The following is a 72,089-nucleotide window of genomic DNA, read 5'->3' on the forward strand; positions in this document are numbered from 1 at the left end:
GCTTCTTTCTTTCTCAAGATCGCTTTGGCTATTGTGGCTCCAAACAAATTTTAGTATTATTTGTTCTAATTATGTAAAAAATGCTGTTGATATTTTAATAAGGATTGCATTGAATCTGTAGATTGCTTTGAGTAGTATGGACATCTTAACAATATTTGTTCTTCCAACCTGTGAGCATGGAATGTCTTTCCATTTGCTTATACCACCTTCTGTTTCTTTCATCAATGTTTTATAGTTTTCAGAGTACAGGTCTTTTGCCTTTTTGGTTAAGATTATTCCTAGGTATTTTATTATTTTTGGTGCCGTTGTAGATGGTACTGTTTTCTTTTTTTTTTTTATTTATTTATGATAGGCACACAGTGAGAGAGAGAGAGGCAGAGACACAAGGCAGAGGGAGAAGCAGGCTCCATGCACCGGGAGCCTGACGTGGGATTTGATCCTGGGTCTCCAGGATCGCGCCCTGGGCCAAAGGCAGGCGCTAAACCGCTGCGCCACCCAGGAATCCCGGTACTGTTTTCTTAATTTCTCTTTCTACTGCTTTATTATTAGTGTATAGAAATGCAATAGATTTCTGTATAGATCCCTTTCTCCTTCATAGGACCTTGAACTATAGAATCTCTCTGGAAATATTTTTATGTTATTAACTGGACAGAATAGGCTCTATCTGATAACTACCAGCTCTATTCTGGCACCTACTCTTTTGTATTTCCCATGTATGTGTGTAAATGTTTCAATATGTGTCAAGAGCATGGACAGTGTGATATGTGTTAGTTTTAATCTAGAGAAAGAAATTCAGCCTTTAAAGTCCCTTAATCAGAAATTTACTCTCCAGGCATATTTGAAATGCCTTTAGCAGGTCCCCATACTCCAGAGGACCTATTAACAAGTGGTTTAACTCTTTCTAACTCAATAGGCTAATTATTAATTAGCTTAATAAATGATAATTTTTAATTGGCAAAAAGTGATATGTAAGCCATTTACATCAACTAGCAATACTGTAAAGGTACTTCTGCTCCTGTATACACAGGAATATATGAATTTTATATAAGCCCAGCAGACCAATTGTTTCAGAATGGTATTCTTGGCTCTGCCCCTGACCTGGACCTGAAGATTCTGCTACCTGTTTTGACTAGTAAGTGATCTGAACTTGCCTCTACACTATTAGTGCATCTGCTTTGATTAACCGTTTTATGCAAAATATTTGGCAGTGTGCGAGTGGTGGAGACAACTGGTTGTCCACCAAAAAAATGCATTCTGCCCTTCTTCCTAGATGTGTGGCTACACCATAATTATAGCCTGCCTAACAGGTGTGGTGTATGGCTACATCTGTCTGATAGAATGTGAGTAGCAGGATGTGTGCCTAGATTTCTGGGTCTAAACCTTAAGACCATTAGTATGCCTTCCTTCTCACCACTTGGATAGCTAGGACCTTGATCATGCAGAGAAAAAAAGGCCCTGGAAATGGTAGAGCATCATTTTAGAAGGAACGTGAGTCCGTGAGTGACTGCATGGTGTAGAGCCACCTGCCAACTTGAAATGTTCACCTTAGACTGTTGCTTTAAACCACTACATTATTGTTGGGTCTCTCTGCTACATCAGCTTTACCTTATCTCAACTAATACAGTATCTACTGGATTGAGCTGAGCTTACAGGAACAGAGAGCCTGATTGCTATTAATGATAGCTGAAGCAGAGTTCAGCCTGAGGCTTGCTACTAGAGTACATGCCAACTTTTAAGTGAATTTCAGGTACAACATGAAGTCCTCACCTACCTCTAACTACTGGAGACCCTCAGCATCTCCCAGGAAGAACCTAACAGTTGTTAACAGCCTATTAGACTTAGTCAGTTTGCAACATACCCAGTCCGAGCTCAGTGAGAGGCAGGGAGACACCAAGAAAAACTCAGGTATCTGGCTTGAGTAGCTGGGAGACAGGATGGCATTTTCTAAGTGAAGAGGAAATAAGATGAGTTCAGTTTTAGGTATGTTGAGTTTAAGGTGACTGCAAGATTTCCAGGTGGACCCAGAGTGGAATATTCAGGCTTTTAAATCAAAAGAAAAAGATCTGGTTTAAAGATAAAAGCTGGGGTATCATCCACATATGGAGATTAACTTAGAGACAGAATGGAATAAAAAGAGCAGAGGAACTAGGGCAGAGCCCTGAAGACAGCAGGCATTTAATGGATGGGAGAGGAAGAGGGCCTGCCATGGAGGTGGAGGGGTTGTGGGGTATTAGAAAGTAATCAGAAAAATGAGTTTCTGGAAGCCAAAGAAGGGTCATATCAGGAATGAGAGAGCTTAATAGTTCCAGATTCCAGAGAGAGGTCAAACAAATAAAGGCCGGAAAATATCTTCTGAATTTTGATGGTGTGGTGCAGCAAGAGCCAGACCGTGGTAGAATTAAGAGTTAGAGAGAGAAACAGAGACAACTTTTCAAGAATTTTGGCTCTTGATATGAGAAGAGAAATAGGACAAGAATTGACAATAGAGAATCAGTCCAAGGAAGTTTTTATTTTTTGGTTGAATTCGAATGGGAAAAGTTTGAGCATATATAAATATTGATGGAAAGGGTCCATCAGAGAATTAGAGCGGAAGCTATGGGTAAGAAGATGGCTTTTGGACTGAAGCCCCTACGAGAGCAAGAACAGAGTATAAGTGTTCTAAAATATTAATTTTTTCAACTCACGTTAGCTGGGACCTCTAGCTCCTGATGCTCAGTGTGTCCAGATGTGGCCTCTATGTCATTCTGCATCAACAAAGGTCATCCATTCTCTAGTTTCTGAGGTGGAGGGGGGAATCTAATAACTCAGGCATTTCGTAATTTTTGTAGAGTTTACTTAGAATTTGGAGGATCCATAGAGAGGGGTCCATTGTTCAATGCCCAGCACAATACCATTTTAAACCTGGCAAGAAGAGAGCACTAGGCTCTCTGCTTTAGAGATCCTCACTCTCACCCTCCTCTGACTACATCCTCTTTATAGGCCAAGGAGTCTATTGGGCTGAGGAAACATGCCCACAGGGTTCCTGTAGCACTCCCTTTTATACCATACTCAGGGTGCCTAAGACCCTAGAATTCTCCCTCCAAACAGCCCTAAGCCTTTTTCAGGCCTTATACAGCCTCTTCATGGTTCAGTCTTTACATGGACAGGCTACCCAAAGAGAATACACACTCATAGTCCCCAAGGGTGCCAAAGGCACATGTTTTATGAGGGGGGTATAGATAGAGCTTCGATATGCAGCTTAGGATGCCCCCATATGTGCACACAAGGCCTGTTGCTGTGTATGATGGGGCAGTGGGCAGAAATAGAAGAGGAACTGCTCACAACTTGGGCTGGGACACCCAAGGAGCCAGCTGTGTTTGTATATTCTGTTATGGAACCCTAAAGAGTCTGAGAATGCTAAATTCTGGAACCTACACTTCCAGTTCATTCTAAAAATATACTTGCCAGAGTTGGAGGGTAAAATATATTTTATCTAACAATTTTGATACTCTGACTTACAACTTCTAAATACTTAGACATGTATTAAGCCAACATAATAGAGGAACATTAGAGGAATGGCAAAGCTGGTGAGCCTTGATTTGTAGCATTTGCCAATTTCCGTGGTATATTCTGTGCCAATTTCTTGTGTTATTCTGAGCTATCACGATGATGTCACTGATGGATGTCACCTGTCTCTCCAGAGCCAGTGGGAGCTGGTCACGCCCCTGCCCAAACCCATGAACAGAGGCCGGACGGGCCTGCATTGAATGAAGCATTTTGCTTGCCTCTCTGCTTCTTCTTTTCCTTCTCCTCCCTTCTTACCTTGTAGGAGCAACATAACTTCTCATCAATGTACAATGATATTACAACCATCTTCTGGTGCTTGAGTCTGACCTTAGGTCTTACCCTTCACCCTCACTGGCTTTTCAAAGTATTTCTTTTAATACTTTTCATACTTACCCATTCTTCTCTAGAGAACTTAGTGAATTTAAATCATCTTCAGCTCAGTCCACTGCAGACTGGCCTGTATAACTTGGTCTGATAATGAACCTTAATGATGATGATAAACTCAAACCTGAGAGGATGTTCAGAGGCTTTGAAATTGTACAGCTGACCCAGTTCCGTCATTCCTGTTTACAGCTCTGCACATGATGTACAGCTCATCATGGTCATGTACCTGGCTTCCATGTTGTGAGAGCCACCTAAAGAAAGAAGTCCAGGGATGCCTGGGTGGCTCAGTGGTTGAGCGTCTGCCTTTGGTTCAGGTAGTGATCCCGGGGTACTGGGATCAAGTCCTGTATCAGGCTCCCGGCAGGGAGCCTGCTTCTCCCTCTGCCTATGTCTCTGCATCTCTCTCTGTATCTCTCATGAATAAATACATAAAATCTTAAAAAAAAAAAAAAAGGAGTCCACTTGAAGGGAATCCAATACTCATTTTCTAATGAGACTGCAATTGTCATTTGCAACAAGAGCCCTCAACTTAGGTATCTGCCTCTGAGCACAGGTTCTGAGAGCTGATTTTAAATTCCTGATGACCAGTTCCCTACTTCATCCTTCACTCTGAAGATAGTCCCTGTAGAGATGCTATCTGAGCACAAATGTCACAATTGTTTTTATTTTAGTGAATGTTGAATCAGATATTCATTAGACTTACTATGAGTTGACTGCTTAACAGTCATAGAATGCTTTTAATACTCAAGAAAATGAAAACACATATGAAATTCTTTTTAAAAAGTGCTAACGATTATATTTAAAATTAAGTCACTAATAAGGTTTTTATAAATTTAATGTCTTTGGACATAGTTCTTATGAATTTAAGCATTTTAGTATATGTTTCAAAAATAGACTATAAAAAATAACTATAAGAAATAAGATTGTTGGGGATCCCTGGGTGGCGCAGCGGTTTGGCGCCTGCCTTTGGCCCAGGGCGCGATCCTGGAGACCCGGGATCGAATCCCACGTCGGGCTCCCGGTGCATGGGGCCTGCTTCTCCCTCTGCCTCTCTATCTCTCTCTCTCTCTGTCTCTCTCTCTCTGTGACTATCATAAATAAAAATAAAAAAAAATAAGATTGTTTCTGCTATTTCAAGCTACTTAAGACAAAAGCCTACATTTTCTAAGATTTAATAGTTTGCGTGGGATTTATCACATCATTCTTTAAGTTTGGTTCTTCTAAAACATATAGAAAAAGAATGACCTCTCTTAGTGTTACATTCTTCAGAAAACTTGTCTGCAAATAGTTTAATTTTAGATGATCGTTCCTCTCCAAGATGGGTGTGGAAGGGGATAAAGTTGGCAGTCGGGTAGGTTACATATATATATTAATCTCAGTTTGTGTCAAGCATACACAAATTTAAAAAATAGTCCCTTCATCTTAATGAATTGTTACATTCATACTATTTCCAAGACATAGATACCAACTTAAATGCTTACATCACAGTCTCTTCTGATCATTACCAAATAAATTTATCCAATACTTAACATTGCTAATAGAATAGATTAATGTAGTACTGACAATGCTTTTCTAGAAGTAGTAGGTAAAATCTAGAATGGGTTAACATTTACAGGACTTCTAATTTTGAAAGAAAGTAAATAATATTCTATTTTCACTAATTAATACCATTTTAAGCCTGATAACTGTTTCAATATGCATTGCAATTTTTTAATTTTTATTTATTTTTTTATTTATGATAGTCACAGAGAGAGAGAGAGAGGCAGAGACACAGGCAGAGGGAGAAGCAGGCTCCATGCACTGGGAGCCCGACGTGGGATTCGATCCCAGGTCTCCAGGATTGCGCCCTGGGCCAAAGACAGGCGCCAAACCGCTGCGCCACCCAGGGATCCCTATGCATTGCGATTCTAATTATAAACTCCCTGGGGGCAGCAGGCATGTTTGTCACTGCACCTATTAGGACAATCCAAAGCTCCTATTTCGTAGTCTACCATTTATTTTGTTTTTTCCTGAAAAAGTTTTCTTTCTTAGAGGTTTGTGTTCTGGGAAGATAGTTAATGATACATAAATCCCATCTTTATTGTGAGAACAAGGAAAGAAGATAAAACATAGAGGTCTTACTGGCAAAATCGACAAAGTAGGGGACAATCTTTAAAGCATCACAAAATAAGATAGTCCTCAAATCACAATCTGGTAAAATTCCCTCCTTGTTTCTAGCAAACTTTTTATAAGAAACTAATACTAAAAATGGGTTTACAGAAAAAACAGTACTATGCATGCTGAACACACTCAGACACATGCAAGATGTTATTGGAGAAGAAATCCTTTCTACCCAAGGATGCCTTGGAGATTCACTGTCCCCTTCTCTCTCACAATCCCCTCCAAAGACTAGTCCAGAGGTCGGTGTGGGTTTCTGTGATGGCAGGATATCCGGGTATCTCAAGATGGTTCATCATGACCTGGTTGACGCACTAATTAGCCACACTCTTCAAGTCAGGGGACACAGTGAGGTAAGGACACCAACTCTCCTGACCTCAAAACAGACTTGAAAAAGTCAAGAAGATGGGAATGCCACCTCTGTGAATTTTTCTTTTCTGAAGAAAGTCCTCTCTCTTGTGAAATGCTAATGTCTTGGATAGAATATTCGGAATTTCCCAGACTTTGTCCTAGGAAATGCCTTGGCTTTCTCAGTGGCAAATCCTTTGTGAGTCTTGTGGTCCTGGGATCAGAGCCAGGCCTCACTTGGGGCCCCTGCCTTCACACAGGACACTAGGGTTGGTTCCTTCCTTATCTCACATGGCTTTGCTTGAAATTCATTAAGTGAGGTCCCTGATCCTTTGCTACCTGAGTCATCATCCCTATTTGAGATACCTAGGATTTCTCAATTCCAAATGTCCTTGCACCTAGGGCAGGGGACATGATGGGAGGCTTCTTTCCAGTTTCTTAGGAGACACTCAGCAGTACCTATCCATATTCATTTGCAATTGCTTTGGTCAAATAGCATGAACAGATAAAACAAGTCAGCTCCTCTTCTAGATTGGAGGCAGTCATCTTCCTTATATGGTGTCTATAGTCAAAACTCTGAAACCAGCCTTCAACACCCAGGCTCGGTGGTCCCACACTGTTTTTAAATAATCTCTTACTGCTTCCTCCCTTCCCCTTACCAATGGGGAAATGGTGGGAGTTTGTGGGGCAGGAGCCATAGGCTGATGAGTTCTATGAGGCTTCAATTTTAGTATCTACAGGCTTTACATGCATGGTCTCAAAAGTCCCCCTTTATCTCAGAGCATCCTAGCCCAGCATAAAGGAATTCCATGTTTCCTCATTTTTTATTAACTCAGAATCCTTAGCCCCAAAGGCAAATCCTTTCTTTGTTCTTAGTCTTTTTTAAGAAAACATAGGGAAGCATGCAGACTGTATGCTTCTATGTACAAGAAGTTCTGGAATAGGCAAAACTAATCTATAGTGACAGAAACCAGATCAGTGGTCTCCCGGGGGGGTGGGGGGGTGGGGGGAGAACTTACTGCAATGGAACACAGGGAATTTTGAGGTCGTTGAGAATGTTTTGTATTTTGTCAATGGTATACATTTGTCAAAGTCATCAGACTGCCCACTTAAAGTATGTGTTTTATTGTGTGTAAATTATATCTCAATAAATTTTATTTTTAAGTCCTTTTTATTGCCTTGGAAATTGATCACAAGTATCACATCATTCTAAGGATTGAGCTTCCTGACAATTGTCTTTCAGTTCAGGTCCAATTGAAACTAACCCTCTTCCATCTTTTGTGCATGTCCTTTGATATCTGAGTTTCCTAGAGAATCTACTAGGCTGCCAAGTGTGTCACTTTAGATACCTCTCCTTTTTCTTCCTATCCAAGATCACCCTTGTTTGAAAGATTTAGAACTTAATTTTGAAGCACTTCTCTCAGACGCTAGTCATCTTCCCTTTGAGGGTCTGTCCAGGGACTCCTCCCATTTATCAAAATATTTCAGGTCTGGGAGCTTCTGGGTAGCTCAGTTGGTTGAGTGTCTGACTTGATTTCAGCTCAGGTCATGATCTCAGAGTGATGAGATCAAGCCCCTTGTCAGGCTTCCCCTCAGCTGTGAGTCTGCTTGTCCCTCTCCCTCTGTTCCTGACCCTGCAAGCTCTCTTGCTCTCTCTGTGTAAAAGCAATCAATCAATCAATCCTTAAAAAGAAAAACTCAGGTCTGTCTCACTGAAGTCTAGGATATGTATCTGATCATGTCCAATCCTCCCTGATTTACAATGAGCCCTATAATAACCAAATTACTTTTTTCCCATGAGTTCATGTCACTTCTACTTCTCCAGCAAGTTCCTTCTTGTGGTTAGCACTTGGTACTTACTTCCTCTACTTTCTGAGAAAATTTCCACATTAAAAAAAATAACAAAACTGTAGGCTCCCTAGGGAATGGCAGTTTTTAAGGTCAGTAACAACCTCTTCACTTTGTTATGTGATACATCTCAGGTCTTAAGGGCTGAGGTGTTTGCTCAAAGTCAGATAGTGAATAAATAAAACTCTGCATTGAAACATCATATCCATCAGGCCACTGTGTACTACTGGGCAGGATGTTTATTGACCAGGGGCAATCAGCCAAGGGCTGAGTAGGAACTGCATTTAATGTGTGCTCTACTTCCTTTGCCAAGCAGTGAGCCCTGCCTAAGGCTCTACCCACCTCCTCAGAGGAAACAGCCTCTCTCTCATTTTCATAAAGGCACTATTTTGCTAATAATGGCTCTGATCTGTAGTTAAACTTCTCTTCCAAATTTTTTCAAATGTGTTTATTTTTAAAAATCATATCAGGAAGAAATTTCACATTTTTTTTAAATTTATTTTTTTTTAATTTATTTATGACAGTCACAGAGAGAGAAAGGGAGAGAGGCAGAGACACAGGCAGAGGGAGAGGCAGGCTCCATGCACCGGGAGCCTGACGTGGGATTCGATCCCGGGTCTCCAGGATCGCGCCCTGGGCCAAAGGCAGGCGCCTAAACCGCTGCGCCACCCAGGGATCCCCCACATTTTTATTTTAAAAGAATTAATATCCTATACCTTTCATAGATCCTAACAATTTTTCTTTCATCTTTTTCAAATGCTGTTCTGTGAATTCTTTTTTTTTTTTTTTTTTTTAAGGAGAGCAAGAGAGCACAGTGCATGTGGCGTGGGGGTGGGGCACAGAAGGAGAAGAAGAGAGAAAACCTTAAGCAGCCTCTGTGCTTAATGCGAAGCTCCATCCCACGACACTGAGATCATTACCTGAGCCGAAATCAAGAGTTGGACACCTAACCAACTGAGCCACCCGGGCCCCCTTGGTTTGCGGATTCTTATACAATCCAGGACATTCATAGATTTGATATACTTTATTTCTGCAGAGCCAGGCCAGGGGCTCCACTTGGAACTCCACTTGGAGTTTGCCCAGGACTCTGGGGCAGGAGCAAAGGAAGACTTAAGTCTCAACCACCCATAAGGCAGCTTTCAGTATGATATAAAGGACAGGTTCCAAGGAATAAGAACCTAATCCCAAAGGAAACGTCTGGAGTATGAGACAAACAGAACAGAGAGAGAGCGGTTTAGAGGCAGAGCCTGGAAAGTCTCCTTAAGACAATAGGAGACTTTTGTTGGGTGCCTCCTGCGTGCCTTGGCTGAGTAGGCAAAAGTGGAAAGGCCTAGTGGACCTGCAGAGACCCAAGTCAACACAAAATTGCTGCTGGATGCCAAGAGGATTCAGAAAAAGCAGAGACTAATGTCCTGGTCTAAGTGGGATAAGGCACTGCAACCGGAACCCCCAGTAAGGTTCACTGGGTAAAACAAAATCCTGCTGTGGGCCAGTCATCACTCTACCTGGTGCCATGTGGATGCCTAAACTTTTCCCCTCCCAAATGCCATTTTGGCTGGGGTGAGGGGAAGAGAGGAAAACACCTGGAAGACTGAGCACCTACACAGCGGACTGAGTTGTCTCTGATATTATCTTTAACTAGAAAGTGAATGCTCAGTGATCTACCCTCACGCCACCATCCCACCTCCCTGTCAGAGGAAATGGCACTTTCAGAACCAGAGCATAGTTACAGAAAAGAAGAATGCTGCATTTTCTTGACCTTTGAGTGCAGTTTAACCCATTATATCTGGTCCTTTCCATTCCAGAAAGCATGCTGTGTACATTACCCAGGAGTCACAGAGTTCAAATGTCAATTGTCAGTGTGAGTCTTTTGATGCCCTTAGGTTAGCTTTTGTACATAGAAAAAGATTATTCAGAGGTTAGTTTTAAAAATTAATATTTAATTCACAGGTGTTGTAATTTAAAAACTTAGCTTCCTTTAAGATTTTAAGTTCAACTTAGAATTCTTATTGTTCTTTTATAAATAGAGCAAATTTTAAAAACCACTTTGAAGGCCCTTAAATATTATTTGGTGCCATTTATAAATGTTATTAAATAAACTCCCCTAAACCTTTTCAAGGACATTTATAAATCTGATATTTTATTCACCTCAAAAATATAGACCTATTTGATTAATATTGAATCTAAGTAATGAACATGAATCTAATAAATCAAACCTATAAATATGGCGATTTTTAAATTAAGAGATTTAGTAAGAATCTGACTTGAGTATAAATAATTTCTCCCTTTGACATTTTTTTTTTAAAGATTTTATTTATTTATGAGAGACAGAGAGAGAGGAAGGCAGAGACACAGCCAGAGGGAGAAGAAGGCTCCATACAGGAAGCCCAACGTGGGACTCGATCCCGGGTCTCCAGGATCAGTCAGGCCTTGGGCTGAAGGCAGCCCTAAACCTCTGAGCCACCCAGGCTGCCCCATCCCTTTGACATTTTAAAATGGAATCACAATCAAACTAGAAGTTAGGACTTAAGGTTTAATTTAATTTGATCCTGGTTAGGGTTGTCTGGGTGGCTCAGTGGTTGAGCATCTGCGTTTGGCTTAGGTAGTGATTTTGGAGTCCTGAGATTGAGCCCCACATCAGGCTCCCCATGGGGAGCCTGCTTCTCCCTCTGTCTCTGTTTCTGCCTTTCTCTGTGTCTCTCATGTATAAATAAATAAATAATTTTTAAAAATTTGATCCAGATTAAACATTTTCGGGTGAAATACAGGTATCCCCCACTTTCTAAAAGTTTGCATTATGCCACTTCATGAAAGACCTACAGTAGATTCCAAGAGAAACCCAAAGAGGATTTTTGCTTTTATGAAAAAAGTTGATTCCATGCTGGGTGCCTGAATAGCTCAGTCGGTTAAGCATCTGCCTTGGATCAGGGGATCGAGCCCCTTGTCTGACTCCCTGCTCAGTGGGGAGTCTGCTTCTGTCTCCCTCTGCTGCTCCTCCCACCACACTTCTGCACCCCTCGCTCGTGCTCACTCTCCTTCTGTCAAATAAATAAATAAAATATATTTTTAAAAAGTTGTTGCAATGTTAATTGTGTAGGTCTTTTATAAAGGTGCAGTGGCATGAGGCAAACTTTCAGAAAGCAGGAGATACTTCTCACTTTACTGCTATTTCAGTTTACAAAAGGTTTCATAGGATTCTTCTACTTTCCAATAGTGGGGAAAACCTGCACTCCATCAGCAGTGCCATGTGCTTCATCCTGCACTTCATCAGGAAGCATAAGATGCTGCATTAATAAGGATTCTAAGTTTGGTCACTTGGTTAAGATGGTGAGAGCCAGGTCTGTCTATGATAACAGTGCTTCTCCCCTTTGCAGTTAGTAAACAATCTGTGGGGTGAGCCCGTGGCACCATGGGGATATTCCATTCCTTAAGAAACTTTCACCTAATTCATTGATGGTGAAATTTATTTTTATATTAATTATTTATTTATTTTAAATAAATTATATTTATTTAAATTTATTATTACATTGGAGCACAAAACTTTTTTTTTAAGATTTTATTTATTCATGAGAGACACAGAGAGAGGCAGAGACACAGGCAGAGGGAGAAGCAGGTTCCATGTGGGGAGCCTGTTACAGGACTGAATCCCAGGACCCCAGGATCATGACCTAAGTCAAATGCAGACGCTTAACCACTGAGCCACCCAGGTGCCCCACAAAGTGATTTTCTAATTCTGTTGTTCCTTCTTTCCTTTCTGGCACAACAAAATGTTCCAGGTTCACATTGTATTTTCCTGGCCCCAGCCATGGAATTGGTCATTTATTGAAGTTCTGCTTCTTTTTACTGAGAGAATTGTTTCTTAGAAACCACTATATGGGTGCTAGCCATACTTCTTGCTACTGGAGTATCATCGTTTCTAGACTTCTTCAGTGGACAGACCTATGGAATATTTCTTTTAATTAGTAAGCTCATGAGGATATTTTCAATTCAATTTATATTTAAAAATTTATATTTAAAGAATTTTTTTCTTAACTGAGTTTATTTCATACTTTGTTTTCTCTTGCCCTGGAAATCATGGTTCTAGCAATGTTATCTGTTTACCTATTATTTTATCTTACAGCATACATAAAATAATTTCAAAATCATGATTCTGATATTCCTACTAACAAGGCACCTACTGGGAGAAGTCTAAAATTTCTTTGCAGTTCTTAATACCCTTAGAATATATTCCACTAAATATATACCATCAGAATACTATATTAAAATTTGTTCGAAATAATACTTTTCTTTGAGTGATTATATTATCCATTGGATATACAGTTAGAGTTTATATGCTTTTGTTTGTGCTCAGTTTTAGAGTTTGCTGTTGGTTACTTTTATTTAACTATATTTTTGAATATGTAAAACACTTACGTGTCAAAAGCCACAACTTTTCATAAAAAGTATATGTGGACAAATCTGCATGCCCTTCCTCTTTCCTGTTCCCTACTCCCTCTCTCCATCCCCGGTGGGTAGCCCTTTTCATTAGTTTCTGGTCTAATTTTTTTTTCTTTGCATAAATGTTTGTAATGTAAGAGCCTGACATTGAGCTCTTGAGTGTCCAGGCATCCATTTCGGAGATATCCATCTTGAATAAGCACATTGCTAAATGTATGGCAGCCACTAGCAAACCAATAGACTACTATTGGGACCAGGCTACTCCCATCCATTAAGTTGCCCTTTTAGAAAGCCCATGGTATCCTAGATAACTGACACTTGAGTGACCCTGCTTCTCCCTTCCTGCTTCCTAATTCCTGTTCTTTATGTTTTAAACTTGTCAGTAAAGAGTGAACCCATGAACTCCAGGCATACACCCTTGGACCTTAATAAAGGCAGAGCCCCAGTCCCTACTTCCTCCCCTTTCCTTCACGTGAAAACTTGTTGTGCGGCCCCAGGCATGCCGAATACCCTCCAGGACCTGTGAGTAATAAACCTTGCTATTCAAAATTCTCCGATGGCTGTTGCCAAGGTGCATCTTGCAATCCTAAAACCCATAAAGGACTGGTTCAGCGACAACATTGGCTGTAGTCAGGGAAGTGTCTATGAAGGCTTACAACGGGTAATACGGTGCTCATAGCACCACAGACTTAGACTAACACAACAGTGTGTTACACATGTATGCATGCATTACATAATCTCCCCTCCTTCACAAGATGTAGCATAATAGATGCACCCACCTGAACTTGCTTTTTTTCATATGACAATATAACCTGGAAATTATTCCATATATTATTTCATGGAGATCTTTCTTGTTCTCTTTAAACAGCTACAAAATCTCTCGCAATCAACGTGTTGGCTGAGCCTGCAGTCATCTGAAGACCTGACTGGGGCCTGCTGAGCCACTTTTAAAGATGACTCACTCCTGTACCTCACCCATTGGTGCTAGTTGTTGACAAGAGCATCTCCATTAGAGCTTTTCCCCAGGCTGCTAGAGCATCCCCACAACGTGGCAACTTAATTCCCCCTGAGCACATAATCCAGAAAGCTGGATAGAAGCAGCGATGGCTCTTATGACTTAGCCTAGTCACATACTAGCCCTGCCAGAACATTCCATCTGTTAAAAGCAAGTCACTAAGTCTGGCCCACATTCAAAGAAAGATGAATTGGGCTCCACCTTTTAAATGGAAGCATATCAAAGAATTAGTGGACTTATCTTAAAACCACCATAAACCATATTAAGGGAACATTCTGTACAGGACACTATTTACCTTGTGTGTAAAGTAATGTAAACTTTTTATTATGATAGTCAAACAGTTTTCACTTAGCTCAGGAATCAATATAATATTACTATGTATACTGTATTATATATGGGCATATATAGATATATACATATGTGACAAATATATCGATCTATTGATAGATAAATTCCTAGAGGGCACCTGGGTGGCTCAGTGGTTGAGCATCTGCCTTTGGCTTGGGTCATGATCTCAGGATCCTGGGATCGAGTCTCACATCAGGCTTCCTGCAGGGAACCTGGTTCTCCCTCTGCCCATGTCTCTTCTGCCTCTCTCTGTATTTATCATGAATAAATAAATAAAATCTTTTTCAAAATTTCCTAGAGGAGTTCTTTATTTTCTTTATGAAAATAACAAAGGATGTATTGAGAATTTTTATATGTAGACATCTCCATTTTATCATATATAACTCAAGGTCCTACTCTCAAATTAGGAAAACTGTGTTCTCAGAGATATGTAGTAGAAGGGTCAGGAGTATGTGTTCAGGAAGGGGCAGATCTTACAGGAATGGCTTTATGTGGCAGTAGGCAAATAAAAACATTTTATAATGAAATAACTGTAGACTGGAGTAAAACGTAGTGTCTACACATATTTTTTAAATCAAACATGAAACTTCAAAGACATTTTGCGCTTACGGAGTTCAAATAGGCTGCTTTGGCCTATTTCTTCTAACCTCCCAGGGATGCTTTTCCAATTCGTTGTCCTTAATGGTACATCAGTGCAAAAGTCTGAGAGGTGTTGGCTTTCAAGTACATATCTATATTAGGGGTCCCATCTCCAAATACAGGCACCCTGGGGGTTAGGGCTTCTCCATTTGAATTTTGGAGGACATGCACATTCAGTCCATTAACAGTTATACTCACAGTTCCCAAGAGAAGGCATACATCATACCATGGGCTTGGGGAGTAGGGTCACGAGGGAAGCACTGGAGACTGTCAGGAGGCAGAGCAAGTAAAGGGAAAACACAGACAAGAGTCTTCTATGGTTTCCAGGGGAAGGACCAGGTGAGGCAAGGTGAGAAGGTTTAGGATGGGTAAGTTTAGTAAATTCAGTGGTCTCTGTCCCTAGTTGTCTGGTACCTGGCCTGGGGTGATCAGGGCCAGTGGATAGTGATAGTGGCGTGTGAGAGGGTATGGGCTCTGGATTCATCGGTCTGCACGTGAAAGGCATGTCATTTACCACCTCTAGGAAGTGGCTGGGTCAGGAGGGACAGTCTCTCCAGGTTGGGCCAGGCCCTACATATCACTGCATCAGTGCAGAAACTAGAAAATGCGGTTATTACACATGTCAAAGTTTGTTCCACTTTTTAGTGTCCTTATTCAAGCTAAAGAACCGCAGCCTTCATATTGATGTGTCTTCTAAAACATACAATCTGGGACGCCCAGGTGGCTCAGCAGCTTAGCGCCTGCCTTCGGCCCAGGGCGTGATCCTGGAGTTCCAGTATTGAGTCCCGCATTGGGCTCCCTGCATGGAGCCTGCTTCTCTCTCTGCCTGTGTCTCTGCCTCTCCCTCTCTGTGTCTCTCACGAGTAAATAAAATAAAATCTTTAAAAATAATAATAGTAATAAATAAGTAAAGCATATAATCTTAATTTTGCCTATATTGGAAACACTTTTTCATCACTAAATACCATACATATATCCCAAATTTGCTCTATCTTAATATGTTGATGTATTAACCATTTATTGATGCATAACAAGTCACTTCAAAAGTAGTGATCGAAAACAACAAACACTGATCATTTCACAGTATCTGTGGTCAGGAATTCGGGTGCAGCTTAGCCACGTGGTTCTGTCTGCGTTAGGTTCTCTCATGAGGACATACTCAAGGTATCAGCCAGCGTCTTGGTCTTGAGGCAGGATGGGGGAAGAATCTGCTTCCAAGCTCATGCATGTGGTCATAGGCAAGCCTGAGTTCCTTGTCACGTGGGCCTCTCCATAGAGCTGCCACGGGATAGGACAGTTGGCTTTCTGTACTACAAGTAATCTGAGGGAGAGCAAGAAAAACCACCCAAGTAGCCAGAGTGTTTTTATAAAGTAATCTCAGAGGTTACATTCCCCTTTTTCTGTCCTATTTTATCATTAGAAATGAGTCATTCTTCTCGGTCCAGCTCAAACCCAGGAGGAAGGAATAAGTCAAGGGCAGGGACACCCAAAGCAGGATCCCTGAGGGTCACCCTCAAAACTGCATATCACAAATGGTAACTATGTCTCAATACAATTGCTCTTTTCTTTGTAATTCTTTGTATTTTATTTTTTTGGAATTTGAAAACATTATTCTAAGAAGAGGTCCAAAGGCTTCTCTAACTATATGTAGCACAAATAGGTTAAGAGTCTCTGTTCTAGTACCAGACAGACCCGGATTGAAACCTGGCCTCACCTATCAGCCACATGGACCCTCAACAATCACTTCACCTTGGTATAGCACTAGCAGCTATAACAACAACGTGGAGATGCTAACAGCCTGTCTCCCAGACCTGTTGGGGGGATCAAATGAGATCACACATATAAAAGCTATATTAAGCACTCAATAAACGGCAGCCTTTATCCAAACAGAAAAAAAATGTGCCTGAATTTCACACATATGCATGGTTTCCTATGTCACACAGTTACAAAACCCAGGGATCGTGTTTAGTAATGGTCGGGTTCCACTCTTTCCCCCTGTTACCTTAAGTATCTTAAGGAACATATGTGATGGGGCCCCACGTGTCTGTACCTCACCCGAAAGGACCATATAAAATACGAAGTATTATTGCACCTGGAAATATTCAGGCAAATGATGTCAGCAAAGACCCGGACGCTGGGCCAGGATCAGCCACAGGAAGGGGGACTAGAACTCCAGGAATCTCCTACCCCTGACAGAACCTCGACCCTGGCGATTTGCATTTTCAATCAGGAAAAGCGCTGCCCTGCAGAACACAGACATAAAGGGAACATCAGCCCTCTTACAAGCTTTCCAATTAGGCGCCCCTTCCTGCCAGTGCAGCTCAGAACGGAAGAGGCCAGGAAAGACTGGGGCCACCTGGTTATCATTGCGGATTCGCTTTTGCTCCTTTTAACAGAGGGGGTGCATCATTTAGGAAGCCGGTAACAGATCAGAACCTTGTGGAAAGAGTCAGGAATGGCTTGCTGCCTACAGCTCTTCGTCCCTGTGCGGCTGGAAGTCAGAAGGATGGGATTGGCCAGAGCAGGGCTCACTTCCTGCCCCGGGGCCTGGACACAGGTAGAAATTGCCCCTTGGGCTCCGCTCCACTTAGCCTCTGTTGGGGGGTCCCTTGCCGGCCCCACAGCGCACACACGGACCGACAGACACGGAGCAGGGCAGCGGAGGGGCAGCACCTGACACCCAGAAGTAAGCCCAGGCACATGCTGGTTCTGCTTTCCCAGCAAGGGGACGAACTGAAACACTGTTCCCTCCCCTCCTCGCCCCTTCCCGCCGGCTGGCTCACTCCCAGGCCCCAGGCCCAGTGGTGCAAGACCTGGTGATCCAGAGAGTTGGGTCGGAAACAGCTTGATTCGCACCAGAATAAAATTAAGGCCCACAGGCAACAGGTACACCGGCTCTCTGGATTGCTTCTCACAACTGCGTGTGAATCTACAGTTTCCTCAAAATAAAAAGAGCAATTTTAGAAATCGAGCTACTCAGAACATACTAGACAGGAAGAAAGAAATAGTAACACCCCATGGTCCGAAAGTGAAAAGGCTCATTCTGAAAATTAACTTTTCGGTTTTTTTAGTAGATGAACTTCCTCATTCAAGCCATTCCTATGTCGTTGCCGCTCTGAGCCTCGTGGAAGCTGGTGCAAGAGAAAATGCCACCTGTTCCTTTTTTCTCCTTTCCCTTGACCAAACTGACAAATTTCTTAATAGCAACTGAAAGTATATCTCCAGCAGCAGAAACAAGAACTGCTAAGACATGTTTGCTCCAGACAGAACAGAGGAATAGGCGGAGAGAGAGGGGAAGATACATCTGTCAGCATAGATACTTTTGGACTTTTGGATTTGATATTATGTGTACATATTGCCTGGTCCAAACCATTAGTCCCCAAATTTTACATATCCTTCGAGGGTCTAGTGCAAACATAACCTTTTCCATTTCTCATCATACCAGTTTGAATACACCATTCTCTCCTGTATGTTGCATAGTGCGGTGGTTCTTAACCCTGTCAGTTGAAAAAACTGAGAGCTTTTTTAAAAAAATGCTCATGGTATGGTCCACCTGAATGAGAATCTCAGAGGGGAGGAAATCAACAGAGATTTTTTTTTTTTTTAACTCCCTGGTAGTGTTAAATATGTACTTAGGATTGAGAACTTCTGCCCTGGCATTTTATGGAGCCAATGATTCCAGCACTCACCCTGTAGGTAAATACTGAATAATGTATTACAGAGATTAAAAGAAAAAAAAAACAAAAACACAAACACATTCACATCCTTTATCTGGTTTTGCCTGTAAAACCGCCCTGTGAAACAGGTGTCACTGCCCCACTGGTCAGAAGAGGAAAGGGAGTGTTGAAGTGTTAGAAGTCATAAAGGGCCCCTTTGGGCTTTTTGGTTCTATACTTTGACCACATCCCCTGAGATTAAAACTGGATTCTGTGTTCCCACCCGTACTCTAGCATAGCACCTCACGCCTAGGTGGTGTTCAGCGGCGAGTTATCAGCACAGTAAAAACCGAGTGGTCCAACAGAGCAGCAGGAAGTGTCTCAGTCATCCAGGGCTCTGGACAGGCTTCCCACATTGTGAGCAACTGCCCATCTCCCTGTACGTCCAACTGCTTGTTTACCCCTCTCCAAGTCACCTCAGCTGCTTGTTCAAAATGCAGACTCCAGGGCCCCGGATTTACAGAATCGGGATCTGTGGAGATGACATTCAGGAGTATCTTTGTGTGAGTGTAATAGGAAAATATACATAGCATATAATTCACCATCCTCCCCATTTTCAGTTGTACAGTTTAGTGGCTCTAAGTTCACACCGCTGTGCTGTCAGCATCACTACCCACCTCCAGGACTTTTTCATCTTCCCAAACTACACTCTCTACCCATTAAATAATAACACCCCATTCCTTTCTTCCCCGGCCCCACAAGCCCCATTCTTTCTGTCTCTGTGGACTTCACCACATTAGATATTTCGTATAAAGGGCATCACCCCCGCATTTGTCTTTTTTGTGACTGGCTTATTTCACTTGTCATGTCTTCAAGGTTCATCCATTGCATCATATGACAGGATTTCCTTTTTTTTTTTTTAATTAATTTATTTATTTATTTTAGAGACAGAGAGCATGAGCAGGGGGAGGGACACAGAGAGAGAGAGAAGCCTTAAGCAGATTCTCCACTGAGTGAGGAGCTTAACGCAGGGCTCAAGTCCAGGACACTGAGATCATGACGTAAGCCAAAATTAAGAGTCAGACATTAACCAACTGAGCCACCCAGGCGCCCCAGGATTTCCTTATTTTTTAAGACTGAAAAATACTTCAATTTATGTATTATGCCACATTTTTATGCATTCATCCATCAGAGGACATCTTGACTATTGTGAATAATCTACAATGAACATAGATGTGCAAATCTCTTTGAGATCTTGTTTTTAGAGTGTTTTTTTTTAATACATATACATACCCAGAAGTGGAATAGTTGGATCATATGGTAATTCTATTTTTTTTATTTTTTTAGGGTGACTCCACGCTGTTTTCCAGGGTGGCTACACCAATTTACATTCCCACCAACACTGTGCAAGTGTTCCAGTTTCTCCATATCCTCGCTATTTTTTATTGTTTTGACATCCTATTAGTTGTGAAGTAATATCTTGTTGTGGTTTACACTTGCATTTCCCTGTTGTTAGTGATGTTGAGCATCTTTTCATATATCTGTTGGCCATTTATATGTCTTCTTTGGACAAATGTCTATTCAGGTCTTTTGTCCATTTTTGACTCAGATTGTTTTATTTATTTATTTATTTTTTAATTTTTATTTATTTATGATAGTCACAGAGAGAGAGAGAGAGAGGCAGAGACATAGGCAGAGGGAGAAGCAGGCTCCATGCACAGGGAGCCCGACGTGGGATTCGATCCCGGGTCTCCAGGATCACGCCCTGGGCCAAAGGCAGGTGCTAAACCGCTGCGCCACCCAGGGATCCCTCAGATTGTTTTTTTTTTGTTTGTTTGTTTGTTTGTCGTTGAGTTGTAGGAGTTCTTTATGTATCTTGGATATTACCTCTTTATCAGATATGTGCTTCGTAAATATTTTCTCCCAATTCTATGTTGCCTTTGTAGTTTGTTGATTATTTCCTTTGCTGCCCAGAAGTTTTAAAGTTTGATGTATTCACATTTGTCTATTTTTGCTTTTGTTGCCTTGCTTTTGACATCTTATCAAGAAATCATTCCGGAATACAATGATGTAATGTATGACATGTTTTCTTCTAGGAATTTTATACATTCAGGTCTTACATTTAGGTTTTTAATCCACTTTGAGCTTTTGTATATAGTGTAAGGTAAGGGTCCAACTTCATTTTTTTCCCCTGTGGAGATCCAGTTTTCCAGCACCATTTGTTGAAAAGACTATCTTTTCCCCATTGTGATGTCTTGTTAAAAATTCATGTTAAAGATGAGTTAACCACATATATGAGGGTTTATTTCTGGGATGTCTATTCTGTTCTACTGGTCTATATGTCTGTGTCTATGCAGTCCCACACTGCTTTGATTACCACAGATGTGTCTTGAAATCCAAAAGTGTAAGGCCTACAGCTTTGTTTTTCTTTTTCAAGGTCATCTTAGTTATTCAGGGTGCTTTGATATTCCATATGAATTTTGGGATAGATTTTCCTATTTCTGAAAAAAAAAAGTGCCATTGCTATTTTTATAGCGATTGCATTGATTCTGTGGCTCACTTTGGGTAGTATTAACATTTAAACAATATTAAGTCTTCTGATCCATGAATGTAGGATGTCTTTCCATTTATTTGTGTCTTTTTAAATTTCTTTCAGCAATGTTTAGTAGTTTTCAGTGTACAAGTCTTCTGACTCCTTGGTTAAGTTGATTTCTAAGTATTTTATTCCTTCTGATGCTTTTGTAAATGGTACCATTTTCTTAATATCCTTTTCAGGTTATTCATTGTTAGTATATAGAAATGCAACTAATTTCTGCATGTTAACTTTGTATCCTGCAACTTTGCTGAATTGGTTTCTCAGAAATAAGTTTTTTGGTAGGTGTCTTTACGGTTTTCTACATATAAGATCATGTCATCTTGAATAGTGATGATTTTACTTCTTCCTTTCCAGTTTGAATGCGTTTTATTTCTTTTTCTTGCCTAATTACTCTCCTACCTAAGTACTCATCCAGCACTATGTTGAATAGAAGTGGCAAGAATGGGCATCCTTGCGTTGTTCCTGATCTTAGAAAGCTTTCAGTCTTTTCACCATTGACTATGATGTTAGCTATAGGCTTTTCACATATAGCCTTTATTACGTTCAGGTAATTTCCTTCTAATCTTAATTTGTTACTCAACAAATTAAGTAAATTTCATTTACTCAAATGAAAGAGCATTGAATTTTATTAAATATTTTTTTACATCAATTGAGGCAAACATGTGGGGTTTTTTCCTTCATTCTGCTTATATGATATATTACCTTGACTAATTTTTGTATGTTAAACCATCTCTGCATTCTAGAGATAAATCTAACTTGGTCATAGTGCCTAATCCTTTTAATGTGTTGTTGAATTCAGTTTGCTAGTATTTTGTTGAATATTTCTACATCAATATGCATCAGGGATATTAGTCTGTACTTTTAGTATTTTTGTCTAATTTTAATCTCAGAGTAATGCCAGATTCATAAAATTCAGACATGTTCCCATTTCTTTAATTTTGGGGAAGAACTTGAAAAAGACTGTATGAATCTTCTCTAAATATTTGGTAGAATTCTCCAGTGTAGCCATTTAGTCCTGAGTTTTTCATTGTTGGAAGGTTTTTTTATTACTGATTCAATCCCCTTACTAATTATGGGTCTGTTCAGTTTTTTTAACTCTTCATGACTCGGTCTTGGTTGGTTGTATGCTGATAGAAATTTATCCATTGCTTTTAGGTTATCAAATTTGTTAGCATATAATTATTGATAGTAGTCTTAGTTCCTTATGATCCTTTTTATTTCTGTGATATCAGTTGTAATGTCTCCCCTTTCATTCTGATTTTTCTGACTTGAGTCTTTCTTTTTCTTACTCCAGTTAAGAAAATTAACTCTTTAAAAAAAAACAACCTCTTAGTTGATTTTTTTTTCTATTGTTTTTCTGTTCTCTATTTTGTTTATTTCTGCTTTAATTTTTATTATTCATTCCTTCTGGTAACTTTGGTTTAGTTTGTTCTTTTTCTACTTCCTTGAAGTATAAAATTAGGTTTTTGATTTGAGATCTTTCTTTTTTTAAAATATAGGCATTGTTCACTGTGGAACTTACCTCTTAGTTGTGTTTTGCTGCATCCCAGTTTGAGTATGTTATGTTTTTGTTTTCATTTCTCTCAAAATATTTTCTAATTTCCCTTGTGATTTATTCTTTGACCAATTAATTCAAGAGCTAACTTCCTAATTTGGGGCTGGGAGTATATTTCTATCCAAATGATTTGAAGACTAGGAGCAAACAGGGAAGAACTCTTTTCTTGCATAGCATGGACCTGGAAGACCCAGGCTGTGAAATGCCCAACTTGGAGAAGGGTCATTAGAACCAGCTGTAAAGACCATGATGCTTGTTGAGCATCTTGATCATTATCTCCATGTGAGGCCTTGTGTCCATCTGTGGTTCTGTCTAGACAGAGCTATGATTTGTAGTGCAGTGATTAACCCCAAAGCATAGCACAGATGTGTCTATACCTAATCCTGTCCCCAAGGTGAGAGAGAACTAGCCACAGATGGAGAGATAGTCCATTTGATCTCCTTATTACTTACTCTATCTACCCCTTTCTTGGAAACCACTGCTCCCCTTTCTCTACTCCCTTCCTTCATTCAAAGGAGAAAGAAAGAGAGGAAATAGTATACCAAGTACATAATATGAGTTGTCACATTGAAGCCTCACTAGTATTACTATCCCCATTTTATAGCTGAGAACTGAGGTTCAGTTAAGTAACTTGCTCAGACCCCCCCCCAAAAAAAGAAAAACAAAAAACAAAAACAAAAACAAAAAAGTAACTTGCTCAATCACTGTTAAATTAGTAGACAGTAAGAGGAAGAGAATGGAGCTCAAAATAGGTCTTTCTGGATCTAACACCCCAGACTCTTCCCATTGCAGCTATCCTTCCCAGTCATTCAACAAATACCTACTATGTTCTTGCCCTGTGCTAAGAGCTCAAGGAGCTACAAAGGAAAACCAGATATGACTCCTGGCATCCAAGGAAACCACTGCCGGTAGAGAGGACAGATACCAAACCTCTAATTACAAAATTTTTTTGTAATACTGAAGTGGTACAAATACTATGGGAGCACAGAGAAGTAGGGTTCCTAGAGTATAAGTAGAGAGAAATCTCACATTTAGGGCAGGATTTCACTAGGCAGAAAAGAGGAGGAAGAAGGACATTTGGGAGTTTTGAAAAATAAATGCTATGTTGTAAATATTATAGGCTCTGCAGGCTAGACAATTTCTGTTGCAGCCACTCAACTCTGCCACTGTAGCGCAAAAGCAGACACAAATAAACATAATTGAATGAGCAGGGCTGTGTTCTGCTAAAACTTAATTTACAAAAACAAGAAGGCAGATGGATTTTGCCTGGAGGCCATAGATTACAAACCCCTGAAAAATCAAAGGTGATTAAAACAGGGAAGTAATCAGATTTTCATTCTCATAAGACCACTCTGGACAATGTAGTGGAAAGACTTTATGTATTCCCTATCTTTTTTCCTTGGAGTAGCTCGGAGAAATTTGCACCACAGTGGGCCTTAGGCTTTGGATTTTGTAAGATGAGGAGAGTAACGGGTCTAGGTACTTTCATACAAGTCTCTCAGTTCCTCATTCTATTCATCTTCCCAATTCCATTTCCTCCTATGTACTTCTATCTGCCCTCATTTCGGGTGTAATTTGCCAGATTTAGCAAATAAAAATACAAGACATCTAGTTAAGTTTGAATTTCAGATAAACAATAAAAATTTTTATAGTATATCTCATGCAATATTTGAGGTATACTTATGCTAAGAATGTATTCATCATGTATCTGAAATTCAAATTTAACTAGGCTTCTGGTATCTTTATCTGGCAATGCTACAGGGGCACCTTTGTCACCCAAAACTGGCTCCACCTCTTGGTGGATGCTGAACTGAAAGATACAACCAAGTCAAAGAATGGGAAAATGAAGGGTTTTATTTGCAACAAGTAAAAGATAACACCAGGGTTACTTCCCAAAGCAGAGTCTCCCTGAACAACAAAATTAAAGAAATTTTAAGTTAAGGGTGCATACATATTCATGAAGGGGCTTGAGCAATGGGGAATACAGTATGGAATTAGGGCAGAAATCATCTTAAGGTGACAGAGTCCAGGTTGAAGTCCAGAGAGCTTGGAAAAGGTCAGCATTATCACTTCTCCGCAGCTGATCTAGTGAGTGCTCATATGGGTTTAGATCCTGTAAAGATGACTTAAGAACATGTGTCAAATTGATCTTTACTTGGAACCAATACTAAGAATTTTACCACTGACTTTTTTGGCCCTGATATGATTAGGTTATCTCCTATTTGTTCTTATAGTCTTTCACAGGATGGCTGGGGGCCTAAATGAATTATCTTATGTCAAGAAAGCTATGTCTTGTCTTTCTTTTGCTGGGGACCCTTAATTCTTTCTGCTTACACCTTCAGTCTGAGTTACTCAGAATTCTAACATAAGAGATGGGGATCAGAGTAGTCTGGCCAGTCTTCAGCAGGAATCCCCCCACCCTTAATGCCTTCTCTTAGCATTTTTCCATGCACTGACCTCTTCGGTCTCCTCATTGGCTAGAAGTCCCCAGCTGCCTTTGCTGTATTCGGAGTTTAGCCCCATCTCTTTCTCCTGTTTTCTCTTTCCCTGACAGGTGTCACAAGAGTCCTGAATAAAGTCCTCCTTGCCATTTTGACAAGTATTAGAATAAATGTTTAACATAACGAACGACTGGGGTATGTTTGCCTCCTCAGGTCAGAGGCCTGAAGACATGAAGAATCAGGGACGGGAGGATGGAAAACAGGAATTAGCATGAAATGAGATAAACTGGGGGACCGAACATCTCATCCTCCCCAGACTCCTCAACCCATTGCACGAGCTGTCACTGAATTGGCCCCACCACTATTCCCCACACTTCCTCACCCAAACTCCTAGCCACCCTGCATCACCCTACTCAGATGTCACCAGGTAGTGATACCCTCCACTTCCCTAGAGAGTGTTTAGAACTCCTTCCTCTGAGCAGCACACTTCTCTTGTAATGCCTGTGTTAGAGGACCGCATTGCCGTCATTCACAAGCCTATCTCCCTTAATAATCTGTGTGCTCTTCCTTGTGGGGGGCATAAATTCGAGACTTTTAAAACAAGGCCTGATTCCCAGTGGCTTACACAATAGAAGTCTACTGTGAATTTCAAAGGACAGTTATTTGAAATTCTGTGGGAAGGCTGCCACGGGGTCATTTAAAAACCTAGGCTCGTTTCATCTTGTGACTCTACCTTCCACTAGGACCTTGAAGTTCTCTGTATTCAGCAGGAAGACGGGTAAGGGCACGCAAGACTGAATGTGGGAGCTGGAGATAGTGCGGTCAGGACCCCTCACGTTCCATTGGCCACAGCTCAGTCACGTGGCCACAGCCTCGCTGCAAGGCAGGCTGAGCAGACTAGTCTCACTGCATGGCCTGGGAAAGAGGAAATGAGCCAGACTGCCTGGGTTGGAATTATGCTTTTATTACTTACCGATTATGTGACTTTGGATAAGTTACTTCACTTTATTTAGAGTCATAGTTTCCTTACCTGTATAAATGAGAATGATACCTACAGGGTTGATACAGGAAATAAATGAGCACACTTATATAAATACATAAAGTACTTATGTAAATAAATGAGTATATAACGTGCTCAGAGCAGTGTCCAGCATCTAGGGAATGCTATATGCAGATTAACTATTAGCAGCATTAACATCCTTTCATCAAAATTCTCTTACACCTTCCCCCTCTGACCCAGGGTAAAGGTCTTTACAATGGCCTATGAAATCCTTACATGAGCTGAACCCAGTTATCTCCTGCTTGTGTCATTACTCAAGCCACCCTGACCTCTCTACTCTTCCTGGAAAGAGCCAAACATGTTCATGCCTCATGCTGTGCAGTCTCATTTCCCAGAAGGTTCCTCCTGGGTTTCAGAATGACTCACTGCAAAACTCCTTCAGATATCTGCTCAAATGCCACTGCCCCGACTACTCTTTCAAACACTCACAGCCCCCCTCCTACACTTCCCATTCCCTTCCCGACATTATTGTTCTAGGCGATGAGCTTTACAGGGGCAAGAATTTTCCCTGTTTCCTTCCCTTCTGCTTCCCTAGCTCCTACAGCCGCCTGTGGCAGAGCAGGCAGGCGGTTCAGTAAGTCAGCGAATGAACCAACGGCGACTCTCCACGGACACCCTAACCCTCTGGCCTCACTAAATGTCTATCGCAGTTGTGGCAACTATGATTTCTGTCTTATCAGACCTACAATTCATCTACTCAGTGTGTGCAGTGTGACTTGAACCAGGGGACAAAGAAATACATTCCCTTTTTGTTTTAACAGAAATGAATTCCTTCCGGTGTTAGTGTGAACTTTTGCAACTGTGTCTTGTGAGTACTTTCCTGTCAACTTTTTCTACGTGTCAATCTGGGGAAAGAGAGGAATGTAGATAGAAGTCAGTTTTTCGGGGAATCCCTGGGTGGCTCAGTGGCTTGGCGCCTGCCTTCGGCCCAGGGCGTGATCCTGGAGACCCGGGATTGAGTCCCACATTGGGCTCCCTGCATGGAGCCTGCTTCTCCCTCTACCTGTGTCTCTCATTAATAAATAAAATCTTAAAAAAAAAAAAAAAAAAAGAAGTCAGTTTTTCAAGATTTGCATCCAGTCACACAGCACTTTTCTCCTCATACAGATGAGAGAGATGCCCTGCCCTTGCTTACAGTAATGCTAACAGCATAGGTGATGGGCCCTGTGTCACTTCTCCACCCAGGGGCTAATTCTAATTTTTTTTTTAAAGATTTTATTTATTCATGAGAGACACAGAGACAGAGAGAGAGACACAGAGACAGAGAGACACAGGCAGAGGGAGAAGCAGGCTCCACGCAGGGAGCCCAACGTGGGACTCGATCCCGGGTCTCCAGGATCACACCCTGGGCCGAAGGCAGCGCTAAACCGCTGAGCCACCCAGGGATCCCCGCTAATTCTAATTTTTGCTTCACCCTCACCCTGAGTGTATTCAAACAGACACACTTCACAGTGTGTGTTTCCCAGACTGTGAAGACACTGACACCAGTTTCAGCTGGTCTGGGTGGGGATCCGACTTTCTACCCGCAATTCTACTGAACCCACCTGTGCGGTAACTGAACCCTCCTGCAGAACAAAACAAGCTTGAATGTGTCTAGCTGCAGCCAACATAGCTAAGGACATGGTCCTGAAACCTAGTTTTCAGAGGAAAATAAAGTGTGTGACGCCTTCCACTCCCCCACCCTCGCCGCAGCTGACGTGAAGTTCCTGTGTATTATTCTAGCAAAGCACCTGTTTGCTCCTAGCGTGTGTGGTGGCTTGTGATCTTCTGACTCCCCGCCCCAGAGTCAGCTCAGGAGAGGACTGGCTGTCTTGGATCACATTCACTACAGTATACTGGATGCCTCCTAGCTCAGGAAGTGCTTGATAAATATGTGTCTTGATGACCAGGCCGCTGACAACCTTCTACAGCTGCAGTCAACATATGTGGGAACATCTGAAAGAGCACCACATTTGATCCGAACCCTTGACTTTCTCAGCTTTGCGACTCTGGAAGAGTTACCCAGCCTTTCTGAGCCTTTATTTCTCCATCTATCTCTATCATTATAAGGATGATAAAAATACTATCCTCTAGGGCATTTCTAAGTACCAAATGTGATTACGAGCTTGAAAGTACTTTGTAGATACTCCATGGACATCAGCCAAAATCAGTGAAGTGGTCAACATTTTAGCGTTGGGATTATAAAAGAACTTTGTGGTGGAAAATAAGACAAGTAATCCCTCACTCATTTTTGCTTCTTAAAGCATCCGGCATCATTGCCCTGGCTTCCTTTATAGAAACTTTGTACTGCATCGTCTCCAGGTGTGGTTTTCTCTTTTTCTTCTGCGTTCTTGGACTCTATCCTTCCAGCTGTCTTTGCTCTCTTACCTTTCTCCTGCATTCACTCAATATTTCTGGAGGGACTGCAGTGCGCCAAGCAACATACTCCTAGTAGGAAGCAAAACAGGTGTACAGGCTGCTCTGTTGGGGTTGTTAAAAAGAAAACAAGCCCAACAGGCCCAAGATAGAGTCACCTATGCCAGACCAAGTCACCAAACTGAGGCTAAGAGTTCAGCATGACTGCAGTTTCAAAGTCCACTGGAAGTGTAATTTTAACTGCTCCGTAAGGAATGTTCTGGTAAGCCCCAAAAACGCAATCTGTCAAATACGCCCTCCAGATCCCATAGAGGAAGCTGAGGTAATCCACATGATGAAATCCCTGTTCTTCCCCCCTTCAAGTAATACTAACAGAATAGATGAAAGGGGGATGCCTGGGTGGCTCAGTGGTTGAGCATCTGCCGTCAGTTCAGGGCATGATCCGGGGGTCCTGGGATCGAGTTCCGCTTAGGGCTCCCCATGGGGAGCCTGCTTCTCCCTCTGCCTATGTCTCTGTGTCTTTCATGAATAAATAAGTAAAATCTTTAAAAAAAAGAAGAAGAATAGATGAAAGGGACCATGACTGAAAAAGTTCTATCTTTTCTTTTCCCTGGGAGGTTATTAAAACTTTCCTTTTTTTTACAACTCCTCAGAGCATTGCTCTACTTACTAGGTGGGTTACCACCAGATTCATGAATTGTTTAATAAAGGGAATTCAAGCTTCAGATTTCCTCCATCAAATTGTGTTTTTCCACAGGTGTGGATCAAGTCATCACCGCCAGGTCTGGACTTGCAGTAACAGCTCTCCACAGGGAACCCGGGGCCATGCCTAGGGAGACAGAAGGCCACGGAGGCAAAGATCTGAAGGAGGAGTCTATTCAGTAAACTTTTGGAGTCATTTTCAGTAGAGTTTGACTGAGTTATCTTCTTACTATTTTTATCCTATTATTTTTCTATGTATACCGTTAATTTCAACTTTTACCTTTATTTATTAATTGAAATTAATCCAATTTCCTGATTGACTTTTTTGACATTTTAAGATGAATATTTAGTTCTTTTATTTTTTGGTCTTACTTTTAAATCGCTAAGGCATCTTGAAACTCTGAATGTTCCTTTTAGTATTACTTTCAGGATTCCTTAGGTCTCAAGAAAAAGTAGTTTGCTTTTCATTGGTTTCTAGAGAATGAATGGATTCCCATTTCTTTTCTCTTTAATCCAAGACTTGCCTCGGAGTTTGTGCCTTCACTTCCAACTATTTAAGGCTTTTAGATCACATTCATCATGTACCTTTAATTTTTCATTTTTATGAAAAATCTGTCTTTATGTGTGGCAGGTAAGAAATCCTTATATGTGTTATCTCAAGTTATTTGATTATATTATTTGGTTCATCTGAATAAAGTTTTGACTGTTAAAACATTGTGTTACTTGTTGAGTTGAATGATTATTTTGATGATGAATTCTGGATGATTGGGAGCAAGGTATTTTGAAATCTCTCATTAATTGTACAAGGTCTCCTTCCTGTCTTTATGTATTTAGCTGCTATGTTCTTTGATATCTCCCTTGACTGTTTTATCTTCTTTAGTATTTGTGCCTTTTATAACTGCAGACAAATGTTCCCTACACTCTAAGTGCTATTAGCCTGAAGTTCTACTTTGTCTGAGATTAATGTTACCGCTCCCGCTTTCATTTGTCTTCATTGGTCCAGAGTCTCTTTGCTCACCATTTTATCATCATCTTATTTGAAGTATGAATCAATATATCCAATGGGCCATATCTTTGCATGAATGCTTTTCTAGGACTTTAAACCTTAGCCCACTGAGTTCATCATTTCCTCCCTAAAACCCTTTTTTCTTCTTTCTTTTCCATCTTGGTCATGATGGAAAGCTCTTGTTTCACTTGTTTGTTCTTTTTTTTTCTTAAAGATTTTATTTATTTATTCATGAGAGACACAGAGAGAGAGGCAGAGACACACACAGGCAGATGGAGAGGCAGGCTCTCTGCAGGGAGCCTGATGCAGGACTCAATCCTGGGACCCCTGGGGTCACAACCTGAGCCAAGGCAGCCGCTCAACCACTGAGCAGCCCAGGTGCCCCTCACTTGTCTGTTCTGATGGAGTATCCAGATCCCCTTTGGCGGCCAGTCCCTCCACTTGCCCAGCCTGGGAGCTCTGCATGGTGTTTCCTTGTGCCCACTTCAGGATGGGCAAGTGATTGCCACTGGACAAGTAGACATCACCTTCTACTAGCCTTAGAGACCCAAACACAACAACCTTAGTACAAATAGGTCCAAAGAGATAGTGGCTGTTTTTCAGAAGAGGCTCTTTAGAGCTCAGACTTGGAAACCAGACTGCTGGCTCAAATCCTTCCTCTGTCTCTCATTTGCAGCTTCAGGCTAGTTACTTAATCTGCCTCAGTTTTCCTACCTACCTCATTCTTGTGAAAATTACAAGTATCAATTTATGTAAAAAAAAAAAGTTTAAGGGATCCCTGGGTAGCTCAGCAGTTTAGCGCCTGCCTTTGGCCCAGGGTGCGGTCCTGGAGTGGGATCGAGTCCCATGTCAGGCTCCCGGCATGGAGCCTGCTTCTCCCTCTGCCTGTGTCTCTGTCTCTCTCTCTCTCTGTCTATCATAAATAAATAAATAAATAAATAAATAAATAAATAAATAAACTTTTTAAAAAAAATTAGAAGAGGGGGTACCTGGCTGGCTCAATCTATAGAGCACGCGACCTTTTATCTCAGCGTTGTGAGTTCTAGCCCCACGTTGTGTGTGGAGCCAACTTAAAAAAAGAAATTAGAACAGTAGTTATAATACAGTGTGCAGATATGGATGTTAACTATTGTCAATTTTTCGTGCCCCAGGACCTGGGAGGACAACAGTCCAGGGCATGTGAATTCTGAGCAGAAGTGTAGTCAGCATGAAGAAGAGGGGAGGCAGTGGGAGGACAGACCAGGCCCTTCACAGAGGTGAGCCCTGCAACAAGTTGGTCCCAAAGCTGGTCATGCCCAGGATTTTTCAGACAGTAGGCAATGAATCCCCGTTTTGTTTAATATTCTGTGACTAAGTCAGAAAACCTTAAATTATACAACTACTAAGCAAAGTGCCAGGCCAGTAGCTTCGATTGCCCCCTCTCCCTCACTGCACACATGCTATGTGGCAAGTCTACATGGCCTCCTTCCTCAATTTGTTCTCATTATGATGCCTTTTCTCCACTTCCCTAACTCAGGGTTGAAGAAAGAAAATCGGTGTTTGCGAATACCGGCTACATACTTAGAGACTGTGAGGACATGTTCACTTTTGAATCCTGAAAATAGCCCTGTGAGGAATCAGAAGCTCAGAGACACTGACTAACTAGTCCAAGGCCACACAGCCTTGGTGATTCTAGCTCCAGAGGCCACACTTAGCGCCACTCTGCCATACTGTCTGGATAAATACTTGCTGGGTGGCTAACCCCAGGAGCAGGACCTATGGAATTCATTGCAAGCAGTCCTCCACATGGCCCAGACCAGTGGTTATTTAGTCCCTTTTGACTAAATGGCAATGACCTTGAAAATGGCAATGACCCTAATGTAGTTCACTCATGTCAGACGTCACACACAGCCGCCCTGACTATGTTTCTCAGGGAACTGGTCATCTATCACTAAATCTACCCATCCTCAGCCCCAAAGCTTGCTGAGCCCTTTTGCAGAGAGAGAAGCAACAGAAGCGAGGTTGTGGCCATGCCACTTCCTTTAATCAATCATGAAAAGACTAGCAAATGGCCTGGTAGTTTTCCCAGCATGAATTCACACACACGTACACACATGCATGCATACAAACAATCCAGGCTGCCAATCTGTCTTGAAAATACATCATTCCATGGAGACTTTCCTGAATAGTCCTGTAAAACTATCTCCACCTCTATTCCTTGGCTCCGCACGTTGTCCAATAGAATGTTTATTGCTTGTTCTGCGGTCTCACCCTCTTAGTTCCTTAAAATCCACTGAGTTCACAGGGGGACTTTTGCCATCTACCAGGATTCTCCTACCACCCCCTCCACTCAGCCAGCCACTGCTCTTCCTTTGGCTCTGCCTCAAGGAGGCCCTTCCTGCCCACCCTGTTCAAGGTAAGCCTCCTTCTTACTACCCCATTATTCAGAATCTCAGCCCCTTGACAATTTTCTTTGAGACTCTTAGAACAACGTGCAACTATAGTGTCCATTTATAGGTTTACTTAGGTCTTAATTTGTTTTTGTCTGTTTGTTTTTAAAGATTTATTTTTTATTCACGAGAGACACAGACTGAGCGAGAGAGGCAGAGACACAGGCAGAGAAGCAGGCTCCTACAGGGAGCCCAATGTGGAACTCGATCCCGGATCCCGGGATCATGGCCTGAGCCGAAGGCAGGCACCCAACTGCTGAGCCACCCAGGCATCCATACTTAGGTCTTATTTGTGTTTCCATGTGTTTTTCTTTTGTCTTTCTTATTAGAATGAAGCCAAATAGGGGCACATCTCTTGCTGTGACTATCAAGTGGTGAAAACATATACTAATATATGAAACGATTGAAATGAAACACTTTTGTGCTGGGCACATACCAGTTCCTAAATAAATCAGTCTTTTTGATTAAGAGATTTGCCCAAGAGCCACCCAGTTAGTGGCCTAGAACTGGTGACCTCTTACTTTGTAAGATGCTAATGATATTTTCTATACAGACTGTTCAGTTGTCTCACTTTCCAGGCCGTGAGCTCTTCCAGGACAGGGAAGTGGCCTATGTACACAGTGGTTATTGCTCACACGCTAGGGACCTGAAATAAGACAGCATTTATTATACGGATGCCTGGGGGGCTCAATCGGTGAAGCGTCCGACTCTTGATTTCAGCTCATCACAATATCAGGGTCCTAGGATGAAGCTCCTGCATCGGGCTCCCTGCTCAGCGAGGAGTCCTTGTCTCCCTCTCCCTCTACCCTCCCCCTTCTCTCTCTCTCAAATAAATAAATAAACACATCTTTATTTTATTTATTTTAAAGATTTTATTTATTCATGAGAGACACACAGAGAGAGGCAGAGACACAGGCAGAGAGAGAAGCAGGCTTGTCACAAGGAGCCTGATGTGGGACTCAATCCCGGGATCAGGATCACGCCCTGAGCCAAAGGCAGACACTCAACCACTGAGCCACCCAGGCGTCCCAATAAATGTATCTTTAAAAAACAGAAGCATGTATCCTACTGATAGTGAATTTTCCACTTAATGGTACATGTGCATGTGAATAGTCTAGGCAAGTGTTCCTGGGAGAGAGGTGAGCACTCAAGAACCCCTTTCCGCTTACCTGGTGCCTCCCCCACCAGCTCCCTCTGTACACACGTCTCACCTGGGGGAACAGAAAGCAGTCTGAGGGATGTGAGGCATTCAGCTCTTCTGTTCAAACCCTATGAAAGAAAATACAACTTGCTAGGGCCACACTGATAGGAATGAAGGACACTTTAACCTCTGCTAAGCTAACTCCTTTTTAGTGGGCAGTCCGGAAGCAATTGAGGTTTTATTTATTTTTTTTTAATTTTTTTTATTTACTTATGATAGGCACACAGTGAGAGAGAGAGAGAGGCAGAGACACAGGCAGAGGGAGAAGCAGGCTCCATGCACCGGGAGCCCGACGTGGGATTCGATCCCGGGTCTCCAGGATCGCGCCCTGGGCCAAAGGCAGGCGCTAAACCGCTGCGCCACCCAGGGATCCCGCAATTGAGGTTTTAGACGCAGTATCGTGTATCTATGTGCCTAACGATTTGATAAGTGAGACAGTTCCCCTTCCATTCCCCTGCCCAATTTCGAAGAACTGCCTTTTCCTGTCCCGAGTTTCTGTTAAATCCCTCCTCTTGCTTTCTAACCCTGCTCAGGCCCTCTGCACCCTTCACTCACTTGTAGAATTGCTCCCACAGTGAGCTCCTTGATGTCGGTCTTACCTGTGAGAACCCACTCTCCACACTGGCACCAGGTGAGTGGTATTGAAATGCCACTGGCCACATCCGCACTCTGTCCCCTTACCCTTCACTAACTCCTCTTGTCCGAGCCACCCAGCCCCTTAGCTTGGAACCTAAGTCCCAACAACCTGGCCAGAAGGAAGGTGGCCTATCTCTTTAGCATTTCTGAGACCTCAGACCAGCTGCCCACCGCTTACTTTTAAACACATACCATGCCCCTTAAGTGCCTTAGGGAGTGGAAAAAGTAGAGAAACCCTAAGTAAATGAACAAAATTTGGACCTTCATAAAACATGTTTCTGCCTAATCATAAATAAATCTCGCTGTCTAAGGGCGCGAGGTTTGTCAGGCAAGTATCACAGAAAATAAATATAGTGAGATAAAATGCATTGTGCATTTTCTTAAATAGAAAAACAGTGGCCTCCAAGGCAGTAGAGACAACTAGCTTTCTTTCCTCCTGTCCCACCTCCTGACTTTCCCCACCCCTAACCCCACCCTTGCCAGCTACTACAGCACAAGGCTGCAGCCTCCAGCCAAGCAGTCGTACCCCTGGGGCTTCTCCTGCTTGGCCTGGGCTGCTGGCCTCTGTAGTTAACCAGAGTGGGGTGAGTATTACTGCAATACAAAATAATACCTTTCCGTTGTGTAACCTTTTGTCTTTCCCCTCTTCTTTCAAAAGAAAAAAAAATATTTAAAAAATAAACGATAGAACCAGTAAAATCTTACCGTGTAATTAATACAGGCCAGGGCAGAATTGAGTGGTACATATTCATCATTTGCCTCATTGAGTTTTTTGGGTTGTTTTTTGTTTTTTTTTTTAAGCCCATAAGTCTGCAGCATGCGGTTGTCTTTTAAATTCAACTTGGCAGTAGTGATTCTTAAGAGCCAAGGTAAATTGTAGCCTGTTTCTTTAAAATGTGCTACTAGAGATGCATTTTTAAGAGGGAAAAAATGTTCTTGATCATTAAAGAAGAAATCTTCGCATCACCATGAAGACTGATGTGTTTAAACAGAATATTTTAAATATTAAGTTGCTTCTAGAAAGTGTCTTACTTTGCCATTGGTTTCAGGATTTGCTGTTGGAATTAGTTTTGCTGGTAGGGAGGCACGATTTCTACTTTCAGTCACCTTGAAGCTTATTATTATCTTATTGTCAGAATTAATGCTAAATGTCTCTGTTTTTATAAAACAAAAACAAGTGATCTGGCCACTTGTTACCTTTCCCAATTTGTTACATTGTTATTATCACCAATAATACCAAGTCGGCTTTCAGTATTTTCCTTGTTGAGGGAATGATTAGCTTTTCTCACCTACATGATTTAACGGAAGAGGAAAAAAGAAGCTTTTTTTTCCCTCCCTCTTTTGTCCAGACCCCTAAGGCTAGCACATTTCTTAAAAATGGCTGTTACAAGGGAGGTGGGGGTCGGGAGGTGGTATTGCTGACATCTAGATGTCTAGTCTAGAGACTTTACAATCATGTGTATGAAACTTAACAGTTTCTATATTCATGAATTTGTTTGTTCATTTTTCAAAAAAAAAAAAACAGCCATTGAGCATCCAGGCACTGTGGTGGGATTAAAAGTGGAATGGCCAGCACCAGCAGAGCTGTGACCCTGACTCCAATAGGGGAGAAGGACCTGGAAACAGCTGACCTGATGGGCGTCTCTAGACATCTTAAATGTACTGGAAAATGTACTTAACGGTGTACTACAGGTCTACACCCTTTCATATGTAAATCAGCATCAAGGCCAATATAATTATGAATATTTCCCTCAAGGATTTGCATTCATTTCAGCAGGAAGACTAAATATTTTTCTAAAATTTTCTCTCATTTATTTTACTTTATTGCCCTAGCTTTATTGATGCCCTAAGGAAATGCTTAGTTTACCTCCTGGGAGGTAACTGACCTTAAGAGCACTTCAATGTGTTAGCAAAATGTGGAGGAAGCCCAGCAGCCTGAACTAGCATCCCATATAGCCATCAGTTTTATTGAGAAATTAGCACTGAAGATTGCATTGAAGCTCACTTGAGTTTAACTTGGGGGAGTGAAAATGGAGACAAATGTGTGTGAAATTAATGGATGATGCTTTTGGTGTACAGACCATGCTCTAGAAAAGTATATCTGGAAGATTTTGAGAAAAAAAAATTATAATCAAGTGTTTGTATAGTCTGCTGCCTTTTGCCTGAACTAAATTTGTCAACATGTAAATGTTTCATGGTCACCAGTAACTGTATTTTCATGGAAGTTTTGAGATCTATTTATACCAAATAGAGCACTCAAAACGGTTTTGCTGTTTTCTGATAAAGTATTGGATGGGTCCTGGTCACGTTCTATTTATTTATTTTTTAAAGATTTATTTATTTATTCATGAGAGACACGGAGAGAGAGGCAAAGACATAGGCAGAGAGAGAAACAGGCTCCCGGCCAAAACCCTGGGATCACACTATCACACTCTGAGCCCAAGGCAGATCTTCAACCACTGAGCCACCCAGGTGCCGCCCCAGCCCTACCCCCCCCCCCCCCCCCCCGCCGACCCCCACCCCGGTCAAGTTTTAAATTTAAGATACCACCCAAACTCAATAGCCTGCAAGCTTTGATAGTTGACTTTATGGCTAAGGACCAGCACTATCTTAGCCCTCTTTACTTCCATTACAATGGGGAAGATAAGGGTGAGGGAGACTCTTCCACTTACTTAAAGTAAAACAAAATTTAACATCACGTAACAAACTTGATTGTTTACCCAAAACTAACTAACTAACTAACTAACTAACTAACTAAATAAATAAATAAATAAAGTTTGGTGGAGATGTTCTGTACTGAAATGGATATGGCTATTGGCTGTAGTGACTTCCCTGGTAAAGGAGCTTTGGCCCACATTAGTAAAAAGGGCAAGTAATTCCAATTCAGATATGAGTCACAGCAATATTTAAAATATAATGCTATGCTTCATAGGTCTTCCAGTTCTTGTAGCCAAAATATTATCTGAGATATCTATGGGACTGCTGCAGTGTGGGTGTGACCAGATACCAGATAGGCTAAGCATGGGAGAGCCAAGCCCTGTGCAAGTCCAGGAGGTGGTGATACCCTCTTCTTTTGGGATTCCTCTCTGCTGAGCTCCTACTGGAGACGAGTTCTAGAAAGGATATGAGGAGAGAAAGAACAAAGGCAAGACAGGAGTCTGGGGAAATAGACCATTGCCTAAGTGAGGGATCTGGGTTTAGGTGAGGGATTTCAGGATATTTGCATATGAATTGGGACTTTTAAGTTAACTCAAAGATTGATTCACTCAGTAATATTTCAACCTTTAATTCTACAGACAGAAATAAATTGTGGGATGAGCTGGAACAACTCCAATTAAATTCTTTTTTTTTAGAGAGAAAGACCCTCTCTTTTTTTTTTTTTTTTTTTTTAAGGTTTTATTCATTCATAGAGACAGAGAGAGAGAGAGAGAGAGGCAGAGACACAGGCCGAAGGAGAAGCAGGCTCCACGCGGGGAGCCTGACGTGGGACTCGATCCCAGGTCTCCAGGATCAGGCCCTGGGGTACAGGCGGCGCTAAACTGCTGTGCCACCGGGGCTGCCCCCTCTCTGTCTTTTTTACACCAACTCCAGAGTCATTAACTAATCAGATAATGATTCTGAGCTGGAGCACAATGATTGAATGCCACTTCTCAAAGAGATGAACGCTTGCTCCCCGAGTGTCAGAAACAGCAAGTGGAGCAGCCTTCTCTACACTGTTGGAGAAATGGATTTATTGCCATATTTAGGAGAATATTCCTTAAAAAACATGGTCCTATCCGCAATTTTTTTTTTTTATTGGACTACAGGTAAGGATGTATGTCACAAGTTTCAATAAGGTTAACTTTGTATGGTGGATTAACAGATTTTTTTTTCTTTTGATGTTTTTGTGCTTTTTAGGGTGTCTTCATTGAACATTCTATTTTGGCTACATTTTTATAATTATACGTGTTTGCAGTCAAAATTTAAGTGGTAGGGGAAATTTGAATTGAGAGGAAATGTGTTTTATTTTTGTGTACAAGTCTTAAGGCTCCACTATTTCAATACTCAAATTTATCATTTTGGCTAGGCTTTCTTTAATACACTGATTTTCAACCCTCACCACACCTTGGAGTCACCTGGGAAGCATTAAACATATCCTCTCCTCTCGCCCAGACTAATGGGTCAGAATCACAGTGGACCCAAGTGGTTGGTGTTTTTAAAAGGTCAGCTCTTTATGCTATGATTCCACGTTGCAATTCTTTGATCTCCATAGTACTGACCAAGATGTTAGTTACTTAAAATTGGACTCCAAGGGTGTTTTACTGCCTTCTTCTATTGTCACAGGGGGTAGGCTTTGCTAACACCTGATATAAGCATTTTCCAGGTTCTATGGTGTACAACTTTGGGACTTTGATCACTCCTATGATCACATGCAATTCATAAGTACATGCAGAAGAGGTATCTCTTAGCGTAACACTATCTGCTTCTTTTAAATGATCATCTAAATGCCAGTTGTAGCCTGTGTTGGCCATTCTTCCTTTCTCAACTTCACTATCGGTTACTTGGTAAAGCAGGCCCAGAACTTGTATCTGAGGAAAACATAGGCTTTCTTACAGATATACCTTTATCTTATCTCCATGTTGAGTTAGGATAGCCGTTAGCTCCCTCCGTGCTACACTAGGGTGCCTTCTATTCAGATGTGTGGCCTGACTGCATCATTTAATTTTTATAACAATACATTTGCTTTATATCCCTTTCCTGCTGCATATCTGTTCTTATGCATAATAAGCAGCCCTCATGGAGAATCTAAACTCTGGTTCTCACCAAAGACTTCCAATTCAGACCCATTGCTGCCCAATTTTTATCAAGTCCTAGCTGGTGAAAATATTACTCATGGAGGGTTGCCCAAGAATATACATCCACGTGTCTCTCTGAACAATCTACATTTTAAATCTGATTTTTTAATCCTGGATCATCCAGATGATCAGAGATAAGCAGTTCGCTGGGATCATTTTAGCTGCTCATAGATTGCCTTCAGTGATTCTGCTCCAGCATTGTGATTTAACCGTATATTAGGAAATATGTTCGTGAAAGTCACAGTTCTGTTTAGAGATACTGTTAAAGACTTGGACCACCACATGTCATATATCATCTCCTTTTTTTTTTTTTTTTTTGAGGACCTTGATGAGAAATTTCTCTAGCTATCAATATGTTTTTCTTTTATAGACATAGTCAATTTCCTAAATGTTTGCATGCCCTCTGCTTTGCCTGGCAGGAAGCCCAGAACCTCATATGCAGCCCATGTCCAGCACTGTATGGGAACCTTAAAGGACATGCTAAATTTGCTCAGACTTTATTTTCCCTGTGACAAATTTCCTTTTTTTCTTTTTTTCTTTTTGTATCTTGTTATATATGTAAGTTTGTGAGCTGCTCAAATCTTCTTAAGAACAAGATGAAGGTATGAGTAAGTTTCTCAGTCTTGACACTGTTGGGCCAAATAGTTTATTGTTGGCAGGAATGGGGGATTAAGTGGGGGATTTGGAAGGAAGAATGGGGGGGGGTGCATCCTTGACCTCCATCCACTGGATGTCAAGAGTAGTTCCTGGTACTGGGAAAGTACCTTTCACATGACAGATTTATCTACAGCTTTTAGGGAAGAAGGGCAAGAAGAGGTCAAAATGACCTTCAAGCTTTTGCCATTTTCTCAGCCTCCTTAATACATTCAACATGCTAAGCTGCCATATTTTAGGGTAATATATCCTGAAGCCCAATACTTACTTAGTATTTTCTAGGCTATGTGCAAGTCACTATCTTTGGGGGACCCAGATGACTGAAACCCACTTACACCCTCAGAAAAACCTGCAAATGAAAAAAAGAAAACAAAGAAAAATATAAGTGCTCAGTTTGCACATCTCTGAATCTCATATCTGAAGTTAATGTCACTTCTGAGGGCTTTCCCAATGACCCTTGGGAGAAGAGAGTGGAGATACTGCTATTGGCATTTAGAGGAAAGGCAAAAACTGCTATTAGCATTTAAAGAAAAGATAAAAGTGTGGCTAGCACCCAGCATGCTGACTCCCTCACCCAATAGGCTCTCCAGCCCATCATGAGAGTGATGTGCAAGGTTGAACAGGAACAGGCAAATCCAACTTGGAGGATTAGGAATGGCTTCATGGAGGAGGTGGCATTTTAGCTGAGATATTAAAACAGGTAAATAGGAAAACAAGGGACAGGAGCTCACAGCAGGAACAGGATGGAGGGAATGCCTGCAAACTGGTGAGCATTGTGGCCTGACTGGATAAGAGAAAGAAATGGCAGCCAAAGGACTGAAAAAATAGGGTGAGTCCTTGGGCACCCTAAAACTGTTTAGGAACAAACAGGCATTCTTCCCCTAGAGCCATGTATGCCTGACAGCAGATTAACAATTTTAAGACAAAAGTAGCAAAGAAGCTGAATGAATTAGTTGATGGCAGAGTGAGAAGAGACCTGGGAGGATCCAGTGTATTCTATGGTTTTTGTCACCAATCCTCGCCTCAGTTAAATGTTTTAGTGAGCACAAACCTTTACTTCCTTGACAAAAGTAGGATAAAGGACTCCCCCAGTGTCAGAAAAATTCCCAGTTGAGGACTATCAAATATACAAATACTCCTGAGAGGGCTCTGAATTTAAGGATTACCAAGCATGAGCACCATTTTTAACCAAAGGGAAAATGTTTTGGAGTGGCTTTTGGTGATAGAAATGATTTAGCTTCAATTAGGAAATGCCATAACTTCAATGATGCACAATTGTTTTTAAACTTACATGTAATATAGTTTTCATTGTTTTGGCTAAAATTTCAGAAATAATGTGATTGGTGGTATATTAGTCAAGGATCCTATTATGATACAGGCAATACTGCATTCTGTAGGTGATCCAGATAACTGTCTCCAGATACAGATCAGACCCAGGACTAACAGCAGGCTTGCTGTGATGCTTCTGGGTGGGGAGAAGCTCAAGAGGGAATTCTTTGGGAGGAGCAGGATCTGAGTGTATCTGGGGAGGCAGGGTAGACTAGAAGCCAGATACTGGTAAGTGAGGAACCTCCTTTCCCCAGTCCAAGTCTATAAAGAGAAGAGCTATATTCTCAGCTAAGGCCTAACATGGGGGCTTCAGTAAATTGGGCAGAATGCCCAGCTCCCACTATTCCATCACCCTGGGCAGTGACCAGAGGCTTTTTGTTTCAGATATTATTTAGTTTAGATTAAGAAATGTCATTTTTGGGGGGCACCTGGGTGGCTCAATTGGTTGAGCATCTGCCTTCAGCTCAGGGCGTGATCCTGGAGTCCTGGGATCGAGCCCCACATCAGACTCCCTGCATGGAGCCTACTTCTCCCTCTGCCTATGTCTCTGTCTCTCTCTGTGTGTCTCTCATGAATAAACAAACCTTTTTTTTTTTTTAATTTATCTTTTCAACCATGCATAAATAATCATTTTTAAATTTCCTGGTTTGGCTAAAATTTCAGAAACGACTTTGTAGAAGAGGAAAAATATGTTAACCTCTATCCTTCCAAATTCTTGACTAGGGGCCCTGAAAGAAAAGACAGATTAAGGAGAGAAAAACAAGAAAACAAAGAAAAACAAACAAAAAAAGATTACACATATATCTCATATACATGGGAGGTATGCAGGAAAATGAGTAACTCTCAGAAGTGGCTTAGAATTCAGACTTAAGGATGGCACTTGATGTGAAGAGCACTAGGTGTTATACTATATGTTGGCAAATCGAACTTCAATAAAAACAAATGAAAACAAAAAAGAATTCAGGCTTAAACCAGCTTTAGCTAAAGGCACTGGACAGAAAATGTGGGGGAAGCCAGTTATGAGAAAGGGAGCAGGAAAATAAAGGCTTGTCATGCAGATTTAAATCCATACTTTTTCCATTGATGAGTCTCTTGTGGTATAGAGTCATCCCTCTACTCCTGATAGGAGAGGGGGGCACTTACAAATGGATATTTTTTCCCTTATAAATGTAAATTACCTTAAAGGATAAGTTTGACTCTGTTTTCAGAGCTTCTCCTATGTGTGCTGTTTCTCAAAATAATGGATTCAGAATAACTCTTATGCCATAAAGGCATATTTTAGAATGGCATTTTCTGGTCTATACACAACATGTACAGAGGCAGAGTCCCCATGTGTTGCAGAGATTGCAGAATTCTGCTTGCGATGCAAGGTGGTAGGACAACTGGTTCCAGATGCAGACTCAATCCCTGCACTAAAAGATAGGCCTGCTGGAGGCTGGTTGGGGGCTGAAGAAGCTCAAAGTGACTCAAAGCGGGGCCTTCCCAATTGACTTTATTTACTTTGCTTTTCCAGAAACGGGTTGCCTACAACCCATGGAATGGTCTGGTAGGCAGCTGAAAGCCAGAAGGAAATGGACAGAGGAGAAAGGAGGGATGGAAATAGAGGGAATGAGGAGCCTGGGGAAACCCAAGGAGAGTAATAGCCATTTGGTGGATCCCATCAGCATAGCTGAGACTGGTTGAGAGAAATGGAGCCCATGCAGGCCCTGGGGCCAGTCAGTGGGACTCCTCTAAAGATAGGACCTGGAAGATAGGACTTGGTAGGTTGGAAGAGTCTGGACTTTGGATTCAGCTCACCTGCCTGGGCACCTGGCTATGCTGCTCCAGGTATTTGGTTTCAAATTAGGAGAAAAGATTGTTATGGGGCTAGAATCTCATCATGTACCTAAGATTGCTTAAAATGGAAACTAGCAGTAGAAACTGCTCAAGAAATTTCAGTTTCCTTCCTTTAACCATAAGTAAAGCAATTGCATTCCCAGAGGAAATGCTCTTGTAAGAATTTAGATAGAAATCATAAATCATGGCCACCGTTAGTGTCCTTTGGCGTCTGCTCATTCCCTGGGGGATGGGAGACAGCTTCCTGCACAACTTAGGAAATCTCCATTGTTTTTGGCCTCCCTCATGCCAGTTCCATTCCTGTAAATTGGAAGGCAGAAACTGCCACCATATTTTCTAATTTCAAAGTTATTCCCCAAACCCTCCAGATAAATGCAGGATGCCCAGTTAAATTTGAATCTCAACTAAAGAATGAAAAATGTTTTAGTATTAGTATGTCTCAAATATTGCTTAGGACTTATTATTCAAATTTAACAATCTTCTTTATTTTTTCCTAAATATGGCAATTCTATTTAATCATTTAACCATAATTTCTGTTTTTCTCAGTCTTAAGCCTAGGCTTCCACTTCCCAGATTCTGGTAGCACTCTATGGGTAAAAAGAAAGATGATGGCATCACCAGGTATTGACAAGGACATGAAGCAAATGGAACTCTCATCCATTACTAATGGGAATGTAAATTGGTACCACCATTTGACAATACTGTTTGGCATTATCTACCAACCCCAGGACCCAGCAATTCTATTTCTAGGTGTAGACACAATAGAAACACATACCTGACCCACCTAAAGATATGTACAATAATGTTCATAGCACTACTGTACCATTCCTAATAGTCCAAACTGGAAACAATACAATGGTAGCATGGATGAATAAGTTGTGTTATATCTATATGATGATTTATTATATGTCAATGAGAATAAATGAATTATTGCTACATGGTTGCATCTCACAATCCTAATTTTGAGCAAAAGAAGCCAGACACAGAAGAACAAATAATGCATATAATTCAATATATGTAAGGCTCAAACACAGGCAGAGGCAGAGGGACTTTCTAAGAGTAAGGAGGGCTTCTGTGGTGCTGATAATGGACTTCTTAAATCAGGCTGTGATTACAAGAACTGTTCACCATTAAATTCATCAGTAATGCTTATGATTTCTGCACTTCACTGAATGTATATTGCACTTCAGTTAGGAGTTCACCGAAAGAGTTGAGGTATATCCTAATGGGGCTTTTTTTTTGTAGACCAACGTGGTTGGAAATGCCTCATTGAGTATACGTGTGGTTTGCTTTATTCGCAGAACTATGTGTTAGATCTGTGGGAAAGAACTGTAAGACATCTATCTGCTAAGATGATGTGAAAGACCTAATAGTCACATTTTTAAAATCTTAGATATTTGCATATCCCAACAATCTGTACAATCCTAGGGTGTGATAGTTTAGGGGTGAATATGATTTGAACTCATTCATGTTTAGAAGGTGTCTGAATTGAGAAACAGACAGATCCATCTACTCTGATCCTAAATGTGTCCCTAGAATAAAGAAATTGGATTCTAAAGATTACAGGTGGGGAATTTTTGAAGTGTGTTCATATTTCACTTGAAATCAAAGAAGCCCAACTGAAAGAACTCCGGATTGATAGTGACAACTGTATTGAACAAAAGTTCTTTTTAAAAGGGCTATTCTGAAGATTATGATTCTGACTTTGGAAAAACTACAATGATGGGCAGTGGAAGGAATCACATGTAAAATTCCTTAAATAAAAATTTATTGACTTTAAATTTAAAAAAAAAGAAGTTGGGTGACAGGCACTAATGACATTTGATGGGATGGGATGAACACTGGGTGTTATACACTATGTTGGCAAATTGAATTTAAAAAGTTTTAAAAATAATAAGTTTATTGAAAGAGAAAAAAAATAGAACTGGAGAGTTACACTGTCCACATAGGAACAAGAAGCAGAAGGAAGAGAAAGAGGCAAGTGGTGGAAGGGGAGCAACTGGCAGGATAAGCAGGATTTCAGAATAGGATATGAACCAATCTATGGGGAAACTGGGTAGTGTCATGATCCCTGAGTTCTAGCCTTTGAAACATTGTGAGTAGGAGGCCAAGTGTTAGGTCCCATTCCTTACAAGGACTGCTTGTCTGGCTACTATAGCCTCGGTTTCTATACCCCTAGAAAACCGAATCAAATACCTTTAGAAGCCCTCCAAAAGCTCAGGTGTCATGAGGCTTTTGATGTTTTCTAACCATGTTTCTCACCTTAGCACTGTTGTTGATATTTGGGGATAGAACATTGTTTGCTGTGGGGGCTGTCCTGTGCTTTGCAGGATGTTTAGCAAAGTCTCTGGCTTCCACCCACTAGAATGACAATAGCACCTCACCCTTGATCATGACAACCAAAAATATCTCAAAGCATTGGCAAATGTCCCGGGGGGGCGGGAGGGGGGCGGAATAATCCTAGTTGTGAACCAGTTAGCTGAACCTGTATGGTGGAACTCTAAAGGACGTTTTTGAGTGACTGCTTTCAAAACACTAAAAATATCTACCTGGATAAAGAAAGACACATGAGCACACACAGACACACAGACACATGACTTAAAAGAAAGCAACATTAGTCACAAACCACCTCCCTGTGGTTCCAAAATTCACCTGGGAAAGGATAACCTAAAATATGCTTACCTTTTCTCCCTGAGCAGGTCTGGCTCACTTTAGCTGGCCAAGGTTCCCAATCCCAGATTGGGTGGAAATAAGCATAACTGCTTTAGAGTCCCAAGAAGTGAATTCAAATCCCAGCCTTGCCACTCTGTCACTGTAGGCATGTGACTTACTTTCTGTTTCTTTCCCTTTCATCTGTGGCCTTATAGAAGAAATGCCCATATCCCATAATATACAGGAGAGTGTAAAGAAGGGTAGGGGATTCTACTGATTTCCCTCCAGGGCCAAGTACTCACTTTTATGTAACTACTACTCATGAAGAATGTATCCCATGCCAGACATCACTCTAAAGGCTTTTCAAATATCTAATGCTCCTGACAGTTTTATAAGCCACTTACTGTGCACTTCACAGATGAAGACACTGAGGGACAAGGTCATTAGCTAATGATTGGAAAGCTGGAGTCTGTGGCCATCATCAATGATGGAAACCACTGGATCGTGCTGACTGGTCCACCTTCTCATCTTTGGGTTTCTATAATGTTTCCTGTGAGGTGTCTTCATGTCTTCTTCCTGAAGAGACTGGGAAGAGGATACAGAGTAACACTCAGTCTTTGAGACAAGCCTCATGTCCTCATCTATAATTTTTTTTTTATTTTATTCATCTATAAATTAAGGAGGTTGGACTAGTGATCCTGACCTTTCCCTAGCCCCAGCATGTAATCTCTTTGCCTCAGTTTTCATGTCTACAGTAGAAAGCATATTATCAGCCTTCATTGTCTGAGTGCTTTAGTCTGCTGGAAATATTAAACAGAGATAAGTGTCAACTAGAGATGAAGCATGAACACACTTTGGAAAGCAAGCGTAAACCATTATCATATTGGCAACATATCACACTCAGGTTTTTCCATCCATGTTCTTGGCACTTAGACTCTTCTTAGACTCTCTCTTTCTCTCTCTCTCTATATATATAGTGATTTGCAGTTTTCAAAATGTCTTCACATAACAGGATTTTGCTTGAGCCTGCCAAATACCAGCAATGACTAAACCCAAGTTTTTAGATTCCTACCCCATTGCTCATTTTATCACCACACTGTGTTAGCTTTATGGAGCTGTGATCCCAGGCACTGCCTGATACTGAGTCAGGTGTATGACCTATTACTTAACATTTAGCCTCAGATAGACACAAGGGGGCATATGTCCGCTCACTGCCATACAGAAAACACAGTGTTTAAAAGGCATAAGTCTATTGACATAGTCTCATCACAGTAATACAACAACCCATGAGAAAAGTGGTACTATAATCATTTTAAAGGTGTCAAAATTGAGGAGCAGAGAGGTTAGTTTACTTGTCCAAGAACACACAGAGGGTGGGAAATAAATTTGAACCCAGTTCCTAATCATGATCTAGACACTGAGTAGTCAAAGTGCGGGCCAGTTGCCAGCAGCACTGCCACTGCAGGGGCGCCTGGATGGCTCAGTTGGTTAAGCATCTGTCTTCGGCTCAGGTCATGATCCCGGGGTCCTGGGATCAAGCCCTGCATCAGGCTCCCTGCTCAGTAGGGAGCCTGCTTCTCCCTCCCTCTCAGCCCTTCCCCCTGCTCTTGCTCTCTCTCTTTCTCAAATAAATAAATAAAATCTTAAAAAAAAAAAAAAAAACAAGCCTCTGGCCCAATTCTGGACCTAGTGAATTAGGTTCTACACTAGGTTCTACACTCTAAAAGGATACTGAGTCCTGTGCACAGGACAGTAAGAACCACTGCTGCTCAGTGTAGAACTATCCACATACAGAAGCACAAAATCTATAAATAGACACATAATATATGCATACAGACATACACTGTAGTGTGTTTTGTAAACATTTTACTTAAAGAACAGGAATTTAGGGGTTTAAGAACAAGTGGCAAGAGTCCCTGTGTTAGATTAGAAATTAATTGAATTAATACAAACAGTACAATGTAGGATAGATGTGATTTGTGTGTAGAGTAATTACAGCCTACACCCATTTCAGGATTCCTATCAGAACTGATTCTCGAGCCTCCTCACTGGCCTTTTGTCTTCACACCAAGCACAGCAAATTTTATACTTACTGTAAACTGCTGACCACACAAAAAAAATGTTTCCAGGGCTCTGCAAAGGGTAATGAAACACTGGAAGAATAGTTAAAATATAGTCTTTGCTCTGGAATAATTTTTAGGGTTGGAGTCTTGAAAAGAACTTTAGCATAGTTTTCCATCTTGATACATTAGCTAAACTGATTTGTTTGGTTATGCAAATTTTTTCACCAAAAGCAATGCTTCTTCTAAGAAGTAATTTTCTATTAAGAATATAGTCGTACTGGCATATTTTTCTTTAATGATACACACGCAGCAGCAACAGCTACTTGTACATTTTGTGTAATGATTTTCCCAGTATATATTTTGAAGGTATTGGATAATTCACCTTCAGGCCAGAAGTATATCTGTAACATTCAATATTATACACAACATTACCTGTGCAATTTATTCAAATTTTGTGACTATTTTTCAGATAGTACATTGAGCTCACAGCATGTGCCCACTCTGATAAGATGGTAGTAGAAAAGATGTCATAGTCCTCCTAAATAATCAGAGAGAAGAAAGATCTTTGGATTCCAGTGAAATGTTTATCTAGCCCAATAGTTTCAAATGTAATCCCTAGTGTGATGTGACAATAATTATGGAGCCTTCTCAATTTGGTTGTTTTCCCTTTGTGTCATAAAGCAGGTTCTTGATAATAAATATTAGAGGTAGACTTCTAAGGCAGTCAAAGTGCCCTGGCTCTTATTGTCCCATGATTATTCCATAATCACCTGTCGGGGAAATCAACTGATGATAGCCACGCATGTCAGTGTAGACAAAATCAACCAGAACAAAGAGCAGGGCAAGGGAGGAGCTAAGAAGAGGACTGGGAAGGGTGGAAAGAGAGTGAAAAGACCAGTAAGCAGTGGTCTCCAGAGCTGTCTACATCACAATCACCTCTGAAAACTTTTACTTGCCAGGGTCTACCCCAGCTACTGAATCAGAATCAAGTATGTGTGTTTTCAAAAAAAAAAAAAAAAAAAAAAAGTATGTGTGTTTTCAACTAAGCACTAGGGATGAGCCTAGTGCACAGTCAGGATTGAGATGTACTCTGGGAGCATCTTTGACTTGGGCCTTCCCTTGCTACATGGAGCAGGTGGACAGATAATGGGACTGGATGTTTCCTCGCACCTGATTAAGGGAAGTGTTTGACACGAGCAGGGGTCAAGGCTCCAGAGCACAACACATGGTTAGATATGAAGCAGTACACAAGAACGTTTTAACATCAGCCTTTTTGAAACCAAATACATTCTCCGGAGTTCTGACTGGGTAGAGCTTAGGAGACTTCATTTGATCCCTGGATGAAATCTGAAAAGTATAGGCCCCACTTTGTTTGAGAGACACTATTTCTTAGTGGTTTGGCAACTACCGGACTTTTCTGTGAAAGCTTAAAGTCTTCCCACCATTTTTTTCAGATTCTTGCCTGACAATTTCACAAAAAGAAGTTAATTTTTTTTTTTTTTAAGTAACCTAGGACATCTGTTAAAACTTTAGCTATCAGGATGCCAGTAGCAATTAGGCAATGAGGACTGACATTAGCTAGAGGCATCGGTGTAATGACATCTTTCTGGAGAAGTAAAGAACTCTATCTCACAAAGTTCTCAAGAAGCAACTGAGATCATGTCCATGCAATAGTGTTGTAAGAGTCGTTACAAGCAGTATTAAATAAAACACCTCATATGCAAAGTAGACATTGTTCAGGATGGTTGTCTTGAAAATAGAAGAAAAAAAATCATCTTGCAGATTAAAAGAAAATAAGATCAGAACAAAAGGGGCAACAAAATCTCCCCAGAAAACCTGAAAAATGAACCCTCACTCCACTTCCTTGAAATTTCTAATTACCAAGTATCAATAATAGACTGTTACCTATGTCTTGCTAAGTTCGTTCAGTGTGGCCAACCCTAATCAGGAGAAGTGTGATGAAAGTCCTCTCGACTAAAATTTACATGATATCCAACCAACACAGGTAGGGGTTAATACTTTTTTGGTTTTGTTTTCACAGGCAGTGCCTTTTGGAACTTAGTCTTAAAAATGAATCCAGTTGTTTCGCAGCCAGGATATGGTACAGCAGGGAGTATGATGAATAGCGACTGGCAAACTGGCATGTTTGACTGCTTTGATGACCTGGGGATTTGTAAGTGTACCTACTTATTGCTTCTCCTGGACTCTAGGAGTTCAGGTTCCTGACCTAATAGAACTCGTCTACTTACCCTGTCACTGAGCTTCTGCTTTACTGTCCAACTCGCAAGCCCATTGGGTGGATTCAACCACCAGATGTGTTTTGTTCATCCTATACTTAATGAGCTCTCTTCAGATAGCAATTTAAAAATACTAGGAAACATATAAAAGTCAGATTTCACATAAAAATCTGACTTTCCATTCTAGATTGCCAAGTTCTTTCGAAAATTGGAAAATCTGGAAAGACGAGCCTTCATTACATATGGCAGAGTTCAGCTGCTGCTTAGCATTAGCTGATCCCACTAAAAGTGATTCTCATTCTACAGCTTGCCATATTTATTTGTGCCCACTGCTGTCTCTTTTGTGTTTTTTCCAATCTATTTCACTCATTCTACCTGCATGACCTTGAGTTTGTGATCCTCGTCCAGACCAATTGCCTTTTGCAGTTTTTCACCTCTTATATCACCATGCTCTTGACACGTTGCTCTAGCTTGTCTTCTACTCACCTCTACCTTTTCTGACAATGCTGTTCTGTGTTTTCCAGCTGTCAGTGACATTCTTGCAACTCTTCTCACTGTTCCATCTCAGGAAGCACTGCAGGCTTTTAGCTTTACTCACTTCAAACTACAAAACACACTTTTGCGTGAGAAATTTTTTCTTATTTCAGAGTCTCATGCCATATGGGTTACAGACGTTCTCTGTGGGGGCTCATCTTGACATTGTGTGCGAGAAACAGCCTCCTTTTTTTGTGTATGATGGAAGTTGCAGTTTCTTCGGAGATCCCTTCTGCTTAAAAACAATCAGTTAAAAAACCACAGACTCTCTTATCTAGGGTACAGCCATACCAGAACTCCACCCCAGCACTTTGCAAAATAGACTTTTACTCCGAGCATATTTGAGAACAGTTTCCTGTTTGTTGTCATTTTCTTAGGCCCTCTTTCCTACAGAAACTCTGTAAAGTGAAATTGCACTCAACTTTTTAAACAACTGATACCAACGTCCCTTAATTTCTGCTTGCTTCCATCCTCATGATGATGATAGAGTCCTTTTGCCCGAATGACCATCTAGGATCTATTTCCTCTCTTTGTCCCTGATGATTTCTTCACTCGGTGTTTCCTGACCCTCAATGCCCTCCCAGTTTTTAGAGGGCTTCTCAGACATCCTGACGCCACAAACTTCCTCTGCAAGCATGACCCGAATGTCACAAGCGCAGGGAGGAAAGATAATGCGAACACGCTGAGATTAGCAAGGCATGAGCTTCTGCGATTAAATCTGACCTGGTGTAGTGACTCACGAGGTATCCCCAATTCCTGGACAGATGGCTCTAGAAGCAAGGCCCAAGGAGCCAGAGGATGACGTTGTCTTCTCCGAGTGCCCATTAAGGCCACTTTCTGAGCCAGCACCTTGTCTGAAAGGGGTGTGATTTCGTTGAGAGTATGATGACTTACACTCACTCTTCTGTGTGCCCTCCCCCCGCACCCAGGCCTCTGTGGGGCTTTCTGTCCCCTGTGCCTTTCGTGCCAGATCGCCTCCGACATGAACGAATGCTGCCTGTGCGGAGCGAGCGTCGCCATGAGGACCTTGTACCGGACGCGCTTCGGCATCCCGGTGAGTCGCCCGTTGCCCCGCGAGGCGCCCAGGGCTCCCTGGGGTCCAGCGCGGGGCTGCGATCGCCCTCCTGGCCTTGGCACCTGGACCCCGACCTTGTCTCCGCTCCCGGCCCAATCGGGGCAGGGACTCACAGGACTCACAGGAGGCACCGTTGGTAAGAACATCTCACCTGGCCACCTGGCGGCAGGTGTGCCGAGGCGCGCAGGGGAGCCTTGGAGGGCCCGCAGCGCTCCGGCCGCTTTGCCCCGAGGCCCACCCGCGGCTCTGCCAACCTGCAGCCTGCAGCAGAGTCTGTTAGGGCGCGGCCGCCTCATAAGCCAGTGCTCATTCATTCAAAAGGGATTATTGAGCCTCCAGACCTGGCTCCGTCCTAAACTGGTAGGCAGGCATTCAACGGGGGGCTGGCGCGGGCACGGAACATGTGGGGTGCTGCTCTTCTGGGTGCCAGACACATCCCAGTGAACAAAGCAAATGGAAAGCCCTGTCTGCATGCATGTAGCTTACATCCTTTTTCTCCTTACTTTTTTGAGACCTCTATTTTAACAGACTCTCAGACTTAAAAGTCGCAGAAAGAACACAACAAAAAAAGAAAACGAATTCCTGAATACCCTGCACCCACGTTCCCCCAAAGACATTAAAGTCTTGCCACCTTTGTGTTGTTTACTCTTTCCTCTACCCGTTTGCCTATTCTGTTTTTCTGAAGCATTAATAGGAAATTACAAACTTGATGTCTTATTACCTCTATTACAGCATGTATTTCTTAATAACAAGAACATTCATTTATATGACCATAATACAACGATCAAAATCGGGGATTTAACACTGATACAGTGTATTAGCTAATCTGTGGATCTTATTTAAACTTCACCAATTAACCCAATGACATTCTGTGGATGAGAAGAAAATCAACCTGCGATCACACATTGTGTTCAATTGTCATTCCTCTTTCATCTCCTACAATAGAAATAGTTTCTCAGTCTTTCCTTGTCTTTTTTTTTTTTTTCCCAAGTACAGATCAGTTATTCTGTATTTTCCCCCAATTTGGTGTGCCAAGTATGTCCTCATGGTTAGACTTGGGTTTTACATTTTGGCAGATCCTCCACAGACCTGATGTGATATTTGCTGTGCTTCATACCGAGAGGCACATGACATCAGTGTATCCCATTATGATTGTTTACATTGATTACCTAGTTAAGATAGTGTCCACCAGGATTCTTCACTATAAGGTTGCCATTTTCCCCTTTATAATGAGTAAGGACCTTGTAGAGAGATAAAATACCCTATTCCTCATCAAACCTTGATCCACTAAGATTAACATCCATTGAAGCGTCTCACTTGAATCAATTATTACTATGATGGTTGTTAATGGTAGAGCTTACACTCTAACAGGAGAAGATCACTACTGTGTAACCAAGTAAAAACCTTATAGGATACTGGTAAGGTGGTACAGAAAAAAATAAAGAAGAGGAGTAGAGAATGTTGAAGGATTCTAATGTTATTATTTTTTTCAGTATCATAAAATATATTTTTATCTAAGATTTATCCCCTGGGATGCAAAGATGGTTCAATATCAGAATATTCTATTTATAGATTCAAAAAAAGAAAAACCATATGATCAGCTCAGTTGATGTCTGAAAAACATCAACAAAATTCAATAACCATCCACATTTTAGAAAGGGAGTTTTAACTTTAAATCGGGTTATCAGAGAAGGCCTTGGTACAAAAGTAAAAGGATGGGAAGATGACCCATCTGAGGAAGAGCCAGGCAGAGGAAAGAGTGTCACTCAAGGCTTTAAAGGAGTATATCTGGAATGTTCCAGAAACTGCAAGGGGCCAGACAGGCAAGAATCAAATGAATGAGGGGGTGGGGGTAGGATGTCATAGAAAAAGATGACATTAGAGCGAGACTTAGAAACTCTAGGCCTTTGAAAACCATTGAAAGAACTTTAGCTGTTGCCATGAATGAGCAGGGAAGCCATTGAAATATTTTAAATAAAGAAGTGGATGGATTCCTATGATGGATTCTTTTCCTGGAAACTGCCCCCATAGGAACAGAAGCAAGTTATTAATCTCCCTAAGCCTTGACCCCCTCACTGATACATAGTTACAATGACACCTCCCCTTTGATCATGTAGCAAGAGTCATGTGAAATGATGTATGGAAAGGGCATAGCACAGGACCTGGCATGCAATAAGTGCTCAGTAAACAACTATTTTTATTTTCGTACTTTTCTCAGAGAATTACTCAGCCACTTCCTCAGGGCAGAGGTGTGTTCAGGGCCCTGGCCTCATTTCTCCTGTGTACTTGCTCAGCCTCCTGACTTGCTCAGTGCTCAAGGCTGCTTTCATTCATGCTACCTTGTAAGGCAGCATAACACACAGGGGTTCTTAACCTTGTGCCTGGACCTTGAACTTCCTGAATTGTATGCAAAGCGCATGCATGTGTACTTATGTATATGGTATGAGGGTGTGAGGGTAAGGTTCTCAAAGCAGCCCAAGACCCCAACATGGTACCTAGGAAGGGGTACTGAGCTGGAACCTGGAGATAAGGGTTTGGGAACAGCTGAGCAAATAGCTAACTTTTTGACTAATAAATCATGTGATGGCATCAGTTTTCTTACCTGTCATGAGGAAGTTGTGCAAGATGATTTCTAGGCCTAAGATTCTAGATATAGTAGGTTTCCTAGACACACAATGAAGCAGTTTATTTATAGGCAGTGTATCTCTATTTCTTCCTTAGAACAGACCTAAAAATAATTCCCAGGACTGGTTTGTATCATTCAGGCTCTCTGCTTTGTTTTCCTTTCACATCCATGCAAACTTTTGTGGGGCTGCTACAATGCAGCCTCTCTGATCTGCTGCCCTTCGCTTTATGGATACATCCCTTTGGGCAGGGCAGGAGAGAAGGAGGAAGAAAAGAGGCAACCATTGATTGTACTACCATAAGCTGGGGTATTATCTCACCTATATTTGCTCATTCACTACTGGCAAACTCTTGTGGTTGAGGAATTGTTACTTCCCTTTGTAAATATGGAAACCATATCTAGAGGTCACAGAACATGTAAATGTTGGAATTTGGGCTCAAGGTTATCCTAACTCCCAACAGTCTGGTTTTTCCAACATTACATCTTGCCTTCCTGAGAAGGAAGCCAGCCATGTACCCTAATTCATTCATTTATTTGTTCAGTGATTCCTAAATAGTGCTCATAACAAGACAACTTCCAAACAAGTGAAGCACCAGTTCATTTAACCAAACAGAGTAATGAGTGCAGAATCTTTATTTCTGGCACCCATTTCTTGAAAGGGTGTTCTCTGGTCAAAACAATTCTGTCTTTTGTTAACTTCAGCATGGTATAAACCTATAGCTCATTTCTTCTCACTGTGAACAAGGAATGATTTTTTTCTTCTCTGTATCAACACTGTGTAATGTACTTAGAATCAGGGTTTATTTTCTATAGGTTTCCTAGGTTTCTCAACAAATAATAATGGGGATTTTTTTCTCCCTGAAAGCTAACTGGAGTAATAGACAGGTATAGATGTGCTGGAACAGCCAAGTAATTAGATCCTCATCAAATAAGAATACTTTCTTCCTTGGGACATATTATAAGTGTTTAATAATGCTGGTTTAATGAAGGCTTAAAAGATAAAAAACATTAAAAGTAATAATGAATTAAAACCAAAAAAATAAGTACTATAAGTAAAGGTTATCAGGAAAAAGAGAAGACAAGGGACAAAATTATTCTTCTCCAAATATTTATTTAATTAATTAATTTCTTTTAGAGAGGGGAAAGGGAGGGGAGAGGCAGAGAATCTCAAGCTGACTCTGCACTGAGTGGGGAGCCCAATATGGGGCTCCATCTTGACCTGAGCTGAAACCAAGAGTTGGACACTTAATTGACTGAGCCACCCAGGCACCCCAAGTACTGAATTATTTTCAAGTTTGTACCCATTCTTCCATATCATGAGATCACAGCATTAGATTTTTTAAGACTGCTATTTGTTTGCTCTTTTGTCCCACATGCTTATTCTGTTAGATAACAATCAAAATCACTGTAACAATGGGAAAATTTTGTGTGTGTGAAACATAAATCACTCATAATTTCACTTTTTAGAAGCTCCTGATTATACACCACCCCTGCCCCACCCCGTGAGCTCACACTGTAAACTGGGAATTATAGCAAACTTAATATTTTAAAAAAATAAGCCCTGTCAAATAATGGAGTTCAAAATTATTTCCATCTGTCAAGATACACTGTAATAAAATCGGGTTATCAGACTATAACTCCCTGGTTCACCCAGTGCCTCCTGCAACCAGAACAGGAGTCCCTTCAAGGGTATGTTTCCCAGAAGGTCATTGAGGATCCAAATGGATCCTTCTATTTAGAGGGCCCTCAAATCCTTGCAAAGCACCCTATTCTATGGCTTTCCAAACAATATTCATTCTTTTCCCCAAAATTTATGTATCTCCCCTCTGCTCCAAACTTCCTCCATTGCAGAACTTGAGAGATGTCAATGAAAATGGCTAGAGGGATACAATGTGGGCCTTGGTCTGGCTCTGCTCTCAAACTACAGAAAAACTGGTGCATTTTACAGCTGGTTTTAAAGGGAAGCATTTCAGAAGAGATGCTAAAGGACAAGAGCTATCTTGAACCAGGAAATCATTTGAAATTGTGTTATACTATGGTAAGAGCACTGGCTTGATAAAAGAAAGACCAAGTGCAGCTACCACTTTGTTATGTAATCTGAGCAACTTATTATACCCATTTTTCTGATGACCAAGTGAAGGTAAATGAGAATTCTCAAGATAAACCAGTAGCATAAAAGATACCTTTTAAAAAGTTTTAAAAAGCTATACAAATACAAGGAATTGTGTGACTATATTTATGGGCTATATGCTGATCCGCTGTTTGTTTTTTAACAGGGATCTATTTTCAGTGATTTCCTATGGCTGGGATGTTTCCCTCTATGCACCCTTTGTCAACTCAAGCGAGATATTGAAAAAAGAAAAGCAATGAATGCTTTCTAAAAGGCACTTGGTAAGTTGGTGGGAATTGTTTGATTTAGGAATATCAAAATGAACTCTCAATAACATCCTTTATTTCTTTGGTCCTCTCTCACAAATACATGCAACATCCCTTGCAAAATGGAGGACAACTCATTTTTAATTGCTAGCCTACACCAACAGTTGGTAGTCAGCCTCCATGGGTTGAAAGGGCTAAACCTGGAAGGATAGGAAAGAATTTGAAGATTTGTTAGGTTGTCTACCACAGGAAGAGTGGCTGTGTGAGGTACCAAATGAACATGCCACATATGAACCATGTGTATGTTAACTAGACCATGATTTTTGGTAGTCAAATTATGTGTGCGACCAGACATTCATTTCCCTAAGTCTAGTTCCTAGGTCTGCTCTACCAACACTAACCAAATGAGGTGTTATACTAAGTGTGATTATGTAATGTGCCTAGTTCTGTGTTCTTGACAACACCAGAATATTAACATAATAATCCTTCCTCCAAAGTGACAGGAAGCTATTTAAATCTCTATAAAGTGGGGATCCCTGGGTGGCTCAGCTGTTTAGCGCCTGCCTTTGGCCCAGAGTGCGATCCTGGATGAGTCCCACGTCAGGCTCCCGGCATGGAGCCTGCTTCTCCCTCCTCCTGTGTCTCTGCCTCTCTCTCTGTCTATGATAAATAAATAAATAAATAAATAAATAAATAAATAAATAAATAAATATCTCTATAAAGTTAGTGTGGACCTTTCATCCAAAATTCCCAAAGCCCTCACTATGAAGAAGAGTTACTGACTTTTTGGTGGCTATATTGTCAAAGTTGGGTAACTGCTCAGTTACCTATTTCCTAGCTCCCCTAGTTACATTTTTTATCTGAGTACCTGTTTCTCTCAGACAAATGAGTAATAGTTTACTTGTCCTGTCTTTCAATCTCTTATTGCCAAGCCCTGTGGAATTTGCAATCAAAGTTTAGTTTTCAGTTGGAAATGGCTATTATCTATAAAATCCTAGCTCCCATCAGGTCCTTGGGAATGTTTGCTCAGGATGGTACATTCATGTGTATGATAAATTGTCACTGGCCCAATCTGTCTCTTTCTTAGCTATTTTGCCACATACCTTACAAAATAAAGTCCTTCTTCATTTTAGTTCATTTCATGTTTCATTTTCATACCATTTTAGTATCCTAGCATTTGTCTTCCGATTGTTTTAATGGCTTCCCTCAAGAACTAACGTGCTTTATTCACTCTCATCCAGAGTCCAGATCACTCTTTTTCCTCCTTATACTCTACCTCCTGAGAATTGACTGTTGTCTCTCCAAGCAAGGACATTTGTTAAAAGGCCCATATTAACAATGACTTGGAATCTGATGTCAAAGTAGTCCTAGAGGAAGGAGGATGTGACAGTTTACTGTTGTAGTTATCCAGTTAGTGACAAAGATCGTTTGGTATTCTCTGCCTCTTGGAGACTCTTACCTTGGCATGGTTGATGATACATGGACATTTGTTAACAGAAGCTAACTTTGCCAATCTACAGAGCATTCTGCTGCCAGTTCCCTCAACCACCTAGCAACAATGCCTGACACCTAGTAGGCACTTAATAGATATTGTGGAAGAACAAACCAATGCAGCTTTCAAGCAAGGAAGCATAATGAGGCTGTAACCTAGGAAACTCCTCTGAACCTTAACTGATGATTGTGACTCTTTCTAATACATTGTGCTGAACCAGGGGCCATGGTTTGATGTAGATTGCAAATATGTAGCAATTTGGCAGTAGGGGAGGAGTAGAATGGAAGTTTTGATATTCGAACAAGATAATGTAAAGAAAGATGAAACTGATAAATCCTGATTTGTTCATTCATTTATTCTCTCTTTTCTTCTTTTTTTTTTTTTCCTGATTTCTACAGGTCACATTCACAATGTGGTGAAAGAAATGCTAGAATGATATACTACATCTGTTGAGTGCTATCTCACCCCAAATCTTAGAAACTAATTCAACTAATCCTGTGGTTTCCAATGGCTTCAAGACATTTTTAATTTCTAGTTTATTTCAGAAGAAATATATTTCCAGTGCTGTTCTGGATGACTGCTATTAAAAAATTAATGTCCTTGGGGCACCTGCATGGCTCAGTTGGTTAAGCATCTGCCTTCAGCTCAGGTCATGATCCCAGGTCCTGGAATCAAGCCCCACATCAGGCTCCTTGCTCAGGGGGAAGCCTGCTTCTCCCTCTCCCTCTGCCTGCTGCTCCCCCTGCTTGTGCTCTCTCTCTCTGTCAAATAAATAAAATATTTTTAAAAAATTGTCTTCAACATTTCTTGTCTTTTGATACAGCTTTATGAAAAATTACAATATGATTTTTTAAAAATGAACCCAAATTTGTCAAAATATTAAATCTGAATGATGGGTACATGAAGAGTCTTCTTCTTTTTTTAATGATAAAAGGGTTGGGTTTTTTTTTGGAAGTATAGTTGACACATAAAGATTCTTTATTCCACTTTACTATCTTTATATATGTTTGAGAATGTCCAGAATAAAAAGTGTTTTAAATGTTGTCAAGTGAAAGGCTTTTCTAATTTTAGACTTTCCCACCACCCTGAGCAATCCCTTACCCTAAGAAAGGGTGGTATTTTGATCCAGTATCGGCCTCCCTTTGGGAACCAGGATGCCATTTGGCACTTCTTATAGCCCCATAAAGTAAATCCATTCCTGGAATATTTACCAGAATTTACCATAGATCATATGGACCAAAGAGAGGATTTCTGTCATAAGCCACATAGCAAATATTCTAACTGAAATTGCCATTAGACATTTCTATCCTCTCTAAAGTCATCTGCAAGAGGCCAGCCAAGGAGCTCCACATACTTTTCTTTCTACCTGTCCCCCAAAGGTTAATATGACATTTTTAAAAGTTGGGACATAATTGAGTTGTGCAATATTATAAGATGCATGTATATGTTGCAAAATGATCACAACAATAAGCTTAACTAACATCTACCACTGCACAGTTATAATTTTTTTCTTGTGTTGAGAATTTTTAAGATTACTCTCTTAGTAACTTTCCAACACACAATGCTTTACAATATACAATACCATGCTGCACGTTACATCCCCGGGACATATTTATTTTATATCTGGAAGTGTATACCTTTGACTCCCTTCACTCATCTCACCTTTCCCACCATGCCCACCTCTGGCAACTACCAATCTGTCTATGAGTTCAGGTAGTTTGTTTGTTTCAGATTTCACATATAAGCAATACCATGCAGTGCTTGTCTTTTACTGACTGACTTATTTCACTTAGCTTAATGCCTTCAAGGTCCGTCCATTGCTGTCCTAAATAACAGAATTGCCTTCTTTCATATGGTTGGGAAATATTTCATTGCATATATATATACACCATATCTTCCTTATCCATTCATCCTTAATGGACACTTAGATTGTTTCCATGTCTCGGCCATTGTGAATAATGCTACAGTGAACATGGGGTTAGTTCACATACCTTTCTCACGCAGAATAATTTAGTTCTATCTCCTTTCTGTTCTAGGAACCACACCCCCTAAGGTGCAGGATAGGAGTGGAATTATGCTGTTAAAAAAAAAAGTGTTTTCCAGATTGCTTATTGGAAAATTGCAACATACTCTGTATGCATTTGTACATAAAAGTCATGGTAAATAGGAATTTTCTTTTTTTTTTTTTTTTTTTTTTTTTTTTTTTTAATTTTTATTTATTTATGATAGTCACACAGAGAGAGAGAGAGAGAGAGGCAGAGACATAGGCAGAAGGAGAAGCAGGCTCCATGCACCGGGAGCCCGACGTGGGATTCGATCCCGGGTCTCCAGGATCGCGCCCTGGGCCAAAGGCAGGCGCCAAACCGCTGCGCCACCCAGGGATCCCTAGGAATTTTCTTGTAATCTTTGATCTAGCTGAGAAGTGTTATTTTAGACTCATTCTCCCACTCTTGACATCATGTTTCTCCTGGGCAGTCCAAATACCTTAGGCTTCCTTGTACAGGCTATTTCTCTTAATTAAATCAAACCCTCCTTAAATGCTAGCACAAGCTAGAAGTCAATTGCTAGAGCCAAGAAGCAGCAACTTCTGTGAGGAAGGTAGGACTGCGAAGGGAGACATGTAGGTGATTTATAAACCTACAAAGCAAAGAATAGCAAAAGAGAATTCATTTCACCTTTCAGAGCACAGAAATATTATTCACACATCCTTTCTCCCATGGATCCTGCATCAGTGTTAGCTGTGGCTGCTTCGTGGCTTAAACAACTATAGTCATTTCTTCTACTCAAGAGTCAACAATCTGGGCAGGATCTCCCATCTCTACTCATGCTGTGTGAACTGGGGTGGTTCACCTTGGGCTGCAGGATAGCTTTTCAGATGATGCACTCATATCTACCTGCTGCTGCCACTTGGTTAGTGGCTCAGCCAGGGCTCAAGCCTTGGGTTGCTCTCCATATTAGGCAAGAGGCTGCTGGACTGCCTCACAGTATAGTCGTAGAGTGTCCAAGGTAAGCTTCTCAAAAGGACAATATGGAAATGCACAACATTTTAATTACCTAGCTTCAGAGGTCATATAGCATCACCTCTGCTGACCTCTCTTGGTTGAGGCAGTTGCAAGGGTCCACCTGGGTACAAGGGAGAGGGGACATGGAACCTAACTTTCAATGTATGGTGGTAAGATCCTTGGAGAGTATAAAGTACAGGAGATATTGTTGCGATTGTCTCTGGAAAGTACAATCTGACATGGATGCTATGAGGAGCTCTGTGTTGTGTTTCTTGGCATCAGACCTGTAATCCACCTGTTCTCAATAAAGCCCTTCTTGGGGGGTTGCGGTGGAGTGATGGCCAGTTGCCCAGCTCAGGCTACCAGTTATAGTGGCATAAATTCTATAATACCAGCTGAATTTGAATTGAATTGAAAAGGTTTTCAATTGGGTACATGGTTTTCAGAGCATAAACATGGCTGAAGCTTTGTAATAATAACCTACTCATCCAGAGATTCTGATTCACATCTGTTCTAGGATCCCGGAATCCAAATTTTTAAAACCCACAGATATTTCTGATGCAGGTTGTCTCTCTGCCATGAGCCAGTACTTTTCCCTGTAGATAGTAACTGAGGAGTTCTAGTGCAGAAGCTCAAGTATGAACCATGTTTACAGGGCCAGGGGCTGTTCTGAGCTGGGAGACATTGCTTTACCTGCCTTGCCCTGCCCTTCCCCTTCCTCTCCATTTTATTCTTATTTCCATTTCTACCCTGACCCCTGCATCCTAGCAACCTGGTTCTCTCTGTAGGGACACAGTCTCTCTTCTATTTTTCAGAGCAGGGCAAAACACAATGGAACAAGTAATTCTTTGCATTTCCCACAATCTCAGCCTTCTGTTAATCAGCCTATTTTCCTCTACCCTTTACAGAAGATCCAGGTTTCACAGGTCAGTTATTTTACAGTAGCTACTTTCTGCTCTAGAGTTTTGGGGTCTTTTCCTGGGGAAGGTGATGTTGCAGCATCTTCCTACTGGACAATTCCCCTCAAACACTTCTGACTAGGAGTCATTGTCGAGGCAATCTTAAAGCCTGGTGCAATTGTTCCCCAAGCCTTGCCTTTACTCGGTTCTGGCTCTGGTTTTCATGCAATATCAATAAGTAGTAGATAAATCCCATTCTGCCACAAATTACCATGCGGTAGCAGGTTCTAAGTCTGCTCTTACGGCTTCTTTTTCCAAAGTGTTTTCTTTTCTTTTTTTTTTTTAATTTTATTAATTTATTCATGAGAGACACACAGAGAGAGAGAGAGAGAGAGAGAGGCAGAGACACAGGCAGAGGGAGAAACAGGCTCCATGCAGGGAGCCCGATGTGGGACTCAATCCCGGTCTCCATGATCAGGCCCTGGGCCAAAGGCAGCACTAAACTGCTGAGCCACCTGGGCTGCCTTCCAAAGTGTTCTCTTATGGTAAAATATATAGCACAAAATTTACCACTTTTAATATGGGGCTCAGAGATTTTAAATACATTCACGATTGTCATATAGCCATCACATCATCCATCCTCATCATCCATCTTGTAAAAATGAAACTCTGCACTCATTAAACTAACTCCCCATCCCGATGTCCCTCAGCCCCTAGGAGTCATCATTCTACTTTCTGTCCTCAAGATTCATTCACATTGTACATATTTCAGAATTTTCTACCTTTTTAAGGCTGAATAATATCCCATTGTATGCATATGCCACATTTTCCTTATCCTTTCTCAGGTCAGTGGACACTTGTGTTGCTTCCACATTTTAGCTATTTTGAATAACACTTATATGAACATGGATATCCAAAAATCTCATCAAGACTTTGCTTTCAATCTTTTGGGTATATACCCAGAGAATTTTGTGCTGGATCATATGGTAATTCTTTGTTTAATTCTTTGAGAAACTACCCTTTTATTTTTGCATTGTGGCTATACCATTTCACACTGCCACCAACAGCACACGAGGTTTTAATTTCTTCAAGTACTCACCAACACTTGCTACTTTCTCTTTCTTGGATAGTAGCCATCCTAATGGGTGTGATGCATTATCTCATTGCAGTTTTTTTTTTTTTCATTGCAGTTTTGATGTGCCTTTTCCTAATGATCAGTAATGTTGAGCATATTGTCCTGGGCTTATTGGCCATTTATATTCTTCTTTGGAGAAATGTCTTCAAGTTCTTTGTCCATTTTTTTAAAGATTTTATTTATTTATTCATGAGAGACACACAGAGAGAGGCAGAGACACAGGCAGAGGGAGAAGCAAACTCCATCCAGGGAGCCCGCTGTGGAACTCGATCCCAGGACTCCGGGATCACTCACTGAGCTGAAGGCAGACACACAACTGCTGAGCCACCCAGGCATCCCTTTTTGTCCATTTTTGAATCATGTTGTTTATTCTTTTAATGTTGAGTTTGAGTTGTTCTCTGTATATTCTGGATATTGATCTCTTATCAGATATGATTTGGAAATATGTTCTTCCACTGTGTATGTTGCCCTTTTTCTGCCAATGGAATCCTTGTCTAGGTGGGAAGACAGATTTCTAGTGCTTCCTACCCTGGGCTCCAAGGGCTCACCTGCGTTTAGTCACAAACACTGTGAATGGGGAAAGGAAATATGCTCCATAATTCAGTCCTTACAACACAGCACACAATAAGTAATAAGGGATATCTTCAGGAGCAGTGAGGCCTAGCAGCATTGTGGACTTTGCCGGCAAGGTAATCCCTTCAGTTGTTTCCTTTAGTGTTGAAAGAATTTTTGGTCGGTGATAGAGAAGAAAATGAAATTGCACAAGATGTCAGAGTGGGGGCTGAATATCTGCATCTGGAGGCAAATCTTCTCATAAAGCCACAACCCTCAGAGAGAGCCTGGCAGAAGAATCACACACCTGTAAGCTAGGAAGGCGGGCAAGTGGGCGACCATGTGACTTCAGCAGAAACAGCAAGTGGTGGGGCACCTGCTCTGAAAACCACACAGCACATAGCATAAGCTTGAGGATGAGCAAGGACACTTAAGAATAATTCATTCCTGCTACTTCCTGTCTTCAGAAATAAACCTCAATACAGAACTGTTTAACAGAGAAAACTAAAAGCAGGTGCCCAGCAATCCTATCCTTCTCTTTGAGTCTTTTTCCCATCTGCTTTTCTATTTCAACTCAGACACCTTCAAAATATATCTTCCTCTCTCTCTTTTCTTCATGCCATCTTATGAAAACCATCTCCCTGCTGCACTCTTCCCCTGCTCACCATGTCTCCCAAATCAGCACCAGGGAACCAAATTCTAGATTATTAAACAGTATATTTAACATCCTAACCTGATGTATTGGTCTTTGAACAACTTCATCAAAGTCCAGATATTCGCAAAGATAGTGGTGGCCAGGGGGATAACACTGGCAGGAAGACTGGCCTTATATTATTAGTATACTCAAAAGTGTTCGCCTCATTGTTCATCTTTTTGTTTTTATTGATTAAAACAAAATAGTGATGGATTATCTGAGTCCCTGAGGCTGACGAATCTCTAGTTTTAAATTTGAGAACAGAAACCAATATGCTTTCCCCCAAATGATTATCCCTTTATGTTCCTTTAGTCTCTGCTCCAGCACTATCCCCATCTATGCACTCTCAGGATACAGTGCATACCAAGTCTTTTCAGTCCAGTTGATACCAACCCGGGAATGGCTGGTGAAGGGAAGTACTTCCTGTTTTGTGTACTCAGGTTCAGATATGACTACTAAGTTATTATGTTTAAAACCAAACTCTTTAGGTACTTTTGAGCACTTTAGACCTATTAAAGAGATGTTTTTTAAACCATTTGATGATTAGTTCAAATCAAGAAACTTCCTTTTCTTTCTAAAACTGAAAACAAAATGGTTTCTCCCAGAACAAAAGAAGAATCCTACCCTACAAATTTGCAGTTTTCACTGCGTGCAAAAGATACAAATTACTGACCGTTAAAAGATAGCTATTGTTAAAAAATATTTCTAGCCCTCAAGAGTATATATGGGTCAAAACTCTGAGAGACACAGTCAAGAAAACTATACAGTAATAAATTAGACTGGGGGTGAAGCGAGGAACTTTTCCCTTCTTGGCTGGCCTAATAATTAAATTGACATAGATTAACAGAAGGAAAACAAAATTAATTTAATTTTAAAAAATATTTTATTTATTTATTCATGAGAGACAGAGAGGTAGAGACATAGGCAGAGGGAGAAGCAGGCTCCATGCAGGGAGCCTGATGTGGGACTCAGTCCCGGAACCCCCAGATCACACGCTGAGCGAAAGGCAAACGCTCAAACTTTGAGCCACCCAAGAGTCCCAAATTTAATTTTATATATACAGGAGCTCTTGAAAATGTGAGACTCAAAAAGTGACCAAAAGCAGACAGCTTTTCTACATTTTAGAGAAAATAATAATGATACATTTGTGAAGAATCAACAAAACTGATATATAATCCTAGACTTCCTGTGAAAAGGGCCTATGTTCTTGAGCTGGAACTTTAACTGAGGGGCAGGCTTCAGGTTTACCACATGTTGAGAGGCTACAGAACTGCTCTCAGGGAATACAGGCCAGGGGAATACCATTTTTGAGCTCTTACTTGGTTTTATTATAGCTTTTCCTAGAAAGGAGCTTACTTGTCTAGAGTGCCAAATTGTTCAGTTGTCAGTAAGGGGCATTTCTAGATCATTTGATCTGGAGACTAGTCTCACAGGACTATATGTATCTGCATACCTTAACAGCTGCTGCTTGAGGGTCTAGTTTCCAACCAGCTTGAAACTAGGTGCTGACTGAGACCCCCCCCCCCCCTGGAACACTCACAGGTCTCAGTGCATCCTCCACAACTGGAATTTATCAAGAATAAATCAGGGATCCCTGGGTGGCGCAGCGGTTTGGCGCCTGCCTTTGGCCCAGGGCGTGATCCCGGAGACCCGGAGACCCGGGATCGAATCCCACATTGGGCTCCCGGTGCATGGAGCCTGCTTCTCCCTTCTCCCTCTGCCTCCCTCTCTCTCTCTCTGTAACTATCATAAAAAAAAAAAAAAGAATAAATCACACTGCTTAACAATCACAAAAGATTGAGAGATAGCAAAGAGCTAGTACAAGGTTACACTTATTTATCTCTTACATAAGGCCACCCCTTCAAGATGAGGAAAGAGAGCTGTTTTGCCTAATACTTAGAAGCAAACATGAGAGTCAAGCAAAATGAGGAAGCAGAGAAATATGTTCCAAGTGAAAGGACAAGATTAAATCCTAGGGGAAAAAAATGAAAGAGAAATAAGTAATTTACCTGATAAAGCATTCAAAATAATGGTCATAACAATGCTCACTAAACTCAGGAGAAGAATGGGTGAACACAGCAATAACTTCAATAAAGAGATAGAAAATATAAGAAAGTACCAAATAGGGCACCTGGCTCAATGGTTGAGTGTCTGCCTTTGGCTCAGCTCATGATCCCCAGATCCTGGGATCAAGTCCCACATTAGGCTCCTTGCAGGGAGCCTGCTTCTCCCTCTGTCTATGCCTCTGCCTCTCTCTTTCTGTGTTGCTCATGAATAAGTAAATAAAATCTTTTTTAAAAAATACTGAACAGAAGTCACAGAACTGAAGACTACAATAACCAAACTGAAAAATACAGTACAGAGGTTCAACAGCAGAGAAAATGAAGCAGAAGATAGAATCAGTGCACTAGAAAACAGAGTAGTGGAATTCAATCATTAAAGTAACAACAACAACAAAAAAGAATTTTTAAAAGTGAAGATAGTTTAAGGGACCTAAGGACAACATCAAACAGAATCACATTTTCATTATAGAGGTTTCAGAAGAAGAGAGAAAGGAAGAGCAGAAAATGTATTTGAAGAAATAATGGCTGAAAACTTCCCCAACCTAATAAAGGAAACAGACGTCCAGATCCAGGAAACCCACAAAGTCCAAACAAGGTGAACCCAAAGAGACCCACACCAAGACACATTATAGTTAAAATTATAATTAAAATGTTGAAAGTTAAGGATAAGGAGAGAATCTTAAAACCAGGAAGGGTGGGGGAGAAACCTTGTTACATACAAGGGAAGCCCCATAAGGTTATCAGCAGATTTATCAACAGAAACTTTGCAGGCCAGAAGAAAATAGATGATATATTCAAAGTGCTGAAATGAAAAAATTTCCAATCAAGAATATTCTACCCAGTAATATTATACTTCAGAATTGATAAAGGGCTTTCAAGACAAGTGAAAGCTAAAGGAGTTCCCCAACACTATTTACAAAAAATATTAAAGGGACTCCTTCAACCTGAAAAGAGAGGGTAGTAATTAGTAATCAGAAAAAATATGAGGGCACCTGGGTGGCTCAGTCAGTTTAGCATCTGCCTTCAGCTCAGATCATGATCCCAGACTCCTGGGATCAAGCCCTGTATTGGGCTCTCTGCTCAGTGGGGAGTCTGCTTCTCCCTCTCCCTCTGAAACTCCTTCTGCTTGTGTTCTCTCTCTCTGTCAAATAAATGAATGGATCAATGTTTCATAAAATATGTTTACATAAGATAAAATCTTTTTAAAAAGAAAAGAAAAAATATGAAAGTAAAACTCTTACTAGTAAAGGTAAATATATAGTAAAAGTAGCAGATTAATCACTAATAAAGCTATATAAAGGTTAAAAGAAAAAGCAGTAAAATTAATTATAATAGTTAAGAGAAAAACAAAATAGGGGCACCTAGGTGGCTCAGCTAGTTAAGCACCCAACTCTTGATTTTGGCTCTGGTCATAATCTCAGGGTCATGAGATTGAGCCCCACATTGGACTCTACACTGAGTGTGGAGTGTACTTAAGATTTTTCCCTCTCCCTCTGCCCCTTGTCCACCTCATGTGTGTGAGCTTACTCTCTCTCTCAAAAAAAGAGATACACAAAATAAAATATGTAAATATGACATCAAAATCAGAATATAGGGGATAGGGATGCCTGGGTGGCTCAGCGGTTAAGCATCTGCCTTTGGCTCAGGGTGTGATCCTGGAGTCCCAGGATCAAGTCCCACGTTGGGCTCCCTGTGTGGAGTCTGCTTCTCCCTCTGCCTATGTCTCTGCCTCTCTCTCTCTCACTCTCTCTGTGTCTCTCATGAATAAATAAATAAAATCTTTTTAAAAAAGAATATAGGGGATAAATTAGAATGTAGATTTTTAGAATGTGTTTAAACTTAACTTGCTCTCAATTTAAAATAGATTGAAAGGAATCTAAGCAAAACATTATAGAAAGCCATCAAAGCACAAAGGAAGAAACAATGAAAGAAAAAGGGAAGAGAGAGGATCTATAAAACAGACAAAAGACAATTTAAAAAATGGTAATAAGTACATACCCATCAATAATTAAATGTTAAAAAAAAAGTAATGTACAGAACTCGTCTCTAAGCTGCCCACAAGAGACCCCTTTCAAATATAAGGATACACACACACTGAAAGTGAAGGGATAGGAAAAGATGTCTCATACAAATAGAAATCAAAAGAAAGCTCGGGGTAGCTACATGGATATTGGACAAAATATACTTTAAAACAAAGACTTTAATAAAAGACAAAGATGAGTATTATATAATGATAAAGGGACCAATTCAGCCAGAAGATATAACAACATTTGTAAATATTAATGTGCCCAACATTTATGTATTGCTAAATACATAAAGCAAATACTAACAGATGTAAAATATTAATGTGCCCAATTCAGCCAGAAGATATAACATTTGTAAATATTAATGTGCCCAACATTTATGTATTGCTAAATACATAAAGCAAATACTAACAGATGTAAAAGGAGAAATTGACAGCATTACAATAATAGTATGGGATTTTAATACCCCAGTTACATCAATGTATAGATCATCCAGACAGAAAATTAATAAGGAAACATTGATCTTAAATAGAACCTTAGACCAGAGGGACTTAATAGATATATACAGAGCATTCCATCCAAAAGCAGAGGATACACATTCTTCTCAAATGTACATGGAACATTCTCCAGGATAGATCATGTTAGACCACAAAACAATAAATTTAAGAAGATTGAAGTCCTATCAAACATCTTTTCCAACCACAATGGTATATGAAACTAGAAATCAATCATAAGAAGAAAACTAGAAAAATCACAAATATGTAGAGATTAAACAACATGCTACTGAACAATCATTGGGATAACAAAGAAATAAAGAAAAATAAAAAATACTTTGAGACAAATAAAGAGGGAAATAAAATATATCAAAATGTATGGGATGCTGCAAAAACAGTTCTAAAAGGCAAGTTAACAGCAATATAGGCCTCTTTCAAGAAAAAAAAAAAACAGATGTTCTAAATTTACACCAAAAGAAATTAGAAAAGGAAGAACAAAGCCCAAAATTAGTATCATCAAGGGAATAATAAAGATCAGAGCCAAAATAATTGAAATAGAGACTAACAAGACCATTGAAAAGATCAATGAAATTAAGAGCTGGTTCTTTGAAAATATTAACAAAATTGGCAAACCTTTAGCTAGACTAAGAAAAAAAGAGGGTGTTCAATTTTTTTTTAATTTTTATTTTTATTTATTTATGATAGACATAGAGATAGAGAGAGAGAGAGAGAGAGGCAGAGACACAGGCAGAGGGAGAAGCAGGCTCCAGGCATGGACTCAATCCCGGGACTCCAGGATCGCGCCCTGGGCCAAAGGCAGGCGTGAAACTGCTGACCCACCCAGGGATCCCCGGTTGTTCAAATTTTTTAAAAAAGCAGATGAGAAAGTAGTTAATTAAAACGATATCAAAGAAACGCAAATCATTATAAGAGACTACTACAAACAAATGTATGCCAACAAATTGGAGAACCTAGAAAAAATGGATAAATTCCTAAAAATATCATTCAAAACTGAATTATGAAGAAACAAAAAATCTGAATAGATAAATTACTAGTAAGGAGATTGAATAAGAAATTAAAAATCTCCCAGCAAACAAAAGTTCAGGCCCAAACAGCTTCACTGGTGAATTATACCAAACTTTCAAAGATTTAATAACTATGCTCTTCAAATTATCCCCCCCAAAAAAAACTAAAGAGGAGAGAATGCTTCAAAATTTATTTTATGGGGCATTCTGGTGGCTCAGTGGTTGAGCATCTGCCTTTGGCTCCAGTTGTGATCCTGGGATCCTGGGATAGAGTCCCACATTAGGCTCCCTCCAGGGAGCCTGCTTCTCCCTCTGCCTATGTCTCTGCCTCTCTCTCTGTGTGTCTGTCATGAATAAATAAATAAAATCTTTAAAAAAAAAAAACACCTTATTTTATGAGGCCAGCATTACCCTGACACCAAAACCAGACAAGGACGACACCACAAAAAAATAAAATTACAGGCCAATATTCCTGATGAACATAAATGCAAAAGTGCTCAACAAAATATCAATGGATTCAACAATCCATTAAGAGGATCATACACCATGATCAAGTGGGACTTATTCCAGGGTTGCAAAAATGATTCAATATCCACAAATCAATCAATATGATACACCATCTTAACAAAATGAAGTCATACAATCATCTCAATAGAAGCAGAAAAAAACATCCATTTATGATAAAAACTCAACGAAGTAGATATAGGTGGAACATATCTCAACATAATAAAGACGATATAAGACATGCACACAACCAACATCATACTCAATGGTGAGAAGCTGAAAGCTTTTTCCTTAGGATTAGGTAGAAGACAGGGATGCCTGAGTGGCTCAGCTGATTAAGCATTTGACTCTTGATTTTGGCTCAGGTCATGATCTCGAGGTCACAGGCTCTGTGCTCAGTGTGGAGTCTGCTTGAGATTCTCTCCCTTTCCCTCTCCCTCTCCCTCTGCCCTCTCCCCACTCTCTCTTTCTCTCTCTAAAATAAATAAAATCTTTAAATTAAAAAAAAAAGATCAGGTCAAGTATATCAATTCTGACCACTTTTATTCAACATAGTATTAGAAGCCCTAGCCAAACCAATTAGGTGGAAAAAGGTAATAAAAGGTATCCAAATTGGAAAGAAAGAAGTAGAACTGTCATTTATTGAGAATGACATGATTTTATATGTAGAAAACCCTAAAGACATCACCAGAAAACTGTTAGAACTAATAAACAGATTCAGGAAAGTTGCAGGATACAAAATCAGTATACAAAAATCTATTGTGTTTTTATTCGCTAATGATAAACTATCAGAAAGAGAAATTAAGAAAACAATCCCCTTTACATTGCATCAAAAAGAATAAAATACCCATGAATAAATTTAACCAAGAAGGTAAAAGACCTATACACTAAAAACTATAAGACATTAATGAAAGAAACTGAAGAAGACACAAATCAATGAGAAAGTATCTGTCTTCATGGATTGGAAGAATTAATATTGTTAAAAAGTCCGTATTACTAAAGTGATCTATGGATTCAGTGAAATTCCTGTCAAAATTCTAATGGTACTTTTTACAGAAATAGAAGAAGCAATTCTAAAATTTGTACGGAACTACAAAAGATGCTTAAAAGCCAAAGCAATCCTGAGAAAAAACAGAGCTGAAGGCAGTGCACTCTGATCTCAAGCTACTACAAAGCTATGGTAATCAAAATAGTATGGTACTGGCATAAAAATAGACAGATGAATGGAATAAAATAGCCCAGAAATAAGCCCATGCACATATAGTCAATTAATTTAAGAAAAAGGAGGAAAGAATATACAGTGGGGAAAAGACAGTTTCTTCAATGAATGGTGCTGGGAAAACTAAACAGCCACATGCAAAAGAATGAACCTGAACCACTGTCTTACATAATACACGAAAATTACTCAAAATAGATGAAAGACTTGAATGTAAGACCAGGAACCATAAATTATTTAGAAAGAAATATAGGTGGTAAGTTCCTTAATATTGATCTTAGCAACATTTCTTTGGATCTGACTCCAGGAGGAATGGCAACAAAAGCAAAAATAAACACGTGGAACTACATCAAATTCTCCATAGTGAGAAGTTTCTAAATCACCCACAAAAATAAAAAGCAATCTACTGGAAT

At 40.7% G+C, this 72,089-nt stretch overlaps 1 protein-coding gene, 2 long non-coding RNA genes and 1 other non-coding gene across 7 annotated transcripts in view; 2 read left to right on the forward strand and 2 right to left on the reverse strand.

Annotated features, from left to right (window-relative positions):
• Positions 1 to 3,350, reverse strand: part of LOC119867147 — a 5,382-nt gene extending 2,032 nt beyond the window's left edge. The window contains exons 1-2 of the long non-coding RNA XR_005382557.1: positions 2,685 to 3,350; positions 1,859 to 1,944 (exon numbers count right to left, since the gene is read on the reverse strand). This is a non-coding gene — a long non-coding RNA (uncharacterized LOC119867147). The remainder of the gene's footprint in view (positions 1 to 1,858; positions 1,945 to 2,684) is intronic.
• Positions 3,351 to 27,426: 24,076 nt separating this feature from the next.
• On the reverse strand, positions 27,427 to 51,580 carry LOC111093644. Of its 3 annotated transcripts, XR_005382892.1 has the most exons (6): positions 50,452 to 51,580; positions 48,161 to 48,266; positions 46,070 to 46,250; positions 40,117 to 40,197; positions 33,734 to 33,791; positions 27,427 to 28,457 (listed from the first exon to the last, which is right to left on the reverse strand). It is a non-coding gene; the product is annotated as an uncharacterized LOC111093644 (long non-coding RNA). The 3 variants fall into 3 exon arrangements; XR_005382891.1 differs by lacking the exon at positions 48,161 to 48,266 and having other exon boundaries at positions 50,452 to 51,579; XR_005382893.1 differs by lacking the exons at positions 27,427 to 28,457; positions 33,734 to 33,791; positions 48,161 to 48,266 and adding an exon at positions 36,915 to 37,472 and having other exon boundaries at positions 50,452 to 51,579.
• On the forward strand, positions 32,205 to 58,673 carry PLAC8A (placenta specific 8 A). 2 transcript variants are annotated; one of them, XM_038582257.1, is made up of 5 exons: positions 32,205 to 32,488; positions 49,770 to 49,901; positions 51,429 to 51,553; positions 56,477 to 56,591; positions 58,467 to 58,673. In XM_038582257.1, exons 1-4 carry the CDS (start codon positions 32,242 to 32,244, stop codon positions 56,579 to 56,581), a joined length of 609 nt encoding a protein of 202 aa, XP_038438185.1. In that variant the 5' UTR covers positions 32,205 to 32,241; the 3' UTR covers positions 56,582 to 56,591; positions 58,467 to 58,673. The 2 variants fall into 2 exon arrangements, with proteins under 2 accessions (XP_038438185.1, XP_038438186.1); XM_038582258.1 differs by lacking the exon at positions 32,205 to 32,488 and adding an exon at positions 34,786 to 34,943.
• On the forward strand, positions 44,223 to 44,355 carry LOC119867268. The gene has a single exon (XR_005383003.1). It is a non-coding gene; the product is annotated as a small nucleolar RNA SNORA18 (small nucleolar RNA).
• Positions 58,674 to 72,089: the final 13,416 nt, after the last annotated feature.

Source organism: Canis lupus, chromosome 32 (genome assembly GCF_011100685.1).
Source record: "Canis lupus familiaris isolate Mischka breed German Shepherd chromosome 32, alternate assembly UU_Cfam_GSD_1.0, whole genome shotgun sequence".
Lineage (NCBI taxonomy): Eukaryota > Metazoa > Chordata > Mammalia > Carnivora > Canidae > Canis > Canis lupus.

Excerpts from the sequence above, each read along its gene's own strand:
- PLAC8A (XM_038582257.1), top strand. The coding sequence starts at position 32,242 with ATGGAGACTTTCCTGAATAGTCCTGTAAAACTATCTCCACCTCTATTC. Across the intron at positions 32,489-49,769 it reads TCCTGCCCACCCTGTTCAAG|GCAGTGCCTTTTGGAACTTA; the intron begins GTAAGCCTCCTT and ends TTGTTTTCACAG. Across the intron at positions 49,902-51,428 it reads CTTTGATGACCTGGGGATTT|GCCTCTGTGGGGCTTTCTGT; the intron begins GTAAGTGTACCT and ends CCCCGCACCCAG.